We start from the raw sequence: 72,089 nt of genomic DNA on the forward strand, positions 1-72,089 counted from the left end.
AAGAGGGGAAAAGGAAGAGGGGAAAAGGAAGAGGGGAAAAGGAAGAGGGGAAAAGGAAGAGGGGAAAAGGAAGAGGGGAAAAGGAAGAGGGGAAAAGGAAGAGGGGAAAAGGAAGAGGGGAAAAGGAAGAGGGGAAAAGGAAGAGGGGAAAAGGAAGAGGGGAAAGGAAGAGGGGAAAAGGAAGAGGGGAAAAGGAAGAGGGGAAAAGAAAGAGGGGAAAAGAAAGAGGGGAAAAGAAAGAGGGGAAAAGAAAGAGGGGAAAAGAAAGAGGGGAAAAGAAAGAGGGGAAAAGAAAGAGGGGAAAAGAAAGAGGGGAAAAGAAAGAAGGGAAAAGGAAGAAGGGAAAAGGAAGAAGGGAAAAGAAAGGAAAAGAACCGAGTCGTAAAAGGGAGGTAATGGAAAGATGAGGTAAAATGTTATTTTTGGGTGTTGGAGAGGGTACAGTATGGAATCTTTTGGAATTCACTTGGATTTGTTTAGTGGTTGGTTGATTAGGACAGCTGACATTTGGAGGTTGTGTTGTGTTTTTGGCTTCTTACCACATTTTTTGGCTCTTAGATGTGAAACATCACGAAACAAAAGTAGGAGGAATTTTTTTTTTCCTCCATATTCTAAGAACCATCCTTCGTTTTTTACATCCCCTTCTTTGCTCTGAAAATATTGCAACAAACCTGTGTAATAAAACCTCAGTACTGAGAGAAAAGAGATTCCATTGCACAAAAATCTCTCCTGGGCATCACTCCTGACATTTGAGATTGGAAGCATCTTCCTCCAGAGAAAGAAAATGGGGGATATGCTGAACTTCCCAAGAAAAACTTGGACAAAAACGAGTCATGGGTAGAAAAAGGATGAAAAAAAAGTTCTTTGCCCTCAGCTGTGGCTCTGGTGCTCATTGAGGACCTTGCAGAATGATAACATCAAAACCTCCTTTATGAGGGTCCTACAAATGAGCAGTGAGAGCTGAATGGGGCTAAACCTCAAATTTATGGCTTAAAATGGATCATCATGGTCATCTCCATTCTTACCACATGTTTTGGCTTTTAGATGAGAAACATCTCAAAACAAAATTAGGAGGAATTTATTTTCCCCCCCCCCTTATTCTAAGAACCATCCTTTGGTTCTTGCATCCCCTTCTTTCCTCTGAAAATATTGCAACAAACCTGTGTAATAAAACCTCAGTACTGAGAGAAAAGAGATTCCATTGCACAAAAATCTCTCCTGGGCACCACACCTGACATTTGGGATTGGAAGCATCTTCCTCCAGAGGAAGAAAATGGGGGATATGCTGAACTTCCAAAGAAAAACTTGAACAAAAACGATTGATGAGTAGAAAAAGGATGAAAAAAGTTCTTTGCTCTGAGCTGTGGCTCTGGTGCTCATTGAGAACCCTCCAGAATGATAACATCAAAACCTCCTTTATGAGGGTCCTACAGTGAGAGCTGAATGTCTGGGGCTAGACCTCAAATTCATGGCTTAAAATGGATCATCATGGTCATCTCCTTCCCTGCAAAATAAAAACCAGGCTGGAAGTGTGAGTAGCTGAAGTTCTCTGAAAATCTCATCCTTTTTCAGCTCATTTTTCTCTCTCAAAGGTCCAAGAAAGTGAGGCCATGGGCAGTTCACTGGTTTCTTTCTATACATGCTGTTGTTGAGCATATCATAGAATCATATCATAGAATCATAGAATCCTAGGGGTTGGAAGGGACCTCGAAAGATCATCTAGTCCAACCCCCCCTGCTAGAGCAGGCTGGTAAAATAGGTGAATTCAGGGTCAAAATTCTGCCAGCAGAATGACCAGATTTGACACTACAGAAGAAAACAGTTTGGGTTCTGTCTTAAAACCAGAAGATTGTGTGCAACACTTTGAATAGTTCCTGCTTTGTTTTCTGTCCTGCAGGCAGCTCCCTTACTGGAGAGCTCCTGGAAATAATTTGGAGTCAGAAGAGGTTCTTTCTGGGTAAAAAAATCTGAGACTTCCTGCAGCTGTTGGGAAGCATCCAGCAGACAGGAGATTGCAACCCTCTTGCCAGCTCCTGCACAGTGCATGGCAGGAGAAAGGCCCAGAATATCCTCAGCCTTGGCTGGGGAGGTTTTTCCACTCCAGAAACAAGGCAGCAATGAGTGTTAAACAGCAGAACAGAAGGAGAAATAAGGATGACATCTGGTTCTTCAGGGCAGCTACCTCCAGAGGGTTTTTTACATTAATTTCCAAGAAGAGGAAACAGGATCTGACATGGTCCCTGGCCCATTTACTCCTCTGTCTGGCACATCTCTTCCCTTTATCCAACCCATGCTCTGGACCTGGACCACCCATAAGGGTTCCATCAGAGTGATGCTTCCACATCAACATCCCAAGCCCTTGTTCCAGACAGAAGGGAAAGCTGCTCCTGGGATGGCTCCTCCATTTCATGCTCTAGAGGTGGGAAATGATGCCACTGGGTCATAATGGAACAGCACTTTTTTAGCAGATAGAAAAAAACCCCATACTTGTTATTCTGAGTGAAAATCTATCCCTAAGGAAAGCCAAGAAGACATTGACATTGGTCTTGAGAGGATGCCAGTGATGCCAGGATTTAACTCCATAGCTTTATTGTCAAATTTCAGGCTTTCCAGGTAAATACACTTGAAGTATCACAAAGAGAATATGAACACTCGGACCCCCTCCAAAAAAAAAACCTTCATGTAGGTTTCAGACCATTTACTAGCTAGTTCCTAAACCACTGTTTTACTAGTTGAGAACAAGGATTTTGTCATGGTTTGGGCCAGGATAAAGGTGATTTTCTGTATTGTACTTCTGCTTTCAGCTCAGTCTCTTGTCAGGAGCTGCACTTGCTGAAATGAACAGCAAGTTTCTCAGTCAGTGTCTGCTGCTGGGACTGATCCCACTCGATGCCAGAGCCTGGTGTGCAGAGCCAAGGCCACTGCTCAGCTCTGAGGAACATTTTACCCTCCAGAAGGAATAAAGAGGTCCCACCTGCAGCCTCCTTTGAGGAGGAAGGGACAAGAGAGATGCCAGAATTGACCAAACAGAGGATTCCATCCCATACACCTCATACTCAGGATAAATTTGAGGGATCACAAGGGCCAAGCCAGATTTCCTTCTTCCAGCTTCCAGGTCCTGCCCTTCCTGCCTTTCCTGCTTCCCTTCCTTCACCCGGCATCCTGGGAGGATTCCATCCCTTCCTCTGCCTGTGCTCCTGATCCATCCCAGCCCATATCTGTGTGTTCCTGCCTCCAGCTCCAACTGCTGCTGACCCCAGGATTCCAGCCTGGACTTTCCCAGGGCTGCCCTGCAGCCTTGGTGCTGACGTGAGAGTTATTGGGGGAAAAGGGGGGAGGAACATAGGAACAATTTTCCTGTCTATTTGTATAGATTTAGTCATTTTTCCTATTTATCATTTCTGTTTCATTAAAGTTGTGTAGTTTAGTTTCCAACCCATCAGTCTCTCTCCCTTATTCTCTCTCCTTTCTTTATCAAGGAGGAGAGAGAGATTAATAGAGAGCGTCTGGTACTTGGTTTAATTGCCAGGCCAGTGTTAAACCCTGACAATTTTTCTAATAAAAACCCCTTTAGCAGCCAACCATGAACTGGTAAATTGGCACCAAGATATTCTGCTTTATCTGGAACTCTCAGCTGAGGTTTCTATCAGTTCAGAAATCTCTTCAGTGCCTGCTGCTTCCCACATTCCAGGTGGAAAAGTTCTTCCCTGCTACTGCTGTGCCACATCCCTGGCCTCCTACCAAATGCTGTGAGAACAACAAGCAGAAGCAAACATATATATTTGTTCCCTGCCTCCTAAAATTTCTCTAAAAAAGCCAAAGTGTTTAGCTTGAGCCATGTGCTTGTTGTCATAGGTTTTGTTTGGACTAAATCAAGGTTCTCTCCATCCTGAAGTTGATTTGAGGGAAAGGAGGAAACATTGGTCAAAGGTAGCTCAGAAGGGACAAATTTCTAATTTTCTCAAGGGAGAAGAAAACAGTGAAATAGAAAAAAATAATAAAAATTAGTCCTGTCCTCTAGGACAAAAGGAAATCAGAGGATGAGCCTGCTGAGCTCACTTACCCACACTCAGGATTCCCTCGGGTGATGGGATGGGGTATCCAAGGGATCCACATGGAGCTGGCAGAGAGGTTTCAGGACCTGCAGGAGCTCAGTGCTGTTCTGGGGGGCAGAGAGGATGCTTTGGAACCCTGATGTACAAGCAGCTGCAGGGATGCTGATGAAGCCTGGAAAGTCACTCAGCTGATCTCTCTTAAATCCAGGCTGCTCACCCCAGCTGGGCTCCATTGCTTTTATTTACTGAGCTGCCAGGGCTTGCTCAGCCACTAATTCCTGCCCCAAAAACCTGAATAAAGCTGGAGCTGAAGCTCAACTTCACAGAGCACAGTCCAGAATTATTTATCTTGACTTTTCCCAATTTTAACCCTGCTGTGTCACCAACTGGTGTCAACCTCCTGTTCAGAAACCAGAGGCAAGATCTCAGCTTTGCAGTCCTGTGCTTTGTGTCACTTGAGCTACTGAGCATCCCAGTCTGGCTAAAAGCAGAGTTACACTTCATTCCAAATGCCAGACTTCTTCCTTTCAGGACAAACCAAGCCTCTAAAAGGCCACATTTGCTTTGGGCATGTACCCAAGGATGGCTTTCAGCCTCCATGCCCACATGCCCCAGGCTGGATTCCTCTGGCCCAGACTTGTGCCCAGGCTGTGCAAGCTCAACCCAAACTGTGCTCTGTTCCCTCTTGCTGTTTGAGCTATATCCTGACATCTCCTTGTATGTAATTAACTTGCTCAGCTCCAGTCTCAGCCAGCTGCAGGATTTTTGCCCAGTGAGACATTTACCCTCCTGCCAAAAAGGCTCCGTTTGCTCCTTCTGGCTTTTTGTTTTGCTTTGCTTTGTTTCTGGGGAACAAAAGCAGACAAAAACTTCAGCCTTTCTGTAGGGATTCCCAGGCTCTGGGCAACCCTTCCATGTGCAAATCTGTCTCAGAAGGAATTCTGAAGACCCAGGAAGCTCAGTGACAGGTTTTGACTTCATGGCTGGGTAAGACCAGCTTCCCAGCATTTGGTGCTGCTTGGCCCATGGTCCACATTCTTCCAGAAGAGTTCCCCTTCTTCCAGGGGAGTTTTAAAAATAAAAAAACCTACAAAAAACAACCTCCCTAGCATAGACATTGATAATGCACAGAGTGGGGAACCAAATGCATAATTCAAGAAAGCCTCAAGGCAGATGATTCTACAGACAGATGATCCTACAGACAGATGATGCTACAGACAGATGATGCTACAGACAGATGATTCTATAGAAAGATGATCCTATAGGCAGATGATTCTATAGACAGAAGTGTGGAGCAGCCTCTGATGCAGATTTCAGGCTCACCTTGGATGAATCATCTGCTCCTAAACCCCCCAGGGTGACACCTGTAGGCATGAGCACAGCAGCCTTGGGTGTTTAGGTTTATTCTGGTTCCTTAAGAAGCCTGAAGCCTGGGCTGAAGGCAGATCTGAAGAAGGGATCCATGGCCATCACCCCTTCCATGGTGTCTTTTATATGGAACAGAAGCCACAAAACTGATTTATCTAAAGGCTCTGACTTGGTGAAGTGTCCTGTTACCTGAAATTGAATATATTTAAGGGTAATATATGGGTAGGCAATGCACATACTGTAGAAATAGTTGGTATAACACCATTTTCCAAAGAAAATTAAAAAAAAACCAAATATTTCATTAATGAAGATACATATTGAAGATACATTAATGAAGATACATTCTCACTGGAGTTCTTTGCCACTTACTTGGAAGATGAACCTACACAACATCAGCAGCTTTTAAATTCACCTGTGGTACTTCAGCCACTGCCAGGGGCTTGCAGAAATATTGCAGTCCCTGACAACCTGCAGCAACACATCTTAAAAATAAAAAAAAAAAACCCACCACCATATGATGTGTCCTTGAATGCTTCTTCCATAGAAATGAGAAACAGCAAAAGGAACTGCACAGCATAATGTGCTGCAGCTTTGCATGTGGAAAATCCTGTTGGGAATCACAGGGGGGGAGGTTCAGGCAGATCCTCAGCTCTCTGACATGGCTTCAAAACAAGAAATTATTTTCATGCCCAATCATGAAATCTCTCTACGTGGTTCAAATAATGAGATTTTTTTAAGCTCTGAGCGTTCCAAAGACATCAGGGGAAATTTTTTTTTTACAGATTTAAGGTTGGGTGGGTTTGGGTTTGGTTTTTTTTTTATTGTTTTTAAGGCCTGATGTGGAGATGCTGAACCAGCAGACACGTTTGAACTTTAAAAGATTAACCCTGATTTATTCATAGAATCATAGAACAGTTTGTGTAGGAAAGGGCCTTAAAGATCATAGAATCATAGAATCCTAGAACTGGCTGGGTTGGAAGGGACCTCAGAGATCATCAAGTCCAACCCTTGATCCACTCCCGCTGCAGTTCCCAGCCCATGGCACTCAGTGCCACATCCAGGCTCTTTGGAAAGATCTCCAGACACGGAGAATCCACTACTTCCCTGGGCAGCCCATTCCAATGCCTGATCACCCTCTCCAGAAAGAAATTCTTTCTCATCTCCAACCTAAACCTCCCCTGGCACAACTTGAGACCTTTTGTGCCCTCTTGTCTTGCTGAGAGTTGCCTGGGAAAAGAGCCCAACCCCCCCTGGCTCCAACCTCCTTTCAGGGAGTTGGAGAGAGTGATGAGGTCTCCCCTGAGCCTCCTCTTCTCCAGCCTCAACACCCCCAGCTCCCTCAGCCCTTCCTCACAGCACTTGTGCTGGATCCCTTCACAGCCTCCTTGCTCTTCTCTGCACCTGCTCCAGCACCTCAAGCTCCTTCCTGAACTTCCTGAGGGGCCCAGAACTGGACACAGGACTCAAGCTGTGGCCTCCCCAGAGCTGAGCACAGGGGCAGAATCCCTTCCCTGGACCTGCTGGCCACGCTGTTCCTGAGCCAGCCCAGGATGCCATTGGCCTTCTTGGCCACCTGGGCACACTGCTGGCTCATGGTCACCTTCCTGTCAATCCAGACTCCCAGGTCCCTCTCTGTCTGGCTGCTCTCCAACCACTCTGTGCCCAGCCTGGAGCTCCCCATGGGGTTGTTGTGGCCAAAGTGCAGGACCCGGCACTTGGAATGTTGAACCTCATCCCGTTGGGATCATCCCAACTCTCCAGTCTGTCCAGGTCCCTCTGCAGAGCCCTCCTGCCTTCCAGCTGATCCACACTCCCCCCAGCTTAGTGTCATCTGTGAATTTGCTGATGATGGACTCAATCCCCTCATCTAAATCATCAATAAAGATATTGAACAGAACTGGGCCCAACACTGATCCCTGGGGGACACCACAGCCGCCATTTTGATGCAGCCCCGTTCAGCACCACTCTCTGGGCCCGGCCCTCCAGCCAGTTCCTAACCCAGATCATCCAGTTCCAACCTCCCCTGCTAGGCAGGGACACCTGAATTTCCACTAAGGAGGTCAGGAATTTATATCACTAAAAAAAATCCAGAAGCTGCTTGCACAGACCAGGGAACACAGAGGCAAACCAGTGATTGTGCCCTGGATAACTTAACACAGCACACAACTAAATGTACTGCTGTACTCCTTCTGCTTATGCAGACTTGTCTGGGAGGATATTTTAAATTTGTCTTTTGATTCATCTTTTCCTCTGCTGTTCAGCTCTGTAAAAATGACATTTTTCTACCCAAATACCTGCTGCTTTCCTCTCACTGGCATCTTCCACCTTCAGTGCTTACTTACACGGTTTTATTTCTCCATTCCAGGCCACGCTGTAAAATCTCTTCAGCACAATTTTACATAAACTGTGATTCCAGAATCTTTATTGCTAACCACGAAGTCAGCCAGAAAGAGCTCAGAGCTGGAGATTTTCTGATGTGTTTTTCAAGTTGCTTAGCGAGTTAAAAGAGCAAACCTAGCTGTGATCTGAGCAGATTTCATATGGAACTCATGAAAGACAATAAACACATCCCTACTTTAAAGGCACTCTCAGGCAGAACACTCAAATCACTCTCCAGTTTTGCTGCCCTAAAATTCTTAAGCTTTCTGAAGGGAAACTTCTGCTCTTTTATCTTTCATTTCCATGCAGAATCTTTGTTGTTATAAGTAATAGTAGGCTGAAACCTTCAGTGGACTTTGCCTTCCCTTCCTTGAAAGGACACCTGCTACATGTCCTAAATCCCACAGAATACTCAGAGTATTCTTTCACTGGTGTTTCTGTGATCCTGGCAGAAAACCAGAGAACAAGAAGATGGGAAAGTGTTCCTCTTCACCACACTGGTGGTGTCTGTCTAAATCTGGTCATCTGGATTAGAGTCCAGTAAAGCTAATGAAGTTTATCCAAGTATTTCCAAAATTTCTTGTAAATCTCTATTCAGACCTCCCCAGGCTTGCCTCCCTTCCAGCTTCCCAACCTTTAAGCCCAAGCAAAGACTCTTACTGGAATGTGATTCTCTTTTCATTACAAGTCTCATTTACTTGGCTCCTCTACAGCAGAAATGATAACTCTCCATCTTAATGAAGAGCAAAGTGTTTCTTACCAAGGAGATAATATTCTTTTTATTTAAGGTAACTGAAGAACCCCCACACTGCCCACTGCAAAGCCATCCACACAACTCCAGACATTTTCTTTAGAATAAACAGCAAAGGAAAAACAGGCGAATTGATGGTTTTCTTGACCAGTTCATGCAATTCTTAATTTTCCTAAGGTGAAATCCACCCTGGTAGAAGGGGATATACATGGATCTATGCTGCTGAGTCCTTCCTAAGTCCCACTTACACCTGGGAATAGAAATGTCTCAGTTGCTGCACAGACCTTGTGCAGCCCCTCAGAATGAAGCAATAATTAGGGATTCCAGAGGATGACCTCTAATTCCAACGAAACCTCTCAGAGTAGGATTTTTCTCCACCTTAAATTCATGGTATTCCAAGTACACCACAATATTTCAGGCTTCAGCCAAGTTCTTTCTTCTTCTTCTTTTCCTTCCTGACTTCTGCCTGGCTTACAAACTGGGCTCCCTCCCTCCAGATGCAGCAGGGTAGCCACTGCTACTACAATTTCTTGGGCTGATTTCGAGCTTGAGAGCTGCAAGGCTACCTTGGAATTTATAAAATTGAAATCTTCTCAGGGCTGATCTGCTCTGACCACATAGCTCACAGCCAGGGGACAAGAGTTTCCAGCCTGGGTTACCCCACACTTCACACCTTAAGCCTTGTGTGCTCCAGCAAACAGATCAGTTTATTTATTTTGATAATAGTGACTAAATTTTAAGTGGCCCAGGTGTTTTCCTTGGCCAAAGTATCAACAGAAATCTGGCAAAGAAAATAAATTTTAAGAGCTCACCAAAAGCCTTGCCCAGGGCTGAGGCTCCGGGTGCTTTGGAAGCTCAGCTGCTGCTTCAGGTTCCTACAAAAAGCCCCAAGTTCTGCCATGAAACTGCAGCCAGAACACCTGAGAAAGGAGAACTGAGGCTGCTCAGGAAATGCCCATCCCCAGCACACTCCTGAGCTCACCTGAAAACACTCCCACAGCTCAGTCTCAGCTCAGCTCCTGGGGTTCTGACTCCCACCTGGGCAAACCCAGCAAGCAGCTGCAGCCCCAGCAGCATCTCAGGGCTTGGGGCAGTAACCAGGGGACAGATGCTCTCTGCCATCCCTCACCACCCTGCCAGGGGAGGATGAAGCAGGGAGGAAGGGAGAGAGACTGAAAGGTTGGGAGAAAACACCAGGAGAGGTTCCATGAAGTGGGAATCATGGAATGGTTTGGGTTGGAAGGGACCTTAAAGCTCATCCAGGTCCAACCCCTGCATGGGCAGGGACACCTCCCACAGCCCAGGTTGCTCCAAGCCCCATCCAGCCTGACCTTAAAAACTTCCAGGGATGGATGGGGCTTCCACCACCTCTCTGGGCAACCTGTGCCAGGGTCTCAGCACCCTCATGGGGAAGAACTTCTTCCTCACATCCAACCTCAATCTCCCCTCCTCCAGCTGGAATCCATTCCCCCATCAGTCCTGTCAGAATCCCAGAATCATTTGGGTTGGAAAGGAGCTCTGGGATCACCAACTCCAACCCTTGATCCACTCCTCCCGTGGTTCCCAGCCCATGGCACTCAGTGCCACATTCAGTCTCTTCTTAAAAACTTCCAGCGATGGAGAATCCACCCCCTCCCTGGGCAGCCCATTCCAATGCCTGATCACCCTGTCTGGAAAGAATTTCTTCCTAATCTCCAACCTAACCCTCCCCTGGCAGAGCTTAAGTCCATGCCCTTTTGGGTTGGAAGGGACCTTAAAGCTCATCCAGGTCCAACCCCTGCATGGGCAGGGACACCTCCCACAGCCCAGGTTGCTCCAAGCCCCATCCAGCCTGACCTAAAAAACTTCCAGGGATGGATGGGGCTTCCACCACCTCTCTGGGCAACCACCTCTCAGTTCCTCTCTTGCATAAATATAAGCAGATTCAACCAAAATCTTTCATTCAAGTTTTAATTGCCAAGGAAGATTTAGCAGCTCGTTTTGACCCAGACAAAATAATTACATCATTGTCTGAACTATAAATATTCCTGTTCTCTCTTGCACCTTGGCTTGCATTTCTTTCTCTTCTCTGTAAGCAATCCTATTTCATTCTGAAAGGTTCAAAGGGAGTGAGTTAAAAAAAAATTAGTAAATAAACCAAATATAAGATAGCTACATAACAGAACCCCACTGTGGTTTATCTAACCCTGACTTGTCACAAGAAAAGAATTCTGGGGTCTTACAAGGGTTATACCCTTTGGGTAGATTTCCAAAGATTATGAAGCCTGAGACTATAGCTTTGACATGAATTAATAGATAGAGTTGTGCAAGCTGCTCACAGTGTGATGTGTTTCTATGGTTATGGAGAAAGTTGGGAAGTTCCAGAGGACAGCTGCATACTACAGATTCTCCTCACCCTGTTTATCCCCTTGAGACATGAAGATGATTTAAAAAAAAAAAAAAAAAAAAAGGCCATATAGAATCCTAGAATCCTAGAATTGACTGGGTTGGAAGGGACCTCAGAGATCATCAAGTCCAACCCTTGATCCACTCCCGCTGCAGTTCCCAGCCCATGGCACTCAGTGCCACATCCAGGCTCTTTTGAAATATCTCCAGACACGGAGAATCCACTACTTCCCTGGGCAGCCCATTCCAATGCCTGATCACCCTCTCCAGAAAGAAATTCTTTCTCATCTCCAACCTAAACCTCCCCTGGCACAACTTGAGACCCTGCCCTCTTGTCTTGCTGAGAGTTGCCTGGGAAAAGAGCCCAACCCCCCCCTGGCTCCAACCTCCTTTCAGGGAGTTGGAGAGAGTGATGAGGTCTCCCCTGAGCCTCCTCTTCTCCAGCCTCAACACCCCCAGCTCTCTCACCTCTCCTCATAGGGTCTGTGCTCGAGTCCCTTCACCAGCCCAGTTGCCTCCTTTGGACCTGCTCCAGCACCTCAATCTCCTTCCTGAGCTGAGGGGCCCAGAACTGGACACAGGACTCAAGCTGTGGCCTCCCCAGAGCTGAGCACAGGGGCAGAATCCCTTCCCTGGACCTGCTGGCCACGCTCTTCCTGAGCCAGCCCAGGATGCCATTGGCCTTCTTGGCCACCTGGGCACACTGCTGGCTCATGGTCACCTTCCTGTCAATCCAGACTCCCAGGTCCCTTTCTGCCTGGCTGCTCTCCAGCCACTCTGTCCCCAGCCAAGCCCTCCAGTCCAATCTGCAAGAAGAAAACCTGACCCAGACAAGGGGAAAAGGAACCAAATGCCCAAACTGAAAGCAGGTGGCAAAAAATTTGTCCAGAAAAGGACCTGATCACAAACCTCATTCCTGCAAATGTAAAAGCTTTGTACTGGGTGTTTATAAACTGGAGCAGGGTTTTGCAAGGCACAGAATGCTCTGCTCCTAATCAGATTTGGGTCCTATGCATGTAAAAAAAAGCAGGACACTTGGAAACAGCCCAGTGGCAAATAAAAAGAGGCGAAGATTTCAGGGGCTAAGATGTATTATTTAGGAGAAAAGGTTGATAGTGGCTTGCCTGGGAGGGAGAGATTAAGAAAAAAAAGAGGTCTTGAAACTTGTGAAGGATTGCTGAGGCATGGATCTGGAGTATGGATCATCCTTACGCTGTGACAACAATTTGACATAATACAAAGAAGTCCAAGATCCACACCTTAGAGAGGCCTTCACCCACAAAAAAAATACTTTAAAACCCTAATATCCCTAGTTTCACCTTCAGTTTTTAATGTATTACTCTAAATTTCAATTAAAGCCAATCTTTCCTTGAGCTTCTCTTTCTCATGCTTTATAATTCAAGATTTTTGTCCTCACTTGTCTGAGTCTGTTCTGTCTGATTTCCCATGGGCACTGGAACTAGGGAATGGCTTCCAATGACTTTGGGTCCTTTGGCCAGTTTTTGACTGACTGCTGCCTCATGAGCTTGGCCTTTATCAGACATCAAAGAAAAAGAGATTAGAGATCTGCTAATTATGAGAAAAGATTTCAGTCTTCTGTGACTTACTAGGAAAAAGAGGGTCCACATGGAAGAGAAATCCTAATCCTTTCTGTGCAAAGTTGTAATTGCTTCATAATCTTTGAAATGATGTCAAGTACAGCTCTGTGCATTAGAAGTGCCCAATGAGCTCAAAAGCTCTGTTTGGATTGTCCAGTTCTGGGCCCCTCAGTTCAGGAAGGATATCGAGGTCCTGGAGCAGGTCCAAAGGAGGGCAACCAGGCTGGTGAAGGGATCCAGCACAAGTGCTGTGAGGAAGGGCTGAGGGAGCTGGAGGTGTTGAGGCTGGAGAAGAGGAGGCTCAGGGGAGACCTCATCACTCTCTCCAACTCCCTGAAAGGAGGTTGGAGCCAGGGGGGGGTTGGGCTCTTTTCCCAGGCAACTCTCAGCAAGAGAAGAGGGCACAAAAGGTCTCAAGTTGTGCCAGGGGAGGTTTAGGTTGGAGATGAGAAAGAATTTCTTTCTGGAGAGGGTGATCAGGCATTGGAATGGGCTGCCCAGGGAAGTAGTGGATTCTCCGTGTCTGGAGATCTTTCCAAAGAGCCTGGATGTGGCACTGAGTGCCATGGGCTGGGAACTGCAGCGGGAGTGGATCAAGGGTTGGACTTGATGATCTCTGAGGTCCCTTCCAACCCAGCCAATTCTAGGATTCTATGATCCACTAGCAGGTTTTAGACAGATGAAAAGCATGATCATGGCAGCTTCATCTCTTTAAGAAACCAGGATTAGTAAAAAGCCTACACAATTTCCTACTTAATTTTTCACTTTAACATTGGCCTAATAAGTGCAAATCATTCTGTACCCTTTAGCTTTTTTTCCTAATCTCTATTTTTCTTATTTAGATTACCGTCCAGGCAAAAGAGGAGGAAAGAGGTGGAGACCCTTGAGGAGCAGCAGCATCACAGTTCTCTACAATTCCCTGATTTTCTGGTGCAGAGTTGGTATCTTGAGACCAATCAGGGAGTTCTGGTACTGGTTAAACCCAGTGCCAGCTTTCGATCTCTGCTGGTCTAACCAGGACTGCACTCAATTCCTGCATCTCCCAGCAGTCAGGACTCTCTCTTCCCTCAGCATCCATGTAATTTGATGTCCTTCAGGTGCTACTAAATACAGGTAAGATGTAAGATAAGTATGTGGCCTCTTTTTGGAGTCAGGTTGAAGTTGACCACCACTGGAATCCCCTATGGAATCCCATATCCACAGATTTTCTTGCTGTTGAAGCTCTGCCCATGCTGATGAAGCCCCTGAAGCCCACGTTCCACCTTCCTCTGGTGCATTTGGTAGTGGGAGCTTCCAAGAAGCAGGCTAATGGAAAAGATGGACTTTTGGGGTTGTCAGTCCCAGCTTTCCTTTGCTTCCAAGCTTTCCTGAGCTGCAAGAGTGCTCTTCTCCATGCTGGTAAGATGACTGTGCCAATGACACAGCTATTTGATTTTCTTTAGAGAGCAGATGTTCCCCTGGGAGCTGTAAAGCTCTTCCTCTGTTTGCAGCACAAGCTGAGCTCTGAATCTCATCCAGGCACCCCTCAAATCCATAGCAAGGCTCCCACTGAGCTGCCCAAGGAGAGGATCCTCTCTTCAGCTGCTGCTCCCAGTGCAGACACAGCTGGCAGCAGCACTCATGAGCCCAATATTTAGGTTGCTTGATGTGGGAAATCCCAGGTATAATCCTTGGGTGGATGCTTTTCTAGGAGAAACCATGGTAAATGCCTGAGACTTATAATGGAAAAATCCCTAAATGCTTAACTTCTCAGAGCTCAGCAGCTTATCCCCAGTTTATCTGAGAAACTATTTTTTTGAACGTGGTCAAGAATTCTCCTCAGAACTCAATTTCAGGGGTGTTTCAGGATTTTTTTTTTTTTTAGGCTGGCCCGGAAACAGTAAGATCCATCCAACTTATCAAAAGGATTTTAAAGGGGAGGAAAATTATCACTGACTTCTAGCAGAGGGGAGTCTGCTGCTCAGGGAAATGAATTAAATTCTTCCCACTATCTTGCAGGAGTCAAGGAGGCAGCTCTGTTCTGCTTCCCCTTGTAAGAAAACCAGTGAAACCAGTGCCTGCAGGATTTCAGACCATACTCACATCTCTCTGGGAAGAAGATAAAGGCTGCAAAATCTTTAAATAAATATTTTCCCCATTTATTCCTGATTATCTTCAACAATGGAGAGAGCTGAAGGGATGCCACTGCTTTAGGTGAACCTGCTCACTCACAGCATGCTCTTTACTTTGTATTTCTTCTATATTTTCCTTCTGTATTTCTTAGAGACTCTGTACTAGTGAAGTTCTGCTGGTTTGGTCTCAGGTGTTGCCAATCATTTTATTTCCCTGGATCCATTTTGCAGCATTCTCTTTGGTTGCCTTGAAGGGATTTTCCTCCTTTGAATCACCACCAGAGTGTTGATGCCTAAAACTTTTTAAATCCCAGAGATTTAAATGGGACTCTTGAGAACGTGGGTTACAAGATCTTGATCAATTTATTACCTGAACAGTGCCAATCATTGAGTTCTTGAACAAACAGAAGGAAACCACCTGTCAGGAGTGAACAGTTGTATTATTTTAATCTCATCAGAAGCTTGTGCTGAAGACTTCATGGCTTTCTTGTGTGATGGTCTGAGTACTCACACTGGAACCAATACTAAGGAAAGCTGAGAGCTGGGAGATTTAGAAGGCAAAAAATATAATTAATAGAGATATTTGTAAGAGCATGTGATGAATTCACACCTCAAATTTGGCATTTTGGCATGTTAGGCACTCCTGCTTTTCTTAAACCAAATCAAATTCCCTCCCTGAGAAGGGTTCATATGGCAAAGATTGATTATGCAGAGAAATTCTTGTGTTACTTGGTTTGGTCAGTGACAATCCACTGGTTCCTGGCATTTTTGCAGCATTCTGTTTGGTTGCCTTGAGGGGATTTTCCTCCTTTGAATCACCACTAGAGTGTTGATGCCTAAAACTCTTTAAGTTCCAGAGATTTAAATGGGACTCTTGAGAACGTGGGTAACAAGATCTTGATCAATTTATTACCTGAACAATGCCAATCATTGAGTCCTTGCACAAACAGAAGAAAACCACCTGTCAGGAGTGAACAGTTGTATTATCTCATCAGAAGCTTGTGCTGAAGACTTCATGGCTTTCTTGTGTGATGGTCTGAGTACTCACACTGGAACCAATACTAAGGAAAGCTGAGAGCTGGGAGATTTAGAAGGCAAAAAAAATAGAGATATTTGTAAGAGCATGTGATGAATTCACACCTCAAATTTGGCATTTTGGCATGTTAGGCACTCCTGCTTTTCTTAAACCAAATTCCCTCCCTGAGAAGGGTTCATATGGCAAAGATTGATTATGCAGAGAAATTCCTGTGTGTTACTTGGTTTAGTTAGTGACAATCCACTGGTTCCTGGCATTTTTGCAGCATTCTGTTTGGTTGCCTTGAAGGGATTTTCCTCCTTTGAATCACCACTAGAGTGTTGATGTCTAAAACTCTTTAAGTTCCAGAGATTTAAATGGGACTCTTGAGAACGTGGGTAACAAGATCTTGATCAATTTATTACCTGAACAGTGCCAATCATTGAGTTCTTGCACAAACAGAAGAAAACCACCTGTCAGGAGTGAACATTTGTATTATTTTAATCTCATCAGAAGCTTGTGCTGAAGACTTCATGGCTTTCTTGTGTGATGGTCTGAGTACTCACACTGGAACCAAAAACTAAAGGAAGGTAAGAGCTGGGAGATTTAGAAGGAAAAAAAAAAATTAAGAGATATTTGTAAGAGCATGTGATGAAATCACACCTCAAATTTGGCCTTTTGGCATGTTAGGCACTCCTGCTCTTCTTAAACCAAACCAAATTCCCTCCCTGAGAAGGGTTCATATGGCAAAGATTGATTATGCAGAGAAATTCTTGTGTTACTTGGTTTGGTCAGTGACAATCCACTGGTTCCTGGCATTTTTGCAGCATTCTGTTTGGTTGCCTTGAGGGGATTTTCCTCCTTTGAATCACCACTAGAGTGTTGATGCCTAAAACTCTTTAAGTTCCAGAGATTTAAATGGGACTCTTGAGAACGTGGGTTACAAGATCTTGATCAATTTATTACCTGAACAGTGCCAATCATTGAGTCCTTGCACAAACAGAAGGAAACCACCTGTCAGGAGTGAACAGTTGTATTATTTTAATCTCATCAGAAGCTTGTGCTGAAGACTTCATGGCTTTCTGGTTGATGGTCTGAGTACTCACACTGGAACCAATACTAAGGAAAGCTGAGAGCTGGGAGATTTAGAAGGCAAAAAATATAATTAATAGAGATATTTGTAAGAGCATGTGATGAATTCACACATCAAATTTGGCATTTTGGCATGCTAGGCACTCCTGCTTTTCTTAAACCAAACCAAATTCCCTCCCTGAGAAGGGTTCATATGGCAAAGATTGATTATGCAGAGAAATTCTTGTGTTACTTGGTTTGGTCAGTGACAATCCACTGGTTCCTGGCATTTTTGCAGCACTTTGTTTGGTTGCCTTGAAGGGATTTTCCTCCTTTGAATCACCACCAGAGTGTTGATGCCTAAAACTCTTTAAATCCCAGAGATTTAAATGGGACTCTTGAGAACGTGGGTTACAAGGTCTTGATCAATTTATTACCTGAACAGTGCCAATCATTGAGTTCTTGCACAAACAGAAGAAAACCACCTGTCAGGAGTGAACAGTTGTATTATTTTAATCTCATCAGAAGCTTGTGCTGAAGACTTCATGGCTTTCTTGTGTGATGGTCTGAGTACTCACACTGGAACCAATACTAAGGAAAGCTGAGAGCTGGGAGATTTAGAATGCAAAAAATATAATTAATTGAGATATTTGTAAGAGCATGTGATGAATTCACACATCAAATTTGGCATTTTGGCATGCTAGGCACTCCTGCTTTTCTTAAACCAAATTCCCTCCCTGAGAAGGGTTCATATGGCAAAGATTGATTATGCAGAGAAATTCCTGTGTGTTACTTGGTTTAGTTAGTGACAATCCACTGGTTCCTGGAATTCTCCACAACAAAGAATCTGGATGATTTAGATGGAACTCGGAGCAGAAGCAGTTACAGAAAAGGTCTGAATATTTGTTCCAATAGGAGAATGAAAGTCCAGCAAGGAAAAAAAGAAAAAAAAAATTAAAAAAAAAAAGGAGAAGCAGTACCAAAATTTCTCAGTTGCAAAGGCATAAATAAAACCTGGGATGGTTTGCTGGATAAAAACTTCATGGGGAATGATGACAAACTGCTATTTACATCCTCAGAATGCACTTGGTGGAGTATTTTCTTTAAGGAAACATTTTAACTATAAAAAAGGTAAAGAGAATTTTGTTTACAAAACCTTTTAACAGTTTATTTCCTATCATTAATTCCTTAATATATATATATATATATATTTGAAAATGAGGATCTGACTAAATGAATCAGGACGTTAAATGATAAAAGCTGCGTCCATGTAAACAAATAAATAATTATTTACAATCTTTGGCAGAACAAGATGAAATTTCATTGACCTCACTCTCTCACACACACACTTGCAAAGGGAAAAAAACCAAAAAAAAAGTAAAAGGAATTTTAAAACATCATAAATAATTTACAGAGCATAGGAAAATTATGATACAGTCCAAATATTAACATCTTCCTCCCCACACTGATGTCTCTCTCTGACAAAACAAAAAACCCTACACAGCCATAACAATCATTACATTTAATGAAGTCACCTTACCTTCTGCTTGGGACTCAGGGATACAATTTGAACCACCAGGAGTAAGAAACTGAAACATCCAAAAGCCTCATGAAGAGGATTTGGGAAAAAAAATAGAAAACAAACAAACCCACAACCGAAAAAAACAACAAAAAAAACCCCTCACAATAAAACAAACCAGCAACAAAAGACAATTGAAACAAAAATTAAACAAACAAACAAAAAGGTTTGATAATATGAACAGTATAAAATGTGCAATAAAGCCAGCAACTGTGGATTCCTTTCTAATGACTACAGCAAGAAGGGAGAAAATGGAGATGGAACACTTAGCTCACTGTGCCCTAGGCAGAGGTACTGGATTATTCCATTAGTAAACCCATCTAGGAATAAAATATAACACCAGCACGTGTTCTTCTTGTGAACAAAGCTCATACAACTTAAACTAAAACAAAATGTTTAACATGTTTATACTATTGGATATCTGAGTAACTGTTGTATCTGTTTAGAATAAACACTGGTATCCCTTCAGCATTACTTGAGAAATTCTATATACAGCAGACATAAGTACTAATATATTAAAATTAGGGTAACTGGATATATATTAAGGTTCCATTTATAAATTCCTTATTATTATTATTCATTTAACTTCAAAGCATACATGAATATAACCCATGAAACTATACTTAAGTGTATGCCAAGCTTTGACAAGTTCTACTTACTGTGATAAGCTTTTAAAAATAGCTTTAAAATACCATTTTTTGTGAAGGTGCTACTGATGCACTCTATGCCATGCTTTAAAATAAATTATCAGAGAAGGTGTGATACTCTTAATAAATACTAACAAATCATTTATAAATGGAACCTTAAATTCATGTTACCAGATTAATTATTTTAAGTGGCATTGCCACCTTTTCAGAAGCCCCCATCAGGATCCAGGATGTCAAAGTGCTTTTTGCAGCAGAGGTGGGAAAGTGGTTGAGGTTCATTTTGCTCCACGTGGTCATGGTATATTCTTTTATTACAAGAAAATGCAAAAGAGAGAAATGGAACAACTGGAAAGCATTTTTTGGAAGTCAGACAACAGTGATATCTCTGTAGGGTATGTGGATCATTCTTCCCTTTCACATGGGAGTTTCTGTGTTGATTCTGTTGGGCCTGAACTGAGTCTCTACTAGACAAAGCTTTTAAGTTGCAGATCTGACACTTCTTCCAATTGTAATTTTAATTATTGTTACTAAGAGCATCCTCATCAGCTAAAGAACATCTTTTTGGATCAAGAAGTGTTCATTACTGACCTTTACTTTATTATCCAGAGGCATTTTCAAGGTTTTTATAGATCTGGTTTGTGTGGCCCTCCATTATTTTGCTCAAATTAAAACCCAAAGGCTTTGTGTTACTGAAGACCAGCCCTGGTCAGAGCAAGGAAGTGTCAACCAATACACCTAAGAAGTTACTCAAACACGTTTTTCCTCACATAAAGACACTGACTGATAATCATCAACCCCCTCTTTCTCCATATATATATATATATATATGTATATATATATAAATACATTAAGTAATTACATTTTTATATGTAAACGTCATTCCTTTAAAAAGACAAAGAAACAAACAAACATGTTTTGCTAGTTTTTGCTGTACAAAAAAAAAAAAAAAATAAAAATAGTTTTGCAATGTATCAATCAGCTTTTGCTTCAGTGGTGGGTCAGATGCTCATGGTTAGGGTTCATTAATCCTGGCTGTCAGAAGGCACTTGGGTGGAGGGATGGCTGAGGCACTCCTGGAGACAAGGAAGTACCTGGGGAGTGGTGGAGCAGGAGGACAGAGGACAGGAGGTACCCAAAAAATAAGAGACTGGGAGTACCAGGGTGTACTGAGGTGTCTGGGTTGCATAGCATTTACAGTACTTTGCTGGTAATGCAGCAACCATTGCTCAAGCATCTGAAAGAAATGGGGAGAAAGGGGAAAAAAAGTTGTTAGTTGTGGTTGGTTTATTTGGTTTGACTGGAGCTGCCTCGTGCTGTGGTATTAAGATGCAGCACAAGGATTTTCCTGCAAATTTTTCCTTGTGTTTTCCTACAGTTACCAGGACATTATTACAAGATAAATACATTAAAAATAGCTATATATAAAAATAGGTTGCTGCCTATACAGAGAGGGGCACACATGTATATGTGCACCAATGTATCTCAATGTATTTTTAAAAAAACCTCTACATGAAAGCCTGGGAAACCATTTTCTCTTTCAAAACATTTTAAACAAGGCCCCATAAAACCAAACAAAACATTTGCTCTCTCCTTGATGAGAGAGGGGTGATCCAGGGAGAGCTCTCTGCCCACAGGACAGCCTGAAAGAGCCCACAAAGGACAGGGGATAGGCACAGAGAATCCAAAGCACCTCTGCCTCACTCAGAGATTTCCATCTCATTTTTTCCAGGTGGGGAACACTAAACATCTGGGTTTTGTTATTCAAATTGAGACTACTATAGGGGCAAAGGGTATTTCATTCAGGGTATTTCAACCAATTAATGGATATATCATATATATGATAGCACAGACTGCTTTCAGTAACTACTTTTCATTTCCATGTTTTGTGTTTGCTCCAGAGGTTATCAAAGGCTTCAACTTTTCCCAGACTTTTTTGGAACTAACCTCTGCATTCGTATTTGAGGTCAGAGAAATAGACCATCTCTTGAGAGAAGACAAAAAGCCCCAATCTTCCCCCAGCAAAGGTTGTATCATAGATTGGTCCAGAATCCACCATGACCTGTTTCCCTTCATACACTAAAACCCTGGAAAAGAAGAACACCATTTAAATTAGGCAAGGAAGACAATGCAGTGTCCAGTTTCCTAAGAACTGAAATTAATTTTAACAAGGCAACAGTCAACCCAACTCCAGTGTAGGGATCACTTCTCCTCTCCACCTCAGGCCCACCTGGGCTGGCAGCCACAACACATCCATCAGAAGCAGTGCAGCTGTTCCAGGAGTCATTTTCTGCACACCATCTGCAAAAGATTTCCTAATTCTTGACTCAGAGTAGTCATGTCTCCTGGAATGAACTAAGTCATGTGCTAGGATTCATTGATAAGCCCCTGTGTCCCTCTGAACTCAGAGCTCAGCACAAGACCTCACCACATCACTTTGCAAAGTTGTCTGCACAGCTTGGGAGGGGCTGATTTATTGAGCTTGAGGTGCAAGGGCCAAGATCAGGAATTGGGAGAACCCTTAAAGTCAAACAAAACATTAACTGGAGACAGGCTGCATCTCAGTTGCAGACATTTTAAGAGTTTAATGAAAGCTGGAAGGATTTGGGCACAGACTAATAAAAAAGAGGAAAAGGACAATCTTGGGTGGTTTTAGTCTGTTTTGTGGGTTTTGGGGGGTTTGGGATTTTTTTTCTCATGTTTCAGGAACCCACCCTGGACCCAAAAGACCTCTAAAGACATCTCTATTTTCCACTCTGTCAGATCCTTGATACCAGTTCTTTGAATTCTTCACTTCTCATGGGAGACCTTGAGACAGTCAAGGTTCTTTGGGTCTCACTCTCTAAAATAGCCTTTGGGGCAAATTAGAAGTGAATCTGCAGTCTGTTAATTAGAGCAGACTCTGAAGGAAGGGATTTTGGTCCTGCTGACACTGACAATATGGAAGTCACAAAAAGCAGGATGGCTTCACAGGGGGTTAAAGAAACAATTTCCTGTAACTCAGGGGTTAGGGACAGATTTCTTCCAAGGCAGAAAGGCAAGTGCAGCACTTGCTCTGCCTTGAAGTGTACATTTTTTCTGAAAGATTTTCAAAGACAAGTATGAAACTGGTCCCTGAGAGCAGCATTTAAAGGATGGTAAGAGCAGCAAAAAGGATGACAGGGTTTTCTGTTCACCTACACTTATTGAAAGTAATTCTCCAAATTTCAAGAACTCAAAAAAACATGGGGAAGGTTAAATGTATTACTCCTCCCACCAAAAAAACCACAAAATAAAACACAAAACCAAAAAACAGCTGTGATTATGTTAATACCAAATTGCTCTTCTGTATAAATAAAATGGTTTCATTAGAACAGTAGTGAAATAGATTTTATACTTATTTTCCATAAAAAGACCCTAAAGAATAAAGGAATTTAATGTTCTTGACCACAGAATTCATTATGCTGTATTCATCCAATGGGATACCAGCTGAAAAATGCTTTGTCTGACACTAAGTAGATTCAGCAAAGGAAGAGAAGTGTAACAGAAACAAGAACTCAAGAATCAAGTTTCCTTTTGACCTGTGTCAACCACTGCTGTGCCCTGCAATACTCTGATGCATAAAGCAGCTCTTCTCTTTTCAAGAAACAGCCAAGAGCCCCTCCTAATTTGTCTTTCACAGCCAAATCAAACTCCCCTGTTCACAAGCACAAACAAGATCTGAAGAGGCAAGGTGCAGGATGTTAAAACATCCTCTGTAGTTACAGGAGTGAAGCACAAGATAAAATTGATATGAGCAGTCAGAGCTCATTCTTTGAAACATCAGATAAACAGCTGGGCTCCAGCAAAGCCTTGTGTGCTTCACAGATGTGCTCATGGCTGGTTCTGCACTGCCTTGCAGAAGCCATGAGGGGAGGAGACAGGATACTGCAGTAGACAGGCAATTGGACCCCTTCCCTGTGGCAATTCTGATGTTTCTAATTAATTTCATTCATCCAAATTCCAGAGGCTGGGGAGGAATCTTGTGTTCTAATCTTGCTTTGAGTTTCGCTCAGGAATTTTTGGTTCCTTTACAGAAAAGCTATAGAGAGAGAATTTTTTTTTCCCCTCTTGAGCTGATGTAAATACTGAACAATCCAGGCTAAATTAAAACACATCTGAAAAGGAAAATAACTTATTCTAAAGATAACAAAATGGCCCCCAAATACTGGAACAAACTGCCACACAAGCATCAGGATAATCAGTACTAAACAAAGAAACTGATCGCATAGCTCTGAGATCAGAGACCAGTTTTGCTACTAGAAAACAGAGACTCAGAAAGATTTCTTACTTTATTAATCCTGTTTTAGGTCTGTGAATCAAATGCCACCTGTAAGCAGTATAATCTTTCCAGCCAATGTTCTTGGGGTCGTGCCACAGAGTACGAACCTAGAGCAGGAATACAAAATCCTGATCAGAAACAGCCTGTGCTCCAGCAACTGCACGTCCCCTGCAGCAGCAGCACAGGCAGCCAAACCTTATTTGCAGCAGAGCATAAAACTGAAAACAGCATTTAGCATTTGGTGGGATGATCAGCAGGCCTTTTTTCAGAGAGTAAAAGCAATGGAAATGTGTCTTAAATTATGAGTCAGTTCCTCATCTGGAGTATCATGCCCAGAATCACTGAGGAACATCAGACCTGGCTCTTCTCTGGAAGTCCTGCCCCACTTTGTGCTGCCAGAGTCAGTGCCACTTTTTCTGTCTGTCCCCCACCAAAGGAGAGGGACTGAAGCTTGCACACATATTCCTGCCTTTGGCCTGCTCCTTTCAATGTCTGGCAGTCAGTAGAGGTCTTTTTCCTGCACAGATCTTCAAAGTGCAAAATTCCTCCTCACGTCTGAGGCTCCACCATCCCCATTTCCAAAAGACACAAGTTTCTTCCCTGGCTGGGCCCTATTTGGAACAGCAGCAAGTTTTTCCCTCTGTGTTTTCATTTCTTTTCTCTTTGGCTGTCACTGGCTACTGAACTCTAAACCACATTTAATTCAAACAAGCTGGAATGCTGAAGAAGCAAATGCCAATAGAGAGGTCACAGAGGATTTGTGGATAACCGAGCCCTCGTACTCCTTTTTCTTTGGACAACACCACACCACATCTTTTATAGATGCAATTTTTTCCATTCATAACTAGCTATACATGTAATGTTTTCTTTGAAACACAATACAAATGTCATTATTGACACGAGTAATATGGGAATTAAAGAGAAGCTGATAAACATCTGCAAAAAGCAAGGTGAAAAAGGGAATAGTTGGAGAAACCTCCCTTTTTCTTAAATAATACACATCACTGGCCTGAAGTGTCTCACCTGTCCAGGGGTGTTTCCTGTGTGCCAGAGAGCATTCCTCAAGTGTTCCCCAGTACCAGTTGTTGAGTTGACCACTTTGAGTGACACCCCAGAGTAGCCATAAGCCCTGGTGGGTTTGTCCTCCCAGTAGGTCTGGGTCACCTGCTTCCACATCAGGACATAAAAACGACTGCTGGACTGGTAGCCAAAGACAAAGCCAGCGTAGTCATCATCACGATCTGTGTTGACATAGAAGGTCCCACTGAAATCCACAGAGGTGAACTCATCATAGCCTGGGAGAGGACAAAAGTGATGTAGCATCAAGTCTGGCTTGTTTTCGTACACAGAAGAGCCTCAGATCTAGCCTGTCTTTTGCAAGGAGTCCTAAACTATCTTTTTGAGTTGCTTTGCCTCTAGGAGAGGAGTTACACTTGCTTAGCTACTGCATGGAAGCTTCTGGAGAGAAATGAGGGATGTTGAAGAGAGCCAGCACCATATTTATATCAAGCTCTTCAACTGGGTATTTTGTGTATTACAGTGATGAGATGAAGATCAAAGGCAAACAGCACTGAGCTGCCTTAATTTGGCCATAAACACCATCCCCATGTTCAAAGCTTGCAGCACCAAAAAAAGGTGGGTTGCTCTTTTTTTTTTCATTTTCATTATTTTATTTCTTTTTACTCTCCTAATCACTAAATCACTGGTTACTTTTACAAAGCTGAGAGCTGATACTCACCCACAGCTATCCCAGGGTCAGAGTTGGCAGTCTGCACCAGTTCCTTGCCTTGGTGACGAATAACCCAGTTTGGATCAATCTGAGCTGTTCCCTTGGGGTCCAGGGGGACCATCTGGAACTTCCTGAAATCAGTTTCACTGATAGCATTGTTTTCAGGGCACACATCATAAATATCTGGGACATTGTCATTGTCAAAGTCATCTTTGCAAATATCACCTCTGCCATCACCTAGAAGCAATGTGAAAAAGCAAAATGCAATTGTTAGCAATTTATCCAAACTTCCCAAGAGCTCTCCCACTGATGGAGGAAATTTGTGCTACATGTTTTTCTCTCATTCCTCAAAGAACTCTCCAAATCTCTCAAAGTCCATTTCAAATACGTTGGTGTTAGCTGCAAAGTCATTTATTTAGACAAAAAGCCTTTATTTAATTTTTATTAAATAAAAAAAAAATAAATTCTTTATTTAGACAGTTTGACTAAACTGCCCTGTCAGTGGTTTAGGACAGTAACCAATCTGGCCCCAGCCTCCATGTGGCTTGAGAATTGGAGTGGGAAAAGTTGGAAGTTTGCTATGTTGATGTGATTCACTAATCTTTGAATTACACTTTCAGACTGATTGGTCCCAGATGTGGCCACAACAGCACATTTTAGTGTGTGCAGTGGGGATGAATTCAAACAGTTTTAAAATCTTAATATTCCTGCACATTACTAAATCCTTATATACAATGGAAGATACTAAATTTTTTCAGACTCTTATCTCTGTCTCAAGGTTCCCTCAGCAACATTCAGATGCTTCAGACTGCAGAAATGACATCTTTGTCACAGTTGTTCTGCTGAACACTTCCACTGTGCTCAATATTTAAGGAAATATAGTTCCTTTCTTTATCTTTTGCATATTGCTGGTGGAAAACAGAAGGTGTGACCTAACTTGAATAGCAAGTGGTGAAGGGAAGCATCTAAAAACATTCTCATTGCCACACAACAACAAAAACACTTGACACACTCTTGGCTTTTACAACAGACACCCCTGGATATTGCACTGGCAACTAATGTCAAATCAAAACTGCCAACTCATTTGTAGCTGTCCTCAGAGCTCAGCATCTTTTTTAATTGGGAATTAACAAAATGGGAAACAAATATCATCCACCTCATTCATTACTGACCTACTGTTAGACAATTCACAAATGGAAAGGTAAATTACCAGGCCAAAGAAGCACAGCATTACCTAAATATTATATAAGCAGATCCAAAGAGGTGAATCTCCCCTTCTACTCTGCACTTGTGAGACCCCAACCTCTAATAGTGCATTCAGTTCTGGTGTCCTCACCATATGAAGGACACAGATCTGTTGGAATGAGTCCAGAGGAGGGACACAGAGATGACCCAGGGGCTGGAGCAGCTCTGCTATGGGGAGAGGCTGAGGAGCTGGGATTGTTCAGCCTGGAGAAGACTCCAGAGGGACCTTAGAGCTGCCTTCCAATTCCTGAAGGGAACCTCCAGGAAAGCTGCAGAGGGACTTTTCATAAGGGTGTCCAGTGGCAGGCATCAAACAAGTCTCCGTCTCACATCTGTTTGCATCAAACACCCACTGCGACAACAAGGGGAAATGGATTGAAACTGAAGGAGAAGAGGTTTAGATGGGATGTTAGGAAGAAGTTCTTCAGCAGGAGGGTGCTGAGACTCTGGAACAGATTGCCCAGAGAAGCTGTGGCTGTCCCCTCCCTGGAGGTGTTCAAGGCCAGGTTGGATGAGGCTTGGAGCAACCTGGGCTGGATGAGAGGTGTCCCTGGGCATGGCAGGAGCTTGGAGATGATCTCTAAGTTCCCTTCCAACCTCAGCCATGCTATGGTGATTCTGTGAAGCATGAAGCTTTGAGAGCAAAAGCAGATTGAGTTCAGGCAAAAGAAAAATAAAAAAACCAACAAAAAGTAGAGAAAGGAGAAGCTTTTAATATCTCAGACTTCCTGCAGTTCAGATATGTGGTAACAAGGCCCCATTTTCCTCCCTGGCAAGCAGCAGGAACTCCAAATCCTGACCAACTGTGTGCTCCTGCACCTGTTTGTCTTAGTACTAAGTACTAAGTACTTAGTACTTATTACTTATTGGAGAAAGAGAATGAATTTCCCATTTTTATTCCTTTTGCCAACGTTAGAGGTGTTTTTTGAGTCACAGGAGCATCTAAATACTGAGAAATCCTGCTGATGTGCATTTGGTACCAAGCTGCTGCTGACCCCAGTGATTCCCTGTCAAGGGGAGTGAGAAAGTGCTTCTTTACCCAGCAATGTCCAACACCTCTCTCCAGGGCCTCATCTTTCCATGCTATAGCTCACATCTTCAAGAGCCTGGGAGCATCTTTTGGCTTGATTGATTGCTTTTCCAAGATTTCAGTTTGGCTGCCATGATAGTGATGAGCTAAAGTGTTTAAATTTACTCTTTTTGTGACTATTTTGGGTACAAATGCAGTCTCTCTCCCAAGATCCAGGTGACAGCTGACTACAACAAGCTGTCTCAGTTTGGGAGCATCCTTATTCTGGACTATTTCTGAAATTTAAAGGCTATTCCAGAGACTGGCAAGTACAGAGATACTGCCATTGGACTGAAGGGTTAAGTGATTTAACAACCCCTGCTGACTACTAACCTGAAACTTCTTACTGCAAGCAGTTTTCCTACCAAGAAATCAGTCAGGGCTCAGGATTTTCTCCCTTTCTAAATGTACATAAAACTCTATTGTGTAGGAACTAAATTCAGCTTTCTATTTCTCCAACATAACCATGGAATGACTCCAGCAGACTATAAAACTCAGAACAGAAATTGCTTCCCTGTATTTATTGCAAAGGCCTTTACTCTTAGACATCTTATGGCTGTTTTCATAAAATCATATATATCTTGTACTAAATTACATTTATGGTTGGGAAGCTAACACTATTTCATTACTAAAATACTGCCAAATATAGAAAAAAAAATCTGTTTGAAAGGGACCAGCAATGTTTTACCACAGAACTGGAGAAAACAACAACTCTGTATCTGTTTCTTAAACTGTGACATGATCATCAAGATGGATTTTAAACTGCCTATAAAACAAATTTCAGAAAAGCTGCTCAAAAATCTTTTTTCCCCCAGAATATATACATATTACTAACCATTATAGACCTAAAAACCTGAAAAAATAGTCTGTTGTTCTTGTTTTGAAAACAAAACAGCTTGGCTTTCACTTTTAAAAGAGCTGAAATTCAAGCTACTTGAAATATTTTCCTGAAGTTTTTTTCCATTTTGAATGAAAAATGGTTTTTTTTCAGTGAAAACTATTATTTTTTTAAAAGAATCTGGTGTAAGAATAAGTAAATGTGGTTTTGAGCCCCTGCCAAAGGTTTCATAATGCTCTAACTCTGGACCAACCTGGCCAGTGCAATGCCACTGAAGTTCACAGTGTCACAAATGTCAAAAGCACCTCAGTTTGACCTGAAGTCTTTCTTCCCCAAATACATTAGTATTTGTATTATCCAAGATAATAACTAGATCCTAAGATAACCAGACAAAATCCAAGTGCCACTGTTCTTACCATCAGAGTCCTCCTGCCCAGGGTTGTATCTGAGGCGACAATTGTCCCTGTCATCTGGGACCCCATCATTGTCATCATCAGGGTCACAGGCATCTCCTTTACCATCCTTATCATGGTCAGCCTGGTTAGCATTGGGGATGTAAGGGCAGTTATCTTGGTTGTTCTGGTGCCCATCTTCATCTATGTCCTCATTGTTGTCACACTGGTCACCAACCAGGTCATTATCTGCATCAGTCTAACAAAACAAAAAGGTAAATTTATTATTGTTACTAAACACAAAAGCACTGATAGCCTGGTACTTAATTCCTCACCATTTCTCTTCAAGACCATTATGACAACTGTGCTTAACATAACTTCAAACTCATACAGTTCCTTATTCCATCATGAGATGTGCATCAGGTGCCAAGACATTTTTTCCAGGGCAGGTTCTTAGCCCTGATCTTCATTGTTCTCATTCTAGAGATCACAGGAAGGAAACACATTTTCTGATTGCTTCTGGTTGCTTCATGTTATTTATCTGACAAGGATAATTTCCAATTGCAAACCTGAGGATGTTCTCACTTGCTATAGGGGAAGAAAATAATTCAAAGCCTTGAAGATGTATGGAAGACATCATCACTCCATTTCCCTTTCTTCTGATCTGAGAGCCTGAGATGTGATGACCCACCTCTTCAGCAAACAAGGACTGGTAGCAATTCCTGTGTTCTTTTCTCTGCCCTTGTTCTGATATTACCACTAAGCAAACTCTCTAATGTTTACCTGGTCTGGGTTATGCATCAACGGGCAGTTGTCACACTGATCCCCAACTCCATCCCCATCTGTATCACTCTGGTCTGTGTTGTAGACATAAGGACAATTATCCCGTTCATTAAAAATGTCTGAGGGATAAAAAAAAAAAAACAGAGGAAAAGAATTGAGAAATCAGAATTGTACAGCAGCAGGCTGCTGGAGTAATCAGTGAAGAAGCAGGGCTCATGATTGTTACAACACGGAATAGTGATAAAACCAACATTAGAAGCTATTACAGTATCAGTTCCACTTTGCTTGCTCTGAGAGCCTTCTAGATGTAATTTACTACAGGATTTGGCTAGAGTAAGGGCTGATTCTGTCTTCTGAATTTCACCCTTTTGCACTGAGTAACAGATTAAGGGGTGGGGTATTTTTCTTTTTAAATAATTTGATTTGGCTTTTCTTCCCTCACATTTTAAGGCAAGGCACAGAACACACAGCTCTAGCACGATGGAACTTCTGAAGAGTTTTGTATAGGAACAACCTCATTAATGTTCTGTTGCCTCAGCATGAAATAAGAACAAAAAGAAACAGAAGTAAGTCAGCTGTCAGGAAAGGATTCAAGCACCTTCTCCTAGATTATATAGTTGCTGGATATTTGCATAATCTTCCAGCCAATAACCTCTGATTACATGTTTCTTCAAATGCACAACTTCCACAAGTGCTACTGAGAACTCCAGGATCAGCAGGATGAGAGGACTTAAAACATATTCAGAAGTTCAACTCAGATGAGCATCCAGAAGTTTAAGATGTTACTGAAGGAAATCCAAAACACTGCTTCTTCAACTTCTAGTAATTCTGGACTGGGATAAATTTGCACTGCTGTAGGGACATGATTTTCCAAAGACATTCAAATGCTTTTCCCTCTCCTTAATTCTGATCATACTGGCATGAACTGGTAGATGAAATAAACACCTTTAACAGTATTTTATGACACACAAAAATGAGTGCTTGAATTCCTGTGGGCTTTGCAGCACATTCATAGAAAAGCAGATTAATTTCTACAGATATTGTCTTAACCACATGGATGTTCTGATGTTCTTTTCCCTCTCTAAAAAGGAGAAAGTCAACAGAAGTGTTATATTAGACCTGGATTACTTTGGAACACAGACAAAGGAAAGACTTTTTGTTAAGATCACACCAGAAAAAGACAAGCTGGGACTTATTCTTCCATAATACCCACTGTAACCATTTAGGGACAGATGAACTTCACTTTCTTCTGCCTTTTTTAAGCAGCTAGACCCAATTTTTTTCCCCGTATAAAAGCAGGCAGCCCATTTCCCTCTGAAAACTGGAGGCCTACCATCTCCATCAATATCCACAGCACAGGAGTCCCCTTCCCCATTGTTATCTGTGTCAATCTGAGCAGGGTTGTGGACATAGGGACAATTGTCACAGCGGTCACCAACTTCATCCTTGTCATAATCAAACTGACGAGGGTTGAAGAGAAGAGGGCAATTGTCCTGGAAGGAAGAAATGGGAGATTTCAGAATATAAATCACAAGTCATGGCTCTGAAGTGACAGCTCGTCTTGGACAGAAGCAAAAAGGCTTAATTAATCCATTATTTTTTTCTGTGGAAAAGCTGTACCTACACTCAGGGTCCTGAGGGACACTGGATGGCACCTACAAGAGGCATTTTAAACAGAGTCTGTACTCAGGTATTTCAAATGAAGTCTATCACTGGTACATGGGATTTAAAAAAAAAAATAATCAATGTGTTGTCAAATCAGGCCAACTTCAGCTGCATATAATTAAAAAAAAAAACAAACCTAGAATTGGTACTTTGATTTGTTTTGGAATGAGTTAATATCTCACTTTTAAACCACATATTTTGATTGACTTTTCTGTGGGTTGTGTATTATTGCATAAAATAAATTATAAAAGTCAAAAAAAAGTCAAAAATAAATACTTTCATTGACCCAAAGTATTCTTTCCCTGAGAGCATTCTTTTTAAGGGTATTTTGGAAATTTCAGTTTAGTCCCTAATTTGGAAGTGTGCCAAAGCACAATCCTCATGCCTCACACATCCAAACTACACGTGGTCTTTTGCAGAAGAATGAGGAAGTCCTCAGTATGGAAAGCAAAGAAGGGAACAAAACCAAAGCAGTGAAAGTGATGGCTCCATCAGCATTATGGGATATGAAGGGACTTCATTTGGAAAAAAATCTTTAAATAACTTCTTGTCTGCTAAAGCAAAAACCATTTACTAGAAAATATTTGGTGTTTCAGCATTTTAATTCCTCAGAAATACATTTTATATACTCAACCAAAAGACAGAGGCAAATCAAACTTTTATACTGCTCATAAAACTGAACTTCTGTCTACACTTTATACTACATCATATTATTTTAATCAAATGATCCTTTGGTTTTAGAGAGTTTCTAAGTAGAGGCTCCCTGAACACAGTTCCAACCCAGCTTTAACCATCTGAAGCTCAAGAGGACCTAAGGCTCCCCCTAAAAGGAATAAAAAGAGGAATAATAATAAATTCCTAAGCCCAATTCATTTGTCCTCAATGTGTTCAGAAAGGCAGGTGAACCCACTCTGATGTAGAGACATAATACTTCTACATCCAGCACAATAGACCTGTCATTCTCCCACTGCAAAATAAAAAAAAATCCAATACCCCCTTCTATTGAATTGTTTTCATTTTCCCAGCTGAACCAAGTACTGAAACAAAGAAGGTAATTCAGACCCAGGTTCCCCAAGCTGCTTTTCTCTGCACAGTGCTGTTCTCATCACCCAGCAGACACAATTCAGGGAATGCAGTGGGGAAATGCTCAGCAAACTCTGAACAGCAAAGCTCCCCTTTGTTGTAGTGGTTTTCCTTAAAACCAGATGTTTGGGCCAAATGTAATAAAGACACAGAAATTCAGCTTACTTTGTCATCTTCCACACCATCATTGTCATCATCCTCATCACAGGCATCACCTTTGCCATCTTTGTCAAAGTCTTCCTGGCCAGAGTTAGGCAGAAGGGGGCAGTTATCCTGGCCAAGAGAAAGAAAATCAATATATTATGTTTACATTCTATGAGAACATCTTGCCTGGGCAGCAGAGTAGAAAGGGTACACCAGAGACTAAAAAAAAAAAAGAAAAATCAATCATAAATACTCTGCAAAGTGGCTGTTTGCTTGCTGCCAAAGGTAGTAGCTCATTTGCTGCTTTTATATTGTAAAGTAAGTGAAATGCATCTGCAAATCATTCCATTTCCCAGCTCTCCCTCTGTTAAAGAGATGTTTCCAGTAAGTTTTAGATGAAACTATCAAGCAGAGAACAAACACACCACATGTACATGCATGCACCCTTTTATCAAGTTTTTAGAGACAGCTCATGAAGTGTGTTTGAAGATTAGATATAAAATGACCAGGTTTAGTTGCCAGAAAAAGAATGATGCAAGCCAGAAGATGGTCTTCAGAAATAATTGTTTATATGGGAAGTTACTGGAATGAAGTAGTTTTAATGAAGAAAGTTTTAAAAAACATGCCTTTATCTTGCTCTGAAAAAACAGCACCTTTGCACTCCCATGCTCCCAGGGATTTGAAAATAAAAGGTAAATACAGCTCTATTTTGTATCACAGCTCTGTAAAGAATGATTTTTTTAAACAAGCAAGTCTTAGGTTACACTGAAAAAAATAAGAAGTGCAATAGTTTGCCAAAGTTTTAACATATATTCCTTTTTCATACACTGAAATCAGCTAAAGATGGACTGTAAGTCTACCATTGGCTATCTGTAGAGAAACAAGACATCCAGGTGCCTCGAGTTGCCAAAGAGTGGGTGTGAGTCCACCTGTGCCTGGTTAGGGCAGGCCCCCTATTACCAGGGGGCCAATAAAGGTGGGACACACACCCACAGAGAGGACCTCACTCCTGTGCAAGGCAATGGAGAGGCCAGCAGCTTGTCAAGCCTCAGGAGCAAGAAAGGCTCCTCCTGCTACATTTGGTGGAGAATGTGGGCAACATACAGACGTCTAAAGAAGCAGCAGTGTGAGGAGCTGGCAACAGGAACATTCTCCCTGATTTGAAAAAAAGTGCCTGGGCTAACACTCTCCCTGAAAGGTATGACCAGCAAGCTCTTTGGATTGGAAACCCCTGAGCAGAGGGAAGCCAAGATAAGGATTCTCTCTTTGGAAACCCCTGAGCAGAGGGAAGCCAGGAGGATGGAATCCCATGAGGAAGGGTTAAAACCTGTGTATGGAATCCCATGAGGAAGGGTTAAATCCCGTAATCCCATGAGGAACCAGCAAGCTCTTTGGAAACTCCTGAGCAGAGGGAAGCCAAGATAAGGATTCTCTCTTTGGAAACCCCTGAGCAGAGGGAAGCCAAGAGAAGAGCAGATACAGGAGAGAGAAGAACAACTCAAGTCGGAAAGGCAGAGACTTTGTGAAAAGTGCCTGGGCTGACATTATGTTTGTAAGATAGGGTTAAATCCCGTAAGCTATTAAGTGTAAAATGTTCGTAAAAATCCTGTAATCAGTGTTGTAAAAAAAAAAAAAAAAAAGGGGGAATGTAGAGAAACAAGACATCCAGGTGCCTCGAGTTGCCAAAGAGTGGGTGTGAGTCCACCTGTGCCTGGTTAGGGCAGGCTCCCTATTACCAGGGGGCCAATAAAGGTGGGACACACACCCACAGAGAGGAGCTCACTCCTGTGCAAGGCAATGGAGAGGCCAGCAGCTCGTCGAGCCTCAGGAGCAAGAAAGGCTCCCCCTGCTACAGCTATCAGCAAATGTATCTCTAAAACCCCACTCTGCTGTTCTCACTTTTTCCTCAGACCAAACCTGAATCTGCCAACAGAGTGCAGACATTCTTTTTTCATAACACTCAACCTAGGAAAATTTCCATTGCAGGAAGATTCCTAGCCCTGTTTTCAATCTCTAATAGGATGGATAATTGAATAAAGAGAAGGAAAAAATCTGTGATAAATAACAAAATGCCAATGCAACTGCAATTTCTTTATGGTACTAAATACCTGTGAACAGCCTTGACAAGGCTGGTTATCAGGGATAAAAACAATCCAAAAAAATTTTATTAAAGCAATGAAATCAGTTCAAGTTTGCTCAATCACTTTTTCTGTTTGTATCTACATGTTTGTCCCTATTCTCTCCAGATTTGAGTCAAAATTCATATAAACTAAGTAGTAAGGTGGTAACCTCATGGGTAGCAAGTTCCTATAAAGTGGGGTAAAGAAGACATCCTACCAGTGCACTCCACAAGTCTCTCTTGGGGTGTTAGAAAGAGGACTGATTAAACAACACACCTTCCACCTGTAAAATCAACCTTGAGGCAGAAGCCCACTGGCAGCTAAGCTGTTTTGGTTCACCTACTGAAAAAATTCAGTGTTGGTATGACCATTTGTATGGAAAAAGTGCTACTTTCACATGGAAGAAGAAATGTACACTGAAATGTAGTGCTGAGGTTCCATATTTATTATTATTGGCAATTACTTGCTTTATTCATGTAGCTTTGCTTAATAAGTTACCTTTTCAACCATTGCCAGCTCAAGGAAAGAAGCTTTGGTTTGATTTCTTACAAGTCAAATTACACAAGTAGGATATTTCTAAATTAATATAAAGACTCCAAATCACCCAGATTTTTTAAGGGGTTTGTGGGGTTTTTCCCCTTAAATGAAGAAACCCCACAAAATCAACTTTGGAAAATATCTTTGTCTGAATGGGTTCAGAACGTTGAGGTTTTAAGAAAAACTAATAATTCACATTACATCTTGAGTCAACATGTTGCAGATTCTGATTACAGGGACTGAAAAAGAATGTATGAACTGCAATTGCTGAATTGGCTGGATCCACAGTAAACAGTCATCAGCTACAGTGAGGAAATTCAATGTCTGAGGCTCAAATTTCCATCAATGCCTGAAACTTTTCTGCTGATAAAGGCCAGATTTGTAGCCTCAACTAAATGATTCTCTTGAACAGCCTCATTTCAAACTGTCCTGGTCTCTTGAGCCTTTCTCATTCTTTTTAACCACTGTGATTCTCTAGAACTGTCATTTTTTCACTCCTTTCCCTCATTACTTAATTTGAAGTTACTCTGCTTTATCTAACTACTCATTCATTCCTCTCTTAGGTTCCTATTGCCAAAAAAATTGTATGAGGCTCTGAATAACGTTTTCTCTTTATATTCTCTCTGAATAAAACTTAACTCTTTAAAAAGAAGGGGTTGTTCAAGAAAGGATTTAGTACTCTGGACCCTACATACATACTGTCAGGGTCTTGTTGAAAGATTTCAGACTCACCTGCACTGATTCCTGTTTAGTTTTCACTTGCTCCATCCTCCACACCCAGACTTTAGGCAGCTGTTGCTCAGTGTACTAAGTCTGCTCACAATCATCCCAGCCTTCCATTTACACTGAGCAGGAAGCAATCTAAAGCAGAGGGCTGCAGGTTTCATTTAAGAATCCTTTACTGAATCTAGTATGTCCCTGTGCTCAGCTCTGGGGAGGCCACAGCTTGAGTCCTGTGTCCAGTTCTGAGCCCCTCAGCTCAGGAAGGAGCTTGAGGTGCTGGAGCAGGTCCAGAGAAGAGCAAGGAGGCTGTGAAGGGATCCAGCACAAGTGCTGTGAGGAAGGGCTGAGGGAGCTGGGGGTGTTGAGGCTGGAGAAGAGGAGGCTCAGGGGAGACCTCATCACTCTCTCCAACTCCCTGAAAGGAGGTTGGAGCCAGGGAGGGGTTGGGCTCTTTTCCCAGGCAACTCTCAGCAAGACAAGAGGGCACAAAAGGTCTCAAGTTGTGCCAGGGGAGGTTTAGGTTGGAGATGAGAAAGAATTTCTTTCTGGAGAGGGTGATCAGGCATTGGAATGGGCTGCCCAGGGAAGTAGTGGATTCTCCGTGTCTGGAGATCTTTCCAAAGAGCCTGGATGTGGCACTGAGTGCCATGGGCTGGGAACTGCAGCGGGAGTGGATCAAGGGTTGGACTTGATGATCTCTGAGCTCCCTTCCAACCCAGCCAGTTCTAGGATTCTATGATTCTGTGATTCTATCAAGTGAACACAGCATCTCCTGGAAAACCAGCACTACTGTCACAAGCAAATCTTAGTGAGAGCAACCACCCGCTTGGTACTGAAAACTGTTATTCACAACTATTTAGGAAAACAAACAAACCAACAGAAAAATTTAGGTCTGGTGTGGCATTTTGGACTTACCTTCACACAGTGGTAGGTGGCATTAGCAGCACACACCAAGTTCTTGTTAGGCCAACCATCCAAATCTGAATCCTCACCACAGATGCGGCCGTCGCCCGCGTAGCCCGTCCTGCACTCACACTTGTACATGGGGTCACTGAAGTGGCCCAGGTAGATGCACTCTGCAGATTTATGGCAGCTGTGGGTTTTGTCTTTGCAGGGATTCTCAGGCTCACAGACCTGGAAGAGACAGAGCATCCTTACTGACCCCTGGGGAGACTTGCAGCCAGCTCTGTGTGCCCCAAGGCTGTCAGTAGCAGGCTGGGTTATTTCTCTGCCTAAATATTGAAATTTGGGCTTCACTGGAGTTAGGCAGTCCTGTCAGTTCCCAACTTCAAACAACATGTATAATAAAAGCTATTAAAAATTAATTTCAGGAAAAAAAATGGGCAATATACAAAAAGCAATTACAATAATTAACATTTGCAGAACTCTGCTTTCTTCCCCATGTCATTAATCCTCAGAAACTAACCTGCAACAGCAAGTGGATTGTACTGAGCCCTTTCCTTTAGTGTTCTGCTTGTCTAACTTGTTTTCTAAATCTATCTATGCAAGGTCTATCTTCTTTTCTTAAATCAAAGACCCTAAGGAGTTCTCATGTTGATGTTTTTGTTACTTCTTTCTAATCCCTTTGCTTATTTTCATATACAGCATCTGGGGATCTCTGGCAGATGTTTTACATTCATACTTTGCACAGTGAACTAACCAGAGACTGCTTCCACAGCAACAAAGAGAAGCCATCCCAAGACAACTATTTTAATGTCTTTGTCTTGTCTATCAAACTGTTCTCTTCAACAGAATTTCCACTTCTTTCTGTCCTTCACCACTGACAGGTGTTGTCCCAATTGAATTGGGAACTTCTGGCAGATGTCTGATGACACCCACATGAACAGCATCACATTCATGGAGAGAACAATCCTGACACTTCAGTTTCCAGACCCCAGAGAGGAACCATCATGGTTGGAAAGGAGCTTCAAGATCACTGAGTCCAACCATCAGTCCTGCACCACCTCAGGCACTAAATCATCTCCTGAAGCACCTGAGTTTTGAGTACCTGCAGAGATGGTAACTCCACCACCCCCCTGAGCAACCTGCTCCAATGCTTCACCACTCTTTCAGTGAAGAAATTGCTCCTAATATTTGGTCTGAATCTCTCCTGGTGCAATTTGAACCCATGACCTCTTGTCCTATCACTAGACACTGGAAAAGAGGCTAATATACACGTGAGAGAAAGGAGAGTAAAGCAGAAGAATGTTTGCCCCTGGCATCTTTGGCTCATTTGGTGCCACTGCACAGACACTAGAGAAAATAAAATAAATAAAAAAAAAATCCTATCCCAAATTAATTGTTTTACTACTCAAACCAAACATACCCTGGAACAGCAGTTAGTTATTTCAGGTTATTCCTGTTTGGAAATGGATGGAAGCTGTGCCCGGGGAGGTTTAGGCTGGATGTTAGGAAATATTTTTTCAGTGAGAGGGTTGTCAGGCATTGGAATGGCTCAGGACACTGATGGGGTCACCATCCCTGAGGGCATTTAAAAGGCATTTGGACCTGGTCCTGAGGGACATGGGTTAGAAGCTGGATGATGGTGTTGGGCACAGGTTGGACTGGATGAGCTTGGAGGTCTCTTCCAACCTGAAACATTCTGTGATTCTGTACCCAAGTATATCACATGCATTCATTCACAGGTATTTTCAGGTGGTAATTACTCATGTTTCAAACCTGTCACATGCTCTTTGCCACCACTTACTTGCTTCTCTGTCTTGGCAACTTCCAGCCCCATCCCATAGGGCTGACTTCCTTTGTAACGTGGGGGACAGGGCAAGCAGTGGAAACCTGGGTTTGTGTTGACACAACGATGGACCTGGTTCACCTTAAAGCAGACATCTGCCACAGCTATACACTGCAGAGAAAAGAAAAAAAAAAACCCATCAGGTGGCTGTGTAGTTCCCAAATAATGTGATTTTCAGAGTGATTTCCTCATGTTAATGGAAACAAAGACAGTACCTCATCAAGATCCTCACAGACAGTACCATTGCCAAGGTAACCTGCTGGGCAGGGCCCACAGGACCAGGATCCATCTGGGTAACTGTTGCATTCTGCTCCAGGAAAGCAAGGATTTGACAAACACCCATCTGGCAAAGACATATCAAAGTGTAAATTAAGTTAGGAGAGTAACAGGCATGCAACACATCATTTAAGAAACATTCTTTGTTCATTAGCTGAAATAAACAGCTAAGATCCCTAAAAACCTTTAGAATTAGGGTTATTAAATGCATTTAATATACTACTGATTTAATATGGAAAATATTAGATTGCTACATCCAGCTGAATACATTACAGCATACTGAAGCCCTCTTTAAGAAACACAGCCTAGTCCAAAAGAAGTCAGTGTCAAGAACATGTCAAACCCCAGTGCTCTAGACAACACCCAAAACAGTTAAATGTGCTCTCCCTGAAACAAGGGTGTAACAGCAGATTTCTCTTGCACAAATTCAGAATTATCCCTCAAAGAAATACCAGGAATAATTATTTTGCAGGAATGACTGAATACCAACCAATTGGGCAATCCTTCTTATTGCACATGTCGTGTTGCCTGGTATCTCCCACACATGGCTTCCCTCCATACTGGGGCTCTGGGCTGTTGCAGAGCCGAGACCTCTCCCGAATTCCTCCTCCACAGGTAACAGTGCAGGCAGACCACGGAGACCAAGGACCCCACTGGCCATTCACTAGGATATTCAGGAGAGAAGAACATCATACTGGGGACATTTGATGCCAAGGACAACAACCCTTCCTTCAGATCCCTAACTGGAGACAGTTTGTCACTCAGTGCATAACAAGAAAGCTGTTGGCAAAGCCTTACACTGAGAAAACATCTCAGAAACAAACAAACAAATCAAAATTATACCCAAGTGTTTTATAGGCATTTTTTGGCCAAGAATTAAAACAACACATTGTGCCCACTGGCATGGTGTATTTCCATCTCAGCTGAACAAAACAAGTACCCTGTCTTCAAAGCTCCCTGCTAAGCTTTAACTTTGTACAGACAGCAGAAGTGGCCACAGGATGCAAACTTCTGCTGAGTCCAACCTGAGCTCTATGGCAACAGTGTGCTCAGTTTCAGTTATTACTTTTCTTTTGTAATTCATTAATCAGTGTATCCTCATCAGCACTGCTTCTTTCTCTATAAACAGCTGATTTCAATGATTCATCTTATATTGGTACAACTCTACTGACCCTGTTGGTATCAATCCTGAAGTTTCCTGAAACACCAACATCTTTATACCAAATTGTGTTTGTTCTTGATATTGAAAAAAAAACCACAACCCAACACATAAGGGCATTGGCATGTGTCCTTAAATAACCTTTTCACTGGCTTTGCATGAATAGGTAGATTAAAAGATAAATGAAGTGTGTGGAGCTATTTAAGTACTACTGGGTTAGAAGCTCAAAATCAAATTTCAAGCTCATATATCCCAGAAGTAGAGAAGAAAGGCTGAATGAAGGAGGGAATGAGGAGAGATATACAAAAAAGTGAGGAAAAATTATATAAAAGTACAAGGAAATTGAATGGAATGGATGGTCATTAAAAACGTTAAAAGATGAGGAAAAAAAGAAGGATAATAACAACTAAATGTGTAGAATATATGCAAAATACTTTCAGAGAAGCCTGGCTGCTGAGAGACTCTGTCTATTCCCAACAGGTACAGTATCAGCTTTCTTTTAGACAGAAGTGTTCCAGTTTTTGATATGAAGAGACAAATCACTAAGTTACAAAATGAAAACTCCCCAAAACCTTCATGCTTAAAGCCAAATCATAACTTGAGAGGTTCACAAGACCTCCACCTGCAATTGGTTTCCATTTTAAAATCACCCTTGCAAGTCATTTTACCCCAAACCTACAAATTATACTTTAAGTCCCAGCCACTCATTGCAATTCAGATGTGAATAAAGAGAAGAAATTCAGCTGGAATATCACTGCTTCCCCTTGGATTCCCAGCCACAGCCTTACCTGGGCATGGGACCTTCTCACACTTCTCTGTTTCACGCCCATTTCCCACGCAGTTTTTCCCCCCCATCTGGGGGACAGGGGAGTTGCAGAGACGGATGCGGGTGATGTTCCCAACTCCACAGGTGACTGAGCAGGAGGACCAGGGGGACCAGTGACTCCAGCCCCCATCCTGACGGACTGCCAGAGGAAAAAACAAGAGTCAAAACCCTCCTGCAAAGCCCAGCATGTCAGCTCAGACATCCAAGCACAGGTTTCTTAAGAATCTCTTTGACCAAACTATGACTAACGAGCATGTCAGGCATTTTACTTGAAAATAAAGCTGCTGCAATTAAACAAATATTTGTTTAAAATACACATTTGGACATCTAGCAAGTTCAGCAATAGTCTTAGGTACTATAGTACCAGCTATATGGATATAGCAGCTGTTATTATTAATCACAATATTAGTATAGTAATATTATTAATGACAGTTCTGGAGACAGAGCATGATCATTCTTAGTGCCTTAAACACAAAAGCTGCTTGTTATTTTGCAAAGGTCTTCCATGATTCCTGTACTACTAAAAAATTAAGTGGGCCAATGATCATGAATGACTTGCAGATCAAAACATGGCCCCATGTAGCATGATTATAACTGAGTGTTGTTTCCAAACTGACTTCAAACAAGATAAACCCAGCTTTTAGTAGTAAAGAAAAAACACTCACTCCTCTTTTGTTTCACAGAGCTGAGCCCACAATGCACACACCTATTGAACTGCCAGGAGAGAGGGAAAAAGGGGGAGATAAAAAGCTAGCAATAGCTACTTTGACTGTCCTAATACACATTGCTCTGACTAGTGAGTGTCCACAGCAAAACCAGCCTGAGCTTGGTTTTGCTTAGAGAAGTCAACAAAAGAAGCTTTAAAATAAATAAAAAAAAATGAATAAAAAGGAAGAAATGTTTTGACTTACTGCGATGGTCACATTTCTTAAAGCTGCACATCCTTGTCTGGATGTGAGGGCCTGTACAAGCACTCCTGGTGACATCACAGGACCTGCCTCTCATCTGAGTCCCAGAGCCACAGGTCACTGAGCACTTGGTCCAGTCTGACCATGGTGACCACCCCTCCTCACTGTCATCAGCTGCAGGGCAAAAGGGACAAAAAGGTAATTAACACTGAAAGTCACTCTGCAAGCCTAAACAGAAGATTTTCACCCCTCTTGGTCTGTAGAATCTCTGCTCTGTCCTTCTCTTTTTTCTGATTTTTCCCAAGATTCCCTTGAAATAGGGAATTAGTCTCATGTAATGAGAGGTTAGCACAGCTAAGATTCTGGATCTTAGCTGAATCTGCAAGGCAGTGCAGTTGTAGTGACCACTGGAAGAAGAAGACTGAGCCCAAAAACTCAAGTTAAAACTGACTCTGACTTCAGAATATAGGTGAGTATGAAGAGATGTGGCCCCACCTCTGAGCACAAAGGTGAACATGATCAAGAGCACATTTTAAGAATATGCTCTAGGCCTGAATAGACAAAAACTCTGAATATATTCCACTGCATTTGTATTTAGAAATTTTAACTCTTTTCCTCTTTAATAGAGTTGTTCAGCAGAGTGAAATGTGCTGAACCCACACTGAAATCATTTAAACAGTGAAATGACTAAAACTGTCATTATTCTGAAGTCTACTTCATAGCCTGCAGTACTGCCTTAAGTGAACCTTGACAATTTGTTCCACAGAAACAAAGCTTTATACCAGAAGAGGACACATAACAGAGAAGACATGAAAAGACAGAACAGAATGACAGTGACAGAGAGGAGAAAAAGCTGGCTCTCCTAATAAATATTGCATCAAACCACATGAACCTTTTGATCTGGAACTTCCACACAGAATCACAGTGTCAGGTTGGAAGGCACCTCAAGGATCATCTGGGCCAACCCATAGTCCAACATCCTCCCCGAGGACACAAGAAGACATCCTAACCTATGTTGGTCTATTTTAACAAGGCAGCATGGAAAGAAATAAACAGTGTACAGTGCTACTGCAAACCAACAGAAATTAACATGTCCAACCTCAGAAAACACAACTGGGGAAGAGCATGTATCTAATCTTTAGTGTCCAACTTATCAGCTGACTTCTAGGCAACCAAGATAATTAATGAAGAGAGAACAATTCCCCCAGAAAGTAACTTCAAGCAGCCAAGTTACTTCCTATCAACCTCATGTAAGTTTTTTATTTGAATCTTACTTGTTTTGACTTCTCCAGCACAGTAGGAGTTATTCTAAATATTGCCAAAATACACCTTTCTCTTTGGCTAAATACTCACAGTGAGAGCAGACTGGACAGCATTCACCTTCAACAAAAGATGGATCAGCACAGGAAACTGCAGGGCAGGTGATTTGATTGCACACAATTTTAGAATCCTACAGGCAAAAAAAAATCAGTTATGACTTATGCTCACATACTGAGGGAAATAAAAGTGGGCAGCTGGGGAAAGTTTCATGTGTGGAATTACTTTATTTGTTTGAGATGTCACAGACATTAAGACTGTCCCCTTGACCTTAGCACTGGTGAGGCTGCAACTTGAGTACTGTGTTTTGTTTTGGGCTCCTCACTACAAGACATTGAGGTATTGGAGAGTCCAGAGAAGGGCAATGAAGCTGGTGAAGGGTTTGGAGAAAAAGTCTTACGAGGAGGAGATGATGTAACTGCTATCTGTGGTTCTGTGACTACTTTTAATAAATATTTTTATATACACATAAAATTTCAGGCCAAGTTCTGAGTGTGACCTGAAAAAAAGCAAAGCCACTATTCATTTTTGCAGAGAAGAGTGTTTCTAAATCCTTACCTGGCAGGTGCATTTGGTGCAGCTATCTACAATCCAGCTTTCATTATCTGCAAAGACACGGCCATCCTGCCAGCAAACTGACTGGTTCTTCAGAGTTTTGTTAGGCCCAATCAATTCCCACATGATTTGGTTCTCTTCAGACTAAAAGAAGATGAAGGAAAGAAAAGAAATTATGTTCTTTGTAAACAATTTTAAATAAGACAAAACTGAGACAACTGCTGGATTTCAGTCTTCCATTAAAAGACTGAAAAAGTGTATTTTCTCATATATTTCTGTACACCAAGTAGAAGATCCCAGGTACTGCAATACAGCACAGCAATTCTTCAGCTGTTACTATAAACACAGTCAAGTCAGACAATGCTGTTCTTAGCAGCTTTCCTTTTCTCTAATTCACCTCACCTTAAGATGGGAAGATTAGCACTGAGATATATGGCATAGTAATAAACTTCCATCAAAAAGGATTAATCAGAACAAAGGATTATTCAGAACAAGATGAAGGGCAGACATTCAGTAACATGACAGCATCTTACTGCCACTTAAAGCCACATATATTCAGTTTAGGTACCCTGTGTAGCCACTTGCTATTCATAAACAGTGTAAGTAAACAACACTTCAGCAGTATAAAGGTGAGGTGGGGTTTGTTACCTATCAACTTCCAAACCTGCAGTATCTTTAAGAGGGTTGATTTCATCTGTGGATGAGTGCATGTGTGTGTTCCTTTAAACCCAATTCGGGAAAAGCAAACCTTCATGAAGGTGCCACACTCAAGACCTCCCCAACACTGAAAACGTAAGTCATCCCTGTGGTATCAACTTCTAAACCTGCAGTACCTTTAAGAGGGTTGATTTCATCTGTGGATGAGTGCATGTGTGTGTTCTTTTAAACCCAATTTGGGGAAACCAAACCTTCATGAAGGTGCCACACTCAAGACCTCCCCAACACTGAAAACGTAAGTCATCCCTGTGGTACGTAGCTATACCAACAAGCAGGCACCTAGAGAAACTTCTATTAACCACCTGTGGCATAAAAAAAATGAAGGAGAGAGACTGCTCAAGGTTTCTCTTCCAGTTGTTGAGACTTCAGAGGTACCTGGATTAAGTAGTGGATTCTCCGTGTCTGGAGATATTTCAAAAGAGCCTGGATGTGGCACTGAGTGCCATGGGCTGGGAACTGCAGCGGGAGTGGATCAAGGGTTGGACTTGATGATCTCTGAGGTCCCTTCCAACCCAGCCAATTCTAGGATTCTATGACCTACCACTTTTTGGAGGTTGTCAGCCAAGTTGTTGACCACGATGCGCAGGCCGGTGAGCTCGGTGAACATGGTGCCCAGCTCCTCACAGGATCGGTCACAGAATTCCAACTTTTTCTCTGGCTTCTCCCCCACATACTCAGTGGTGACAGCAGGGCTCAAGTGAAGGATTTCAGTGCTCTCGTTGATGGTGTTCACTTCAGCTGGTAGCAAGGTAGGAAAAAGAAAAAAAGAAAAAAAAAAAGCTGCATATACAAAATTCTTCCACAGATTACAGATTCCTGCTGAAATTACAGACTAGCACCCACGGGGAGGGTTTTAAACACAACTCTTTTGGCACAGCTTCCTGCTAGATTATACCCATGAATCCAAGAGAGGGGTTAGATGTCAGCTGGTTCCAATTATAGGCTTTCCCTTTTCAAAATGAAGAGCCAAGCTGTGTCTCACATGGCCCTCATTTGAACAGACTGTTGGCACCACAACGCATTCATTTCTGAAGGAGGCTTAACAAAAGGACACAGTATCAAAAAAAAAGCAAACCCGTTTCAGCCACTCAGAGCCACAAAAAGTTTCAGGTTTTTTTCACGACCTATCACATTTTCCTGATGCAGAGAAAAAGGCAGGAGAAAGAGCTTCCTTGCAGAAAGTCATCGTCTTGTGTTCTGCCCATAAATTCCAGGGTTCCTTGGCTCAAATTCAGACCATTCTGGCAATTTCTGCCAGACTCTGGGCTGCTCTGTGTTGCTCTGCCTGGTGTTAAAACTCAGAGGAGCTGTTCTAGTGGTAGTTGAATGCTCAAGTGAAATGGAGGTCAGGCTAAGATCAGGCTGAATATTTGATTTGTCACTCCAAACACCCCTCCATCAGGCAGATGGTAACTAAAACAGAACTTTGTGTGCATCAGACAGGGAGAATTGGGCATGTCCTGGTATCTTCCTGTCTAGAGCTAATACTTCAAATGGAATATAACAGAAAGCAGTATTTAATTAAAAAAAGAACACATAATTAAGTAAAACAGCCTGCACTGTTACACAACCTCTACCAGGTAATATCTTACAGAACCTATGGAAGCTGTCTCTAAGGACTCCTCAGTAAGGAGTATCCTTAGGAATCCTTGGAGTGTCCTCTGAGGACATCCAATGATGAGATCAAGCAAAAAAAAAATCAACACAGGAATGTGAGCCAGAAAACACATCCATCCAAACACCTCAATACCACTCAGAGTTGACACATCACAGGAGGTGGCAACTCTTTAAAAAAAATGTTTGATTTGTCTTGATTTGATGCTTGATTATCCAAGCTAAAGTCTTATATTTATATACAGAAGAATGAAAATGGAAGCAAGAGGAACTCTTCATCCATATAGAAGGATAAAAATAGAAAGAGCAAATAAACCTGTAAGATGACATTGAACAATTACTTCTCAGCCATCCTTTGAGTGATTAGTTTGATGTGCTTTTCAATTAGTTCTGGAATATCTGCCCCTAGCCAAGGTCTACAATAAATTGTCTGCAGTATTCCACAGTTGAAGTATTGTCCAGCTTCCCTTACAGGATGGGAGGAAACTGATACAGCACATAGGAGCTCAGAACTCTGCCATAACTCTTTATTTCAGCTGCTTTTTGATTCCCTGGAAAGAATGCAATTTTCCTACCACACTGGAAGTCTGTTTCTCAGATTCCACCATAGCACTTGTCAGGTCATTAATTTCATATTTTTCAAGCCAAGATGGAGTGTGTCTTGACCGGAACATTCTGAGGACATTAATAAAGCTGCAATCTCAGCAGGAAACATAAACCAAAACTATGTTAGAAGAGCTAAATCCACACTTCCTACTAATACTTGGCAGCAACTGAAAGAAGATGCCTGGGGATCACTGAGAAATCAGTTCTCTGCTGCTTGCTTCCAGCTAATTTCCTAAGGACCACATGACCATCTTGAAAATAAGAAACCAGAAGAGCAGAATGAGCACCCTTCCCATATGCAAATGTCATTCTGTTGATCCAGCTGAAGGGTTTTTATCCCTGTGCCTATTTAGTTATGCTTTTGTCTCCTCTCCTACTGAGCACCATGTCTAAGTCCTCCCTAAAATACCTGCAGATACTTTCCTACCCTCAATCCAACAGCAATCCCAAACTCCCATTTCCTCAGACCTCACATTCTCACTCTAAGATTAAAGATGCAGCAAGACAACACAGTCCTGTCTCTGAAAAAGCAGCAGGTTTTTTTGTGTCCTCAGAGCTGAGGGCACCTCAGTGGTAACATCTCTCATGGGACACACACACACGTGTGAATGTGGCATCAGTGGCTGCACCACAGCTCCCTGTGTGGGCCACCAAATTGGGAAAATACTTCTGTACCTTGTGGTCAGTAACTTATCACTCATGGCTTTTCAGTCGTGGTAATGAAGCAGGATGGACAGCTAGAAAAAAATCAGCCATGAATTAACAAGCCTCTCAAGTCACATTGGTGGCCTCAAGCCACACTGTGCTTTCCTCTGGTGTTGCACGAGCAATTTCCGTCTTCTGGTGTTCTCTTGGGGTTGCAAAGGAAAAGTGAAAATACTCTGAAATGAACTATATGCTAATACTTCCCAAGAAGGATTAAAAAAAATAAAATAATCTATAATTTATTGTACTTGGAAATGAAAAAATACATTAAAAAAATGTATCTGTTGGGTATTAGCTGCTATAGCTGAAGGGTATAAAAAGTATAAGGTAGACATCAGCATGCAGAGCCCAATTATCCCTTTAGGCTCCCAGTGCCTTCCTCTGTAGAGTAGAAGCCAATAACCTCCCATTTTTACTTGATTTCTAAACACTTGGACAAACTATTTCCCTTTGTGGTGATCAACTACTGATAATGCCAGCCATTTGAAGACACCCTTTACTGGGTTTTTTGCTGGTTCCATCTACATCCACACCTATGTGTACCTGGGGACCTCATCCTCTTGAAGGAGCCTTCTGCCCCTGATTGCTGAATGTGCCCTCAAGGTTCTGCTGTGATCTCTGGGAATTCTGTTTCCACTGTTATTGAAGCAGGAAAGCTCAACTTCCTGAAACCACAATTCTCTTTTATTCAGATTACAACTAGACCTAAATACACTGTCTATTTTCCCACAACAGTTCTGCTCCTGAAGCATTTCCTTCCACTAACAAAGGTAAAAACCAGTAATAAATACTTCTGAGGAGTTTCTGAGTACAGAAAACAGCTTGGCTGGGGTGGGTGACAACCAACAGAAGAGGGCACATCCCCTTGGCTGTACCATTTAAGGCCACTTCCATTCTAGCCAATGTGACTCATTTCAAACACATCACACTTGTGATGATGGAACACATGAAATAAAACAACCAATAGACTTTATCAAGATTTAGAACCAGACTAGCAAGCTGAATTAATTTTTTTTTGTGGATATACATATCTGTACACCACTATACAGAAGTACACATACATCTGCATACAGACTTTTATACATCTTGGAAGTTTTTTGTTACAAAATCTCAATAGCCTGGACCCTTCTGAAAAACTGAAGGCCTGCTACTGGTTAATTTATGGGTTCTGCATAACCCAGGAAAAAAGGTCTGCTCAACTGACTTGCTCTGTGACATATGTCCTGGTGAAGTGACAGAAATAATGGCATTTCAGATGGTAGACATCTCAAATAAAACACCAAAGCCCTGACTTCCTCTGTTCCTCTGCTGGAATCAGCTCTCTCTGATTCTTCACTGAGCTCCTGCCAATCACAAACACTGGAAAGCAATGAGCCAGCACCTCCCATGAACTGAAGCACAAAACCTCAGTCCATACTTGACAAATTTTCACCCTTTCATGATGAACCCAACACACTCCCACACACAGAGGGCTGCCCTCCCACTGAGGTCAGCAGCAACTGGGCTAATGAGAGCACATGGGAGCATTTCCCATCCATGCCTGCCATACCTCTTATTTTTATTATTCCTTTTCCTTACATTGTTTTTATTAACTTTGGGATTCAAACTCAAAGAATCTTTGCTGAGGGCTTCAGTGTCTTTAAGATTTGCAGACTTGCTCATGGGTCCATTGAGAGCCACACAGCAACTTCCCAGTCTTGTGCTCAAAGAATTAATGATCTTTCCTCTCACAGAAGAATACAGATATTTTCATGCACGTGCACTTATTCTTTTATTTCTAAAGATTTCTTGCTTGACACTTTTTCTCCCAACTTGAAAACAGGAGCTCAGATTTATAAATCCAAGCTATAACAACCAAATTGTAGTCTAGAGAATAGAAACAGTACCTCAATATACCCAAATATGTTAATTATTACCACCAAAAAGTAACCAGATTTTTTTTTTTAATAATATTCCTCTACCATTTTAGAGGTATTTACTGCATGGTTTTAGGATAACATGCCACCCGTGAAGTTTCTCATTTCCAGAGTCAACTAGACATTATTAATAAAGGTAAAAAAGCCTTACTTGAATGGCTCCTCTGGCATCCTTTTTTACGTAGAACATCTTCTATTGAAGTATCAAAGATTAACTGAATATTTTGCAAAAGACCCTGTAATTATAATTAAAAATAATAATAATTAAAAACTAGTTAAATCCATTTAGGATTAACCTGCTCTGTCTCAAACTCATGCTATTGACTGGATTGAGCCTTAAGTAAATATAAAAAAAACAACCTACAAGGCATTTAAACTGAAGAACAAAGAAAAAAACCCATATAAACAACAAAACCAGGTAAATTCTGAAATAGGGCCTAATGAAAGAATTATTAATAGGCAATGAGCTCACATCTCCATTTCCATAGAAAGCATTTTAGATGGCAGTTCCATGAGACATATGTCATGAGGGCAAAGCCAGCTTTTGAAGTCCCTGCCCCATCACACTTCAGTCCTTGGCCAGTCATCCCCTTGCATCATATTTCCTCAGTTGTGCTGCCACTACCCTGAGACAAAACTGGCAAACCAGTATATTTCATTGAAAAAAAAAATCAAAAAAGAAAAAAATTACTTTAAAAGCAAATTATTTCAGTGATTCACTTAACAGTACTGCTCAAAAAAAAAAAAAACAGTTCTATGAGCAGAAGTGATGGGCTGTGAAGAGAGGTGAGAATGGAGAAGCTATGGACAAGATCTTCTGGCTTTCCTGCCAAAAGTGGTCACCCTGTGAAACCACAACTCCACCATGTCATGCTCTGGCTGACAACTAGATGGCACAAGAGGACGAGAAAGGAAAGGGCTTTTTGGAAGCCAGGAGTTCACGTTTGGTTTCAGGTGTGAGTGAAAAGAAGGCACCTGAGCCAGATCACACCACTGTATGAGGTTGGAAGAAATGCCCATTTCATAAAAAGGCCAGAAAGTGTTTAATTGCTTTGTTTTAAAACAAAAGAAACAATAAAGGTTTTACACAAAAAGAAAAATTAATTTACAGAATTAATCATAACATTTTATCCTATTTTTTTCCAATTTCTTTCTTTTTCTTAATTGAAAAGAAGGTTTATTCAGACCAGCAAATCAAGATGCTGTTAGGAGATGGGCCAACACCACATGCTTCAGCCCCATTAAAAATTCTCTTTCCTCCATCTTTCTTTTTCAAAAAGCAGATCTTGTTGACAGATTCCTATGACTTGAACAGACACATTTCAACAGAAAAATAAGTCTTCAAGGAATTTCAAAAGAATTCTACATTTCTCCACGAAAATGCAACATGTTCAGAATCCTTAAATCTGGAAAAGAAAGTGGCTGGTTGCACAGGAAACCCATCAACTGGTCTTGTGAACTTAGGGTGGCCTTAAACCATGCCTTCCCAGTCTTATTTTTTTTCAGAAACCCTCAAATTCACCCAACACAGATCCAAGCAACGAGTAAAACATACCCTGGAGAAATTCTGTTTGGGAACACCTATCACCTCACCAAATCCAAGAGGTATCAGGGCAACAAAACTACACCTACTGCACGTTCTCAAACTTTTTGCAGCTACTACAACCTTATCTCATCAGTGACCCATGCTCCTGCAGGTTACTCACCCTGAAATGGTTCTCCCGAACGGACCCTTTGGCCACATACATTCTGCTGTTCTCAGATTTCAGCAGCTCATAGAAAGGCTCCTCCAGGATGAAGCTGTCAATAAGGTCACAGCCAACAAAGAGGTTGTAATTCTCCCCTGTTATTTGCACGGTGAGGTTCTTCCACTGAGAGTCAGCAAGGTCCACATCTTCCAGGGAAATCACATTCTGGAAGCCATCCACCCAATAGATAAGGTCCAGGGTGTTGGCTCGCCCATTGGAAATGATCTCAAACTGCCTCTCACTGATGCCAGGCCCCTCTAAAGCAAGGAGGGTGCCTCTAGATTGCCTGTCCTGTCTCAGGGTGGCTGAAAGGATAAAGCCCTCATTTTGTTGGATGAGTTTGACAATCTTTTTTAATTTCTCAGCCTTGCAGGGAGGGATGTGGTCAAAGCGAATGAAGCGATACGCTGGGACTGAAGGGTCAGGGCCCCGAAACACTTTGGCTCCAATTGTCTTTCTGTTTATGTTACTGATCTGAAGTAAATCAAAAGTAGTCTCCTCTTCCTTCTCACCATCTGAAAAAAATTAACAGTGCGTGACCAGGTGGCTACAAAAAAAAAAATAATGTGAGGAGAAACACAACTCTGCAGGCTGGGCTGGGAAAGCACAGTCACACGGCAAAGCCACTGCTTTCCTACTGCCACAAACATGCAAGTGAATTGTATTTTCCACCTAGAATTTTCATTTACAACTCTCACCCTCTCTACCCACAGGTCTAAACATGCTTGGTTATACACTAAACATATGGCAGCATAATTTACAGCACTATGCAACACACATGTATACCTCTGCATGCATTATGCTCACGGATGCACGTAAAATATCCAACGTTTTGTATGTATGAAGGGATAAGGAAGTGGAGCCAAATTCTGTATTCTGACTGCCAGCTAATAAAAATCAAATTATGGGAAGCCACGTGGCCAGATGACAACAGGAAGCAGGAGATTTGCTTTCTGAAGATTCAGGCCAAGAAGTCAAATGTAAATGACGGGCGTTGGCACTGTGCCAGTTCACATCCTCCACCCAAGCTACTCTGTCTGTAGAGCTCTACTTCTCTACCTCCAGCTCAGCAATTCTGTTTGTGCTACTTTCAACACACATTTCCACAACATTTCTGAAAAAAAAACAGGTTTTGATATATATATTAGGGAATTTTCACTAAACAGCAGTAAGATGTATCTACCAAAAAAACCCACCAACAACCCAGCAGTTACCATCCCAAGTAGTTCTTAAAAAAAAAAAAATCATATATGATTACTTTGCCCACTGAAACTCAGGTAAACCAATGTTTTACACCAACTTTTGCTTTGGAAGTTACTCTATATCTAGTGAAGAAGTGTCAGAACTTACCCTGAGCATCTGAGGAAACCCACAGGGTTATCAACACAGCAAGCCACAACAGCCCACTCCTCTGCAGCATAACTCCTAGGAGTAAGTGAAGAAGTAGTAAGAAATAGTATTTATCAGCTACAAATATTTTCATTCGCTTCATGAAATACTCAAAACAATTATGCATACAAAAATAGTAATTTATGTCTTGTCTAATTCTTGTAATGCCTCTTCTGGGGTTATTCTTGATGCCAGAAGTAAAACACAACATCATGTGAAGGGAGTAGTAATAAAACAAGCTCCTTTTTATGCAAATGTCCCTAATAATAAAAGGGTAAGACACACACAAAATACATGCTGCTGTTTTCTCTCAATTTTCAGCTGCTGGCACAGGGACCACACAACACAATGGAGCAGCTGGAATTCCTTGCAGGGATGATGAGATCTCAGTAGATGCCAGAGCTGAGTACTTCTCGGTAGCTTTTTCAGTAGCATCACACTATTTTTTACTTTTTTATTTTTTGTAGAAGCATATTACTTATCATTTACCCATTCCTCCAGCCCAGGAACTAACCCCATAGCGGGATAAAATGACTTTTACTGTGATGCTGTTCTTGCCCTGCAGCACTGCTGCATCTCCACAGGCGTTCCTCGGCACCCCATGAAGGGACCGGGCTGCAGACCCTCCTTTCCCTCACACAACCCTACGGCTTCCACACATTTTTGGGAAAACTCGGGCGTGTTACCTTTTACTGTCGATATATATATATATTAATTTTTTTTTGGAGGGGGGGAATTCCTTACTCCCCGCCACCCCGAGGCAACACCATTACCAAACTTCTCTCCCCTCTCAACCCCCCGCGTTCCCTGGGGCAGATCCCTTCATCTTTCACCCCCGGCACTGGGATGTGGAACGACGAGATGGCACTACCGGACACCCCCATAGCCGGAGCAGCCCCCCCGTCCCCCCCTTTCCCTAGAGGAGGCTTCGCGGTGGGGAACGGCGCCTTCCCCCTCACCTGGCATGGGGGGAGCCGCCGGCGCGCTGAGGCGATGCCGCTGGGGAGCAGCGGAGCTCGGTTCCCTGCCGCCGTCTCAAGTCCCTCCGCGGCCCCGCGTATCGCGCCGGCCCCTTTATGGGCTGCGGGCCGGGCCCCGCTGTCAATCAGCAGCGCCGGGGCTCGCCCCCGGCTCTCCCCTTCGTTGTCATCCCCCTTCCACTGCCCCCTCCCCACCTCGCCTACCTGCGAGGCCATCCCGGGCTGGGACCCTCCCCTGTACCGCCCTCTATGGGCGGGTAAAGGGCGGAGCCAGGGGAGGAGCTGGCGGACGGAGCCTCCCTCAAGCGAACGGAGGGCGGGAAGGGGCGGCTGAGGGCGTTCGGCGGCCCTGAGATTCGTGAGGGGGAGAACGCGGCCGCCCCTGAGGCGGAGCCCTCGTCAGGCAGCGCCGGGCCCGGGCGGGGGGGCCGGGACCCCCTTCAGCCCGGGACCCCCTTCAGCCCGGGACTCCCTTCAGCCCGGGACCCGGCGCCGGGGTGTGAGGCACCGGGCCCCTCCGGCCTGCCGCTGGCTTGGCCCGATCGGGGCTTCGTGAAACTTCTCCAGGCTGAGAGCTGGAGGAGGAGCGAATCCTCTCAAGTCGATCGTTATCTCAAAACGAGATCTGCCCCAGCCACTTTCTTCCCTCTCTTCATTTGTGAATTGCTTAGTGGAGCAGCTTCTGAAGTGATCACCATCTTTCCTCTTTCCTCTTTTTCCTCTTTCCTCTCTCCTTTTTTCCCTCTTTTTTTCCTCTTTCCTCCATGGGGTGCAGCACCCTTTGAGCTGGGTGAAGGCACAGGGGAGTTCTTCAGGTGTGCTGCTGATGGAGGGAGCCTTGCCTTGGGCTATTGAAGGCAGCACCCAAGAAATCTCCCTGACAGTCCCCTTGGGAATACTGGAAAAAAACTCTCTCCAAATCCAAGGGCAATGGTTACAGCACTTGGAAGTACTGGGTTGCCCTGCTGAGGAACAGCCCCTGTGGCTGAAGGCACCATACTCCATGTGGAGCAGGAGAATGGAACCCTCCAGTAGGTCCACAGAACCTGCCCTTGGCGTGCATAAACATTTCAGATGTTAAAAAGAGAAAAAAAAACAGGATTCCTCCTGCTGGAGCCTGAAGTGGGGTTGCAGAGTCTCTGTGGAAGGCATGGATCTGGCTGAGGTGCCTGCAGAATCCAAGAAATGGAGCCCTGTCAAGTGTCTAGGTGGATGAATGCCACAGATGTTTAAAAAGAAAACAACAACAACAAAAAAAAACAACCCCAAAAAAGTGTAGGAAATCTTCAAAGTTCCTCATCACAATTTCAAACTTCAGTAGAAAAAGGTGTTGATGTTTCAGAACTCAGGAGGCTCCGAAAGGCTCCATCTGTCAGTGGAGCAGAAGGCGCCAACGCAAGCACTGCTGCCTTTCCTTTGGCCATGGGAGCTCCTTCCAACTTGGCTGGCCTTGGACTTGCAGGGGACTGGGAGCCAAGGAGCCTTCCCCTTTCTCACAGGGTCCAAGGATCTGAGCCAAGCTAGCAGGGAGACAGCTTTTTTTGTCTTCTGAAGACATTTGGTTTTCAGTTTTGCGAAACCTCAAGAATTTTTAAAAAAGAGCTAATGAAGTTCACAAAACCTCAAATTCTACTGAGTTTACTCATTCCCCTCGCTATATTAAGGCTGAGTCTTGATATATGTGGCGTGCGTGGTGTGTTTTCCACAAGGTCCTGAACAGCACTGGTGCAGTTCTCAAGAAGCTGCTCTGGGTTTACAGTTGGAGAAGAGTGGGCAGAAAAGTATTCAAGAGGGCTAGAAGGTGCCTTTGAGATAATTCATTTATGTAGTTATTTAGTTAAATACTTTTTACAGTGGAAAGTTTTTAAGCCAGCAAAAGGACAGTGCAAAATAAAGAGAGAAATTTTATTATCATTTTATTTTAGCTTTTAACCAGCTACCTCATAACAGAACTCTCCATGGCTGTTGGGGGTTTCAGGAAGGAAGGATTGACAGCATATTGATTTATATATAGGATGATGATAATGTCTGAGGAGACAGATTTTGGTTCTTTTCATTTCTGTGAAAAGCAAGAAGCCCATCTTGGAAGGGGTGGACATCCTCTTATTCCTCTGTCCTGGTGGTTGGTGTTATTCCTACCCAGATGCAGGACTCAGTAAGAATGTCCCTCAGTAAGGACAAGTGATTATGATGATTTTAAACACTGAATGGATGATACAAGGGACATCTAACACAAGGTTTTTTCTGACCAAGCTTTATGTATGCTTTCATTTAAATTCTTGCCTGTGTAGTCAAAAACCCCCAAACTGGGCATCACAATCAGGAATTCAGTTTTCCATTCTTTGATTCAGAGGGGTAAGTGTTTCATTTCCAACTTTCCTGAAGTAATTTCCAGGTACAAAATGCTAACACCTTCCCTCAGAACAAATGGCCACGGGCTGTACAAATCCCAGCTGGTGGACTTCACCAGGATCTTGTAGAGGAAGGAAACCTTGCTACCACCCCTTTACAAACCTCATCTTTACTCAGCAAAGTGCTTTCCACATAAAGGCTTGTTCAGGGGTGTTGGCAGGAGAACTTGGGAGTTTTCAAGTTAAGCATATGGTGAAGTGTTTTGCTAAACTGGTCCCTACATGATTTAACTGGTGTCACACAATAACTTAGGGAAAGAGCCAGAAAAGTGGAGCTTCTAACTCAGGGTTGGAAATTTTAATCTGGGAAGTGGTCTCTTCCCTCTCTTTACAGGACATGTGGCAAAACAGATACCTGTCTCCAAACAGTTAAATGTGTCCTTAACTGTTTTACAGATCTTTTGTATTCTTTCTCCACACGTGAGCTGCTGAACATGTTAGGGCTGCCAAATACTTTCAGCCTCCAAAAAGGAACATTCCTCTACCAAATGTGATGCAAATGAACATTGAAAATACTCACTAAATCCCACGTTGTTGCTCTGGCTTCCAAAAACCCCTTTTGCTAGATTCAGAAGAGATTTCTTTACCCAAAGACCTTTTATTACAACTTAGTTGGGGAGGTTCATACTCTTTCACAAAGGTGCTGCTATTTTCACACTTCAGGGAAAAAAACACATCACTACAGACCTGGTTTTTAAACAGCTAAGACTATCCTCATGATCCAGTCTGTAATATTATAATTTTACTTGATTTTCATTACTGTTTTCTGTATATCAAATGGAATTTGGTCTCTTGTACTTACTGATCTTCAAAGACACCCCAAATTCCAAAGCTTTTAGATGGTTTGTCTTCAGTCCTTAGGCTGGATGGCTTAAGAATGGTCTGATCAGATGCAGTGTGTCCCTGAAACAGGGTCACAGGGTGTAAAGTGATAAAGACAACAGGGAAGAGAAACCCAACGGAATGAAAGCCCCAACAAGGGTGAAAAAAAAACCCCAACAAAACCAATGACCAAAACCCAAGCTCAAAAGGATTGAAACTGATTGCAAAAAAATTGGAAAGGCCACAGAGAACAGCCCAGGGGTTTGATATCTCTCCATACATTCAGAACTCCCACAGATGGAGTCGTGGATCCCAGAGGATGAAGAGATGAAAGCAAGCAATTCATGAAACTCCTACAGCTGGCTGTGGGTCTCTGACTGGGAGAAAGAGCATCATTCAGCTGCAGCCTGATAATGATTATGATGATTAAAGCTGAACAAATAATTCCCCCACCCCCTTTTTTTTTTTACTACTCTAATATGTGTCTTGCCTCTTTTTCCCTTTGTGAGAACATCCCCAGACAGACCACAGCTTCCCCTAGCACGTTAGATCCTGGGATGTGCTTGTGTAGCTCTTACTTGAGTTGATGAATATTTAAAATCCAGATAATCTTGCTGAGCTGTGAATGATCAGAAAAGCCAGGCAGCAAGATTTCAGCTCCCCAGACAGCACACCATCATTACACTTGGATATATCTATTAAAGCATCCATTTTGCTCTGAAATGGCTCAGGAAGCTGTCATCCACATCAAATCATTTCAATCATTTCTGGAATAGTTCAGAGCAAATCTGTTTTGCTGTGCTGTTCCTTGTCCCGCTGCCACTGTCTGTGGTTCTCTGAAAAAGGGAACAAGGAGAAACTTGCCCTGCTTACTGTAGTCTGCTCAGTTTGGTGCAGTCCTAAACCAAAATCCTGGGGAAGGTAGAGGAAAGGGAAAAATATCCCTTAGAGCATGCCCTGGGAACAAAGCAATGCAACTCCACACACATTTACTGCAGACCTGCAAGCTCTTGGCTTTTTGTTTATTTATTTGTAGTGAGTTTTATGCTTCACTCTATTTGAGAACCAGCTGGCTTCCCATCAGTCAAAAGACTTGAAGAAAACTGTAATTTGTTCCCTTTCCTACAAAACATACTCTTCCTATTTCCATCCATGGCACTAAAAATCAAGAGTGGTATCATTCAGCATAAATATCTTTACTGACATGATTTTCCTGGCTTGTTTATTTCCAGCCATTAACTGTATTTCTATTTTTTCCTGACATTGTTTCATTTTCCTTCCCATGAACGCTCACAAGTGCTGGAACTGAGGGCATAGGAATGGGCTGATAGTCATCAGCTGAAGAGCAGAAATTGATATTTATTATTCTTTTGCATGTATTTAGTTACTTATTTGCTGTTCCAAGGGTATTCACTTCTAGGAAAGCAGACAAGAACAAGCTGGTTCTAATTTAAGAAAAGCCTTACTGACCAGAAACATCTCATTTTTATCTCAGATAACCACACAGTGCATTGAAAATTTGCATGGTAATTTGCATGGTTCCCAACATGAAGGGAGAGAGAAGTGAAGTGGATAGCTGTGGCATTCGTGCAGTTGGGTGAATGTTTGGGCAGAGGTGGTTTTTTTTTTGGTTAATCATGTACAATCCTGTCATCTGACACCCCTTGTGCAGCAGCAGCAAAATGCCTTTCATTTCTCTTTCCATTTGGATTGAAAACGTTTTCCTCAAAAAAAAAAAAAAAAAAACCAACCCAAAAAACCCAATCAAGCAATTCTTCACTGAAGTTTTGTTCTGTTTGCTGTTATCCTTCATTCTTCTCCTCCCACATCCTTAATGAAGGTGATAATTGAGTTGCTTGAAAAAAAAATCAACACAAACCCACAAAAGAACCCCCAAAAAACAACAAAAAAGCAAACCCCAAAACCAAAAAACCAAAGAGAAACAAAACAAACAAACAAAAAAGCCCCCCAAAACCAAACAAAAACCAAGCAAACTATAAAGAAAAAACCCAACGAAACCCAGAAAGTCTGGATTCATGTCTGGGATACCCATGTAGACATCTAATCCCTTGCATGTTTATTAAACTCCATGGAGAAATCATCTAGAAACCAGCTCAGTAACAGCCTCCAGACAATGACATGTCTAAGACAAGTTGCTAAAGCCTGGGTGGCTCAACATTCAGAACTCCAGCTCTTGGAACACTCTTTAAAAAAAAAAAACAAAACAACACCCCCCCACCCCAAACCAAGATAAAACAAACAAACAAAAAAACCCAACAAAAACCCCAAAATGATATAAACAGTATGTGAAGTGACTTTCGTGCCTCTCTCTTGTTCTGTGTGGTTTAAAAGACTGCTCTGAGATGCTCAGCTCATTGAGGGCTTTAGCATGGACCAGAGAAGCAGTAAAATTTAATTTAAAAGGGGCTGGAGCTCAGAGAAGCTGGGTACACATCTGGCTCTTCATCCCAGTGCTGTAGCCATAGGTGTATGAGGTGCTCAATGACCATTGCTACTCCTTTAGTTAAAAGTCTGTCTTCTTTCTTCCAAAGAGTGAATTCTGTGCCTGGTAGGGAGGGCACAGTCTGACCTTATCCTAGAAATCATAGAATCACAGAATCATAGAACTGGCTGGGTTGGAAGGGACCTCAGAGATCATCAAGTCCAACCCTTGATCCACTCCCTCTGCAGTTCCCAGCCCATGGCACTCAGTGCCACATCCAGGCTCTTTGGAAAGATCTCCAGACACGGAGAATCCACTACTTCCCTGGGCAGCCCATTCCAATGCCTGATCACCCTCTCCAGAAAGAAATTCTTTCTCATCTCCAACCTAAACCTCCCCTGGCACAACTTGAGACCTTTTGTGCCCTCTTGTCTTGCTGAGAGTTGCCTGGGAAAAGAGCCCAACCCCCCCCTGGCTCCAACCTCCCTTTCAGTGAGTTGGAGAGAGTGATGAGGTCTCCCCTGAGCCTCCTCTTCTCCAGCCTCAACACCCCCAGCTCCCTCAGCCCTTCCTCACAGCACTTGTGCTGGATCCCTTCACAGCCTCCTTGCTCTTCTCTGCACCTGCTCCAGCACCTCAATCTCCTTCCTGAGGGGCTGAGGGGCCCAGAACTGGACACAGGACTCAAGCTGTGGCCTCCCCAGAGCTGAGCACAGGGGCAGAAAAATCTGCAGTGATCAGTTCTGTCAGGAAAATACTGCCTTAGACATATGGCCTCCAAAACTCAGATCTATGGAAGAAGGGAAAAAAAATAAAATAAAAAAAATCAGATCATTGTTGGAAAAACACCCAATGAAAGCTCTTTTCTGAGGTTTGGCCTGCTGAGAACACTGATTTTCTTAGACGCTGAGTCCCAGATAGAATGAAAACGTCACAGAAGGCTGTGGAAGATTAAACACACAGCCAAAAGGAAATGTGGTGAAGAGCTTTCATAAGGCTAAAGCCAGCCTGAGACCTTCTTTGATCTTTGTTGGGTTGCATTATAGACAACCTATTGCACAATTCATTTACTCATCTGCTTTCAGGACACAAAGCAGATTTGGTGACCCCTGGGAGTTGTACCAGTGGTCTGCAGGTCATGAATGGTCTCCATGGAAAGGTCTCATCTCCTGGACATTCCCTGTTTGGGTCCATCCTGCAACTCCCTGGCAACTTACACCCATCCAACAAGAATCTTTTTCCAGGTAAAGAATGATGCTAAGGGAATAAAAACTGATGAGTAGGAAAGGGAGATTTTGAAAACTTCCAGCTGTGATGGATCAAGAGCTGCCCTAACACTAAAAATCTGTCATGTTCTCACTTAACACAGGGCTGGTTCTACAAGTCTTAGTGAGGCTGACCCAGGCGTTTCCAGAGGATGATTCCACCCCTCCTAAATGCAAGGCTAAAATTAACGAGCTCCAGAGATGATCACCATGTGCCCAAATGAATAAAAGATGCCTCTAAAGGTTACACTGACAATAAATGATTGAGATATCAGAGCTCACACATTGCTCTGAGAAGCCTGAACAGATTTTTTTTTCCTTAAGTCTTCCTTCCTTCCTTCCTTCCTTCCTTCCTTCCTCCTTCCTTCCTCCTTCCTTCCTTCCTTCCTTCCTTCCTTCCTTCCTTCCTTCCTTCCTTCTCCTTCCTCTTCCTTCCTTCCTTCCTTCCTTCCTTCCTTCTTCCTTCCTTCTTCCTTCCTTCCTTCTTCCTTCCTTCCTTCCTTCCTTCCTTCTTCCTTCTTCCTGTCTATCTATCCATCTATCTATCTATTTATCTATCTATCCTTTTGAAGGGCCCTTTGGCCTTTCCTGCTTGAAGTCTTTAGAAGTTCATAATTTGGTCTTTGACAAGTAGTTACCTGGCCTGACAATTCAATGTGTAGCCAAAAAAAAAAAAAAAAAAAAAAATTAAAGAAATCAAAGAAAAAATTAAAAAAATAAAGAAAAATTTAAAAATCAAAGCAAATGAACAGTGAAGATGGAGAAAAATAAGCACTAAAAATCCCAAAGTGAGTAAATGAGGGAATTGAGCCCATCTCACAGGAACAAGGGAAGGGAAATTGTGCTCAAGTCAGGTGTAGGTCTGGATGTTCAAGTCAATGCTGGACTCCTAGGATTCTGAAGGAGAGGGAACAAATTATTCCATGTTCAGATTCCAGGTTCACAAATTATTTAGGGGTTCAGAAAGTGATGTAAAGACCTATTGAAAACACCCAGAAATATCTTCATGACAAACCACATTTCCCCACAGGCTGGTCTGCCAGATATTGCAGAGATCATGGGAAATTGTGGTTGATCAATGGCTCAAGGATTTGGACAAGGATGACCTACAGGTTTCCAACAAGGATGGTCCTACAGGTTTCACACAAGGATGGTCCTACAGGTTTCACACAAGGATGTCCTACAGGTTTCCCACAAGGATGGTCCTACAGGTTTCACACAAGGATATCCTACAGGTTTCCCCCAGGAATGGTCCTACAGGTTTCACACAAGGATATCCTACAGGTTTCACACAAGGATGTCCTACAGGTTTCCCACAAGGATGTCCTACAGGTTTCCCACAAGGATGGTCCTACAGGTTTCACACAAGGATATCCTACAGGTTTCCCCCAGGAATGGTCCTACAGGTTTCACACAAGGATATCCTACAGGCTTCCCACAAGGATGGTCCTACAGGTTTCACACAAGGATATCCTACAGGTTTCCCACAAGAATGGTCCTACAGGTTTCACACAAGGATGTCCTACAAGTTTCCCACAAGAATGGTCCTACAGGTTTCCCACAAGGATATCCTACAGGTTTCCCACAAGGATGTCCTACAGGTTTCCCACAAGGATGTCCTACAGGTTTCCCACAAGGATGTCCTACAGGTTTCCCACAAAGATGTCCTACAAGTTTCACACTTCTATCTTGGGAGCCATGGGCTCAGATGTTCCAAAGTTCTGTTCTGTCATGAGAGTGTTAAAGCTATCTCTAAGTATTTTCTACCAAACCATTGTCTCTCCTGGAGATTATTTATCCTTCTCTTGTTACTCCATGGTTTTCCCCTTATCTGTCCCCCTGTATTTGACATCAGTCTCAAGTTGTCCTTCCTGCCTTCATCTCTCCAGTCTGGTCCTTAGATCCCCTCACCACCATTACCTTCCCACACATCCTGATCTCCTCCTCAAAGTAACCCCCCAACTGCATTCCTGACATTTCCAGGTCATCCTCTCCTTCCTCTTTTAATTGAATTTTGAAATCTGATTCCAAGGATGAGGACACAAAGCTTCCTTTAAACGACCTTTACATATGAGCTGGGGAGATCAGATGGAAGACAGGCTCATTTCAACCTCAGAACCATTCCCAACTATTTTTTTCCCCAGCTTCCTAAAAAAATGAGCTCCCAGACAGCCTCAAACCCAGAAAATTTTAGTTTAAAGTATTAGTGTGGGAAAAATTTCCAAGTTAATAAAGAGAGAATCAGATAGCCTTGATGTAAAGAGGTTGTTATCTTCACTGCCTGGAACATTCCTCTCACATATAGCAGTTGTTACTGGAAACCTTGGGATAATTCACAAGTATCAGATGAACTACACTACCAAATATTAAGCAAACAGAAGAGATTTATGTCAGGAGGAAATAGAAGTTGACCCTCACCGTGTAGGAATGTTCTTAGGAAGGGAGGATCAAGGAATTTTTCCTGGTCAGACCACGATCTGTTGAGTGATGGCTCTAATAAGAAATTTCTCTCTAAATCTCTTAACTAGTCCAAAGGGTTGATGTAAAGTATGGTTGAACAAAGAAAAAAAAAATCCTTTAATTCTGTACTGATTAAAAAAAAGAAAATGATTTGGACTTAACTTTGTGGGCAGACAGAAACCAAATGACATCAGTACAGTTTTCTGAAGCTTAAAGCATGAAAGAAAAACCTCAGTTAATCTGCAGTTCATCTTTCAAGCAAACAACATGAAAATAAAACCTGATGCTCATTGTATAAAACTCTGGAAGTAAACCAGAGTCTTGTGGGAAAACTTCCATCTTCCAGAGGAGTGGCAGGCGTGACAAAAAAAAAAAAAAATACTTCTCCCAAAGTATTTTTCAGGAAATTTTGCACGTCTTGACATATTTTCCTGTCAGTTTTATATATCCAGTTTATGTAATGATGCTTTTAATCTACTGGGGGGGGGGTGCCTGATGCTTCTTGCACCACAAACAAAATATTTTGTTAGTTTTTTCACCCGTGAAACTTGAGGAACCTCAAACAACAAGTGCTAAATTGAGGACAGAGAACTCCTCAACCTAAAGATACGGCCATAAGTAACTCCTCGGTGCAGCTGCTTGGGAAGGGAGTGGGAAGAGGTCACCAAGCTATACATCAAACTGGGAAGGTTTGCCAGGAAAAGAGGCATTTCTGGACATGGCAGCGTGCAGTGTCTCAGCATTAGAGTATGTGGAACAAATGTTGATGTCCACACTCAGTTCTTAATCATTCTTGACTGAAAAATGTCACAGGATTAAACAGGAACAGTGCCAGAATTCAAATTGAGTTATGGTTGGGATTGACAGTGGCTGACTGTTGCAAAGATGAATATTCCAAGTATTCCAGAACTCTCATACAACCCTGACAGCTTGGAAAATGATCTCCTGGGGTTCAAGGCAGGGTTAGGATCCCAGGGTCAAGGTTATTCAAGCAATCTCTTCCCAAGTGCTCCCCTCCCATCCTCCCGGAGCAGCACACAAAGCACTTGATCCTTCCTTCTACATGCACAAAGGTTCCAACCTTCCCTCAGCCTTGCTCAAAGGGACCCAAGACCTTTTAGGCAAACAGGTAGAGGTTCACATATACAAAAATCTCTCCAGGTTTGAGCTAGAAGTTCAAAGCCAGCCAGGAAAATGAGGCAAAAGAAGCATCAGGTGGATGTCGAGGCTTAGTGTTTTTTTTTGAGGAGCAAAGGAGCTCCCTTAGGGCTTGGGAGATGTGCTCAAAGAGATGTTCTGCTCCTAGGGATGGGAAGCTAAATGCCATGATTTGGGGCCTTTGGAGAAGCTGTGCTATTCCTGCCTGAAATAGGATTCCTCTGGGATATTTCACCTGGGCACAGACAACTGCATGGCAAGTGTGTGGATCAGAGTTGTGGGGCACCCAGCCTGGGTGCTGACCCAAATGTGTTCTGCCCAGTTTCTGGCCTGACAGCTGGATTTGTCTGTCAAGAAAATGAGAAAAGGAGAATCCAGAAGGTCCTAAATTTGGCCTGGATCTCATCCTGGTTCAACACCCAGAGCTGAAAGCTTGCAGCACACAAATACAGTGTAGCTGTATCTCCAGGTGCTTTGGGATGCAAAAGACTGTTTCAAGGTGCTTGAGGAATCTGTAGAGTCCAGATTAATTTTAGGAACACTTTCCAAGGGAATGAACACTGAGGTAGTAGCTAGGATTGTACTGATATCCTTCCTGACAACCAAAGCTGAGGATAAACAGAGCACAGCAAGTGTCCAGGTTGTGTAGAGAAGAGGTCTCTATAGATCCTCCAGAATGAGCTCTGCATGATGCTTCCAGGTGCTTTCTTGGGTCAGAGTCAAGGTGTAGGGGACAGCAAGATGAGAAAAGAGATCAGGAACAGGGGTTGAAGAGGTGTAAAAAACAAGAAGGTGCTCCCGAGGCAGCAGAGAGCCAAGAGCTGAGTTTCATTTCTTTGTTTTCAGGAGGTGAAGTTTGTCTGACACTGAGCAGTGGCTTTTCTATAGTAACAATGTGCAGAGAAATTTCATGAAAATGCAGTCTAGACCATGAAAATCTGACACATTTTGTGCTTCCAGGTTTCTAGATGTCTCCTGGAAAAAGGTTGATATTGTAGGACATTTCAGTAAAGCATTATCTTTTCTAACCAGTCACACAGACACTGAAGAAAATTCATATTCAGACCCCCATGACTTTTTCAAGTCCATCTAATTTTAAAATGTCAGACAATGGAAAGTTAAAAGTCTTTTTTTAGTGAGGATATGGGGTCCTCTGGGTGTTATGTAAGGCATGGTTTAATTGGGGAAAAAAAATGGTATTGATATTTATCATAACTCTGAAGTTTATATCTTGTGGTTAGCCAACTGTGAAAAATATCTCCATCAGCTATTTCCTTTCTCTGACACAGTTTGTAAAAAGCTTTCTGGAATATTTTAGACAAGAAATATGAAACTGCTTTTTAACATATTCCATTAGAACTATTTCCCAGTCCAAGAAAGTGGTGGAGAATAAGTTGAATGGGGAGTAGGCTTAGGTAGGCTAATGCTGGATGGCTTGTGCTAGATATCTTGGAAAAAATATTGACAACTTTGCAGAAAAAAAACCCAAACCACATAGATATATGAAAATACACTCTGGTGTAGGACTCCAAGGTGAGAAGCATTCTGCAGAGTTTAGAGAGGCTCTCCCAGCAGTGGTGGAGCCCTCTTTAGGAGCAGGGAAGGCAGAGTGCAAGCAGATGTTTTTTCATGAACTGGTTGTTTGCTTTTTTTGGATTTGGCCCAAAGCAGAATCCTTACTGACACGTGGTGATGGATCCTGGACATAGACTCCTAGAATTGGCTGGGTTGGAAGGGACCTCAGAGATCATCAAGTCCAACCCTTGATCCACTCCCGCTGCAGTTCCCAGCCCATGGCACTCAGTGCCACATCCAGGCTCTTTGGAAAGATCTCCAGACACGGAGAATCCACTACTTCCCTGGGCAGCCTATTCCAATGCCTGAGCACCCTCTCCAGAAAGAAATTCTTTCTCATCTCCAACCTAAACCTCCCCTGGCACAACTTGAGACCTTTTGTGCCCTCTTGTCTTGCTGAGAGTTGCCTGGGAAAAGAGCCCAACCCCCCCCGGCTCCAACCTCCTTTCAGGGAGTTGGAGAGAGTGATGAGGTCTCCCCTGAGCCTCCTCTTCTCCAGCCTCAACACCCCCAGCTCCCTCAGCCCTTTCTCACAGGATCTGTGCTCGAGTCCCTTCACCAGCCTGGTTGCCCTCCTTTGGACCTGCTCCAGGACCTCAATCTCCTTCCTAAACTGTGGGGCCCAGAACTGGACACAGGACTCAAGGTGTGGCCTCACCACAGCTGAGCACAGGGGCAGAAATGAAACTCTCTTCACTTTCTCCTGTCTGTGGATGAGTGATGAGCACAGGACTGTACTCACCCTCTCTCTCTTTATTTCTCCTCTCCTTGAATTGCCTCTTGTTACCAAGTTGCTTTGCATCTGATTTGTCAACAGAAAATCTCTACCACTCAAACCTGACAAAAGCTGGGGGGTTGTTTCCAGGTTTTACAGGTTGTGTGTTATTTCCTTGGCCTCTTCCCTTCCCTGTCAAATTTTTCAGGTTGCTCCTGATTCCATTTCCCCTCTCAGTTCCCCATGTGGTGGTGGTGGGTGTAAGTAATCCATAATTAACTGGAATCAGAGGGGCTGTACCTGCCATGAAATCAGGGATGCTTTGGGATCTTCAATCTAACACTGATTTTCCTTCTCACTGAACCTCTCAGAATCTGTGAAGTGAATTGTTTGACCTTGAGAGTGAAAAGATGGCAAAAAGATTTTATGCAGAAATGACACTTGGAGCTTCTCAGCCCTCCCTAGATGAAATCCTTCTCAGAGGAGTATCAGAGGCAGGGTTTCCAGATGGAAGGAAATCAGAGCTCCTGCTTTACACGACCTGCAAAACGTGTTTCACTTCAGCCCACAAGACTGTGCCAGGAGTGTGGCACCACCTCAGTGTATCCCACACTTCTAGGGATGACAAAACAGAGGATCAGAAAGAAAATCTGCAGTGAATGAAGTGGAGTTCAGTGGCTCAATTCCTGTCACACTGAATCTCAACATTTGAAATCAATTAAGGAGTGACTGATCACAGCTAAACCCTGGATACCCTTTCCAAGAAGAAAAGAAAAAATGTTCTTTTTTTAAAAAAAAAAAACACCAAAAAGCTGTGCTTGCTGAAGCTGGCAAATGAAGGAATGTTCCCTGCTACAGCAAATGTAAGACATATGACTGCCTGCCTGCTACCAGGTGACCTGAAGGATGGACAGAAAAAGCATATTTATGCTCAGGATGAGCTCATCTTAAAACTGTCCACACTGACTTAGATGTCAAAAAGGGCTTTGGGTATTCAGGTGCTGTATTTGGTTGTCAGATTGCAGTAAATACATGCAGGGTTTTTTTTTTGCTCAAGCCAGTGAGTTTGCAGACATCAAGGAGAAGCAAAATCTTTCTGTTTCAGCCCTTCAGGACACCTTGATTTGGCTTTTCTCACATGCCTGTTGGTTTACTGCAACTGAGGAACAGACCTGATGTGCATTTCAGAGAAAAAAAGCAGAGATTTTTTTTCCTGCAAAGCAATATTCATTTAAGGCACCATTTTATCTCCATATTCCACTGAAAACAATCTAAATATTTACTCACCACATCCTCCTGAGCCCATTTTGAGAGTTTACCCTCAGAGGGCAGATTTCCTCCATTCCTTGCCCAGATTCAAGACTCCTTTGGTCACTTGAAAGGTTTTTTGGCTTTTGCAGGGGCTGAAGCTTTAAATGTGTCCAAAATTCATCTTGCTCTCCTTTTGGCTTAGGCACTGAAATGAGATTGAACCCCTGATGTTAAAATGCACTTGGATAATGAATGTTAGAGACCCCTGAGGGACTCAAACAGGAACCCAAAGTTACTGATTGTCCTGGTTTGGGCCAGGATAAAGGTGATTTTTTTGTCTTGTACTTTTGCTTTCAGCTCAGTCTCTTGTCAGGAGCTGCACTTGCTGAAATGAACAGCAAGTTTCTCAGTCAGTGTCTGCTGCTGGGACTGATCCCACTCGATGCCAGAGCCTGGTGTGCAGAGCCAAGGCCACTGCTCAGCTCTGAGGAACATTTTACCCTCCAGAAGGAATAAAGAGGTCCCACCTGCAGCCTCCTTTGGGGAGGAAGGGACAAGAGAGATGCCAGAATTGACCAAACAGAGGATTCCATCCCATACACCTCATACTCAGGATAAATCTGAGGCATCACGAGGGACAAGCCAGATTTCTTGATTTCCAGCTTCCAGCTCCTGCCCTTCCTGCCTTTCCTGCTTCCCTTCCTTCACCCATTCCCTGTTTCCTTCAGCATCCTGGAAGGATTCCATCCCTTCCTCTGCCTGTGCTCCTGATCCACCCCAGCCCATATCTGTGTGTTCCTGCCTCCAGCTCCAACTGCTGCTGACCCCAGGATTCCAGCCTGGACTTTCCCAGGGCTGCCCTACAGCCTCGGTGGTGATGTGAGAGTTATTGGGGGAAGAGGGGGGAGGAATGTGGGATCCATTTTCCTGTATATTTGTATAGATTTAGTATTTTTCCCTATTTATCATTCCTGTTTCATTAAAGTTGTGTAGTTTAGTTCCCAACCCATCAGTCTCTCTCCCTTATTCTCTTTCCTTTCTTTATCAAGGATGAGAGTGAGATTAATAGAGAGCATCTCTCACTCAGTTTAATTGCCAGGCCAGTGTTAAACCCTGACATTGATCTATAAAGCAGCATGCAGTAGGTGCAAGCCCTGGAGTAACTACAATAACCACCTCTGATGCTGGATAAAATTTCCTCTCCATTTCCAGCTGTTTACTCTGTCCAAGTTTTCTGCCTAATGCTAAGGGATATACAGAGCTGTGGAAAGGACATTAAGAAAGCAGCAGCTCCAGAAGTGCCTCCCCTGCCTATGAAGAGACCATCACAATATTTTCCTTTATTTCCCATTTTTCACCTGCTCTTGGTCCTTCTGGCTGTAGTCACCACATTGCCCTGCCTGTGCCTGACACTCCCATCCCAGCTTTTGGAAACACACCAGAAGAAAACACTCTGCTTTTGGGCTGTTGGTTGAGGAGAGGACTTGGAGAAACCTGGGAAGAGGTTTTCTGAAGGCTGCAAAGGGAGAGGAATGTAGAGGAAGGATTAAAGGGATGAGAAGGTTATAGAGGGGATGAGGTACAAGGAGAAAAGAGCTGTTCTCACAAAAAGGACAAAATGCAGCATCCTTCACAGCAACAGAAAGTTCCCTGTCCTGAAGAAGATGTCCTGGCTCCTGAGATTCTGCTGGTTGTGACCTGGAAGTTTCCTTCCCAGGCAGCAGGAAAGGCTGGGACAGGGATTCCTCAGTAGTGATGGTTGTGATCAGAAGGCAAGGTGAGGAACAGAAACATCTCTTTATCTGATTGTAAGATTTGCAGCACAAACCCCACAGAGCTCTCTGTGCAGATTGAACTCAGCACAGAGAGCACAGGATGCTTCCCTGAAGGGGTCATCTACACCAGAACCCCAAAAAGAAATGGAAATGTTGAGGAACTGTGTAAGTCTTGTTCTTAAAAACAAGACTTACACTTTTAATTATCTCCAGGATAGAAGTTAATCCCATTAGGACCTTGTATTGGTTACACTGTTCTAGTGGAAAATGCCATTTCTCAGCTGCTTTGTTCACTTCTTTCTCAGTTTAACCCTGAATTTTACTGGTTATGAATATAAATTTATTAACATCTATTACAAGTTTTAAAGTAAATTCACACAAACAGCTTGGCCTGATCTCCTCTCCTTACAGGAGTTAATCCTGTCAGGATCTTTCTCTTTTTCAAGAAAGAAAATGTGGTGAGGAGAGAAAAAGCCACAAGAACTGGGAAAAAAAAACCAAAAACAAAACTATAAAGAGAGGAGATTTCTCTTGAAATCTCTATAAGAAGAGATTTCTCTGGTCTGCTGGAAAATAAATGTCATTTTGGATGGTGGTGCACATAACCCCATATCTTGAAAACTGCCATCTGAGGAAGTGAAGGTTCCATTTCTGGAGCCTTGGAAAGGAAATCATTGAAACCCAGTCTTTCCAGTCAGATTTTTGCTCAGTGGAATCAGGGTGCCTGCCTCTTACTGCCAGATAAGCTGAATTCATGATATTTCACAGAGAAGCCAGTGGCCAACAACCCAAACAAGGCACAAGCACCAAATCATGAAACAGAGACAGAGGATTGAGTGGAAGGCAGCAAAATAGAATCATAGAATTAGCCGGGTTGGAAGGGACCTCAGAGATCATCTAGTCCAACCCTTGACCCACCGGAGCAGTTGCTAGACCATGGCACTGAGTGCCACATCCAGTCTTTTTTTAAATGTCTCCAGGGATGGAGAATCTACCACCTCACCGGGCAGTCCATTCCATAGCCTGATCACCCTCTCCGTGAAGAAATTCTTTCTAATATCTAACCTAAACCTCCCCTGGCACAACTTAAGACTGTGTCCTCTTGTCTTGTTGAAGGTCGTCTGTGAAAAGAGTCCAGTTCCCACCTCGCTACAGCCTCCTTTCAGGTAGTTGTAGACAGCAATGAGGTCTCCCCTGAGCCTCCTCTTCTTCAGGCTGAACAGCCCCAGCTCTCTCAGCCTCTCCTCATAGGGTCTGTGCTCGAGTCCCTTCACCAGCCTGGTTGCCCTCCTTTGGACCTGTTCCAGGACCTCTACATCCTTCTTAAACTGAGGGGCCCAGAACTGGACACAGTACTCGAGGTGTGGCCTCACCAGCGCTGAGCACAGGGGCAGAATCACCTCCCTGGACCTGCTGGTGACGCTGTTTTTGATACAGGCCAGGATGCCATTGGCCTTCTTGGCCACCTGGGCACACTGCTGGCTCATGTTCAGTTTCTTGTCAATGCAGACTCCCAGGTCCCTTTCTGCCTGGCTGCTCTCTCCTGTCTGAGGAATTCTGAACAAAGAAGAGTTTCTCAGAACAGTGCTGGGGACATTGCTGTGCTACAGAGATATTTCCTACCTGGGATTTTGGTCATTACATGCTAGAAACACTTATTAGAAATTTCAGTGGCAAGGAGAGGGGGAAAAAGATCCATTTTTCCTCTTCTGTATAGGTGGGTGGAATTGCAGAGGTTCTCTGCTCTGGTTATGACAGACAGGCAGACATTGGTTTTGTTGTCATAACAGGAAAATCCTTTAGAACCAGGAGTTTTTCAAGCAGAAGAAATGGCAATTTTATACCCACTTTAATTTCCCCACAGATGTCTGTACCTTACCAGTTTGGGTTCTTAAAAGATCCAGTTCCTGGGGCTTTTTGGAAGAGACATTATTTCTTCTTTTCTCTTTTTTTTCTTTTTTTCTTTTCTCCCTTTAAAGGGGAGTTTTTATAGTTTGCTATAAAATATTTCTCCTCAAAATGTGAGCCTGGAAACAAGGCAGAGTGAGAAGAAGAGAGGTTGTGTGTATGTATGGATGTATATATTAAAAAGAGGAAATAAAGACAAGTTAATTGAGGCTTACTTGTGGGATATAAAATCGTTTTAAAAAAAATAAAGTCTTTATGCTTGAGGGGAAAAAAAGTAATTAAATGCAGGTTTTTCACAGCAACAGCCACACAGATCAGATGCAGATCAGGGCCACTAAACATTGCTAGAATGGTCAAGTCAGCAGTGATGTGGCTTCCTCTGCCAAGAAACAGAGGGAACATGAATGGTGTCATAAAGTGAGTAGAGAGAAGGAATAAAAAGCAAGTGTTTCCAGTTTTGGGAATTAAATTTGGGAGAGATGAGGATTTCTTGCACGGCTGTAGGTTGTTTTAGGGGGGAAAAAAACCCAAAAACCAAACCTCTTGAATCCACAGGGGGGTTTTTCCCTTAGAAACCTTTTAATAAAAGTAAAAAATTTAAAAAAAAAAAACAAAAGAACCCAAACCAAACAAAAAAACCCCTTCTAAACATAAATCATCATCTCCTCTCACCTTGTTCCTCCAGCATCTGCTTTTTCTTTGTCCACCTCTGGCTGGCAGCCTTGCTATAGCCTAGAAGAACAGAAAGAAGTTTGATTTAAGCCCTGATCCATTGGGAGGTGTCCCTGCCCATGCAGAGGGCTTGGAACTGGATGAGCTTTAAGTCCCTTCCCAGCTCAGAGCATTGGGTGATTCTATGACTGATGAATTTTGTTATTCCTGTCCATAAAATCCAGCTGCATCCTGGCTAGAGGTGCTTTGGTGTTGAATTATTGCAGAACTGCTGTGGTGCTTGAACACCAGAGGTTTTCTCCTTTTCCATACCCTTCAGACAAGCCTGACACCCCACACCTTTCTGGTGTCTCTGCCTTGGAAACACAGAATGCTTTGGGTTGGAAGGGACCTGAGAACCCATCAAGATCTCCCACCAGCCCAGGTTGCCCAAGGCTTCATCCAACTTGGCCTTCAACACTTGAGAGTGTTCCAAAGAGGGAAAAAAAACACAGAGACCTGGAATAAAATTGTCTTTTTTCTTTCTTGCTGTTTATGAAGATTTGCTCATTATTCCTCCAGTACTTTTAATTTTGTATTTAATGA

At 42.8% G+C, this 72,089-nt stretch overlaps 1 protein-coding gene across 2 annotated transcripts; it reads right to left on the minus strand.

Moving 5' to 3' along the window:
- Positions 1–19,920: 19,920 nt before the first annotated feature.
- Positions 19,921–53,268, minus strand: THBS2 (thrombospondin 2). Of its 2 annotated transcripts, none has more exons than XM_030447227.1 (22): positions 53,254–53,268; positions 52,031–52,105; positions 50,639–51,195; positions 49,084–49,168; positions 44,633–44,829; positions 43,378–43,518; positions 42,856–42,952; positions 41,506–41,676; positions 40,557–40,733; positions 39,100–39,273; positions 38,549–38,676; positions 38,292–38,444; positions 36,500–36,718; positions 32,226–32,333; positions 30,646–30,805; positions 29,313–29,431; positions 28,554–28,788; positions 24,995–25,222; positions 24,280–24,551; positions 23,266–23,363; positions 20,904–21,043; positions 19,921–20,193 (listed from the first exon to the last, which is right to left on the minus strand). In XM_030447227.1, exons 2-22 carry the CDS (start codon positions 52,098–52,100, stop codon positions 20,186–20,188), a joined length of 3,537 nt encoding a protein of 1,178 aa, XP_030303087.1. In that variant the 5' UTR covers positions 52,101–52,105; positions 53,254–53,268; the 3' UTR covers positions 19,921–20,185. The 2 variants fall into 2 exon arrangements, with proteins under 2 accessions (XP_030303087.1, XP_030303086.1); XM_030447226.1 differs by lacking the exon at positions 53,254–53,268 and adding an exon at positions 53,029–53,183.
- Positions 53,269–72,089: the final 18,821 nt, after the last annotated feature.

Source organism: Calypte anna, chromosome 3 (genome assembly GCF_003957555.1).
Source record: "Calypte anna isolate BGI_N300 chromosome 3, bCalAnn1_v1.p, whole genome shotgun sequence".
Lineage (NCBI taxonomy): Eukaryota > Metazoa > Chordata > Aves > Apodiformes > Trochilidae > Calypte > Calypte anna.

What these genes read in the sequence shown, in the direction of transcription:
- THBS2 (XM_030447226.1), bottom strand. An exon ending in ATGCCAGAGGAGCCATTCAA is followed by an intron (nt 44,830 to 49,083) that starts GTAAGGCTTTTT and finishes CCTTGCTACCAG; the next exon opens with CTGAAGTGAACACCATCAAC. An exon ending in TGTGGATATTGATGGAGATG is followed by an intron (nt 29,432 to 30,645) that starts GTAGGCCTCCAG and finishes TTTATCCCTCAG; the next exon opens with ACATTTTTAATGAACGGGAT.